The sequence below is a fragment of the Diplotaxodon limnothrissa genome, linkage group LG22 (genome assembly GCF_057381915.1).
Source record: "Diplotaxodon limnothrissa isolate DT_005_m linkage group LG22, D_limnothrissa_male_GT1.1, whole genome shotgun sequence".
In the NCBI taxonomy this organism is placed as follows: Eukaryota; Metazoa; Chordata; class Actinopteri; order Cichliformes; family Cichlidae; genus Diplotaxodon; species Diplotaxodon limnothrissa.
Genome location: NC_140616.1, coordinates 28,601,541 through 28,658,845, shown reverse-complemented (window position 1 = coordinate 28,658,845; position 57,305 = coordinate 28,601,541). Strand labels below are relative to the sequence as shown.

The 57,305-nt window shown below is 40.4% G+C and overlaps 1 protein-coding gene across 1 annotated transcript; it reads right to left on the bottom strand.

The window, feature by feature from the left end:
• Nucleotides 1–7,743: 7,743 nt before the first annotated feature.
• Nucleotides 7,744–51,162, bottom strand: kcnk9 (potassium channel, subfamily K, member 9). The gene is made up of 2 exons (XM_085346257.1): nt 50,577–51,162; nt 7,744–8,621 (listed from the first exon to the last, which is right to left on the bottom strand). The coding sequence occupies exons 1-2, from the start codon at nt 51,160–51,162 to the stop codon at nt 7,744–7,746; spliced, it is 1,464 nt and encodes a 487-aa protein (XP_085202383.1).
• Nucleotides 51,163–57,305: the final 6,143 nt, after the last annotated feature.

Sequence of the window (57,305 nt, the reverse complement as noted above, 5' to 3'; positions counted from 1 at the left end):
ATCTCTTCTCTAAATGTTGAAAAGAGAGCCACACCAGAGAGCACTGTACAGACATCAGTTTCAAAATTGCAACAGAGGACGTCAGTGGCCTCAAACCACATGATTACCAGCAAGATGGGCTATAATCTCCTGTAAGGAATATGGTACATGGTATTTTTTTGTTCATCAGACCTACAGAAGAACCTATTGCAAAGGATATTTCACAAATAGAAGTTATGGAACACACTTTCTATTATTACACAGATAGTAGTGCAATTTGTGTCTCTTTGTCCCTGTCGTAGATAAACATGGCACTGTTGACAGAGAAATGGCCTGCACATACTGCCACATGCAGTAAGGAACACCTGGAAGCCAAGCATGGCCACATACGGGATGCCGTAAAAAGAAGCAGCAGCCAATGACCAACGGGAATCAAATCACCTCCGTATCGTATGACCCCACGTGGCAGAAGACAATATGCAGCCGTGTTTGTCTGGTGAGAGCAATGGCGTGTGCGGCTGTTTCTCCGTGCCGTCTGCATCTGTTACAGAGTAACATTCAGTCGAGGACCATCAGCGTGACATGTGACGTGGTGGTTGAAAAATCAGAGTAATATGAACGCGTGTGGGAGGGGGATGAAAAACGATCTGACTTGCAGCTCATGAAGATTAAATGAGTTAATTTGTTTGCTTCTTCCATTCAAAAATAAAAAATAAATAAAATGATCCATTATGGCTGATACATTCCCCAGAAATGCTGCTTGGAAAGGTTTTACTGTGAAAGTGGAAGCAAAGCAGATGCCACTGATCACTTAGTGAGCGTAGATATTTGGTTAACCCTATCAGTGTTCTGGTAATGATAGATCTCGATAATGGTAACGATCATTCTGGTGTACTGCATTCTCAGAGTAACAGGTGAGAGGAGGAAGCACTGAAACGTCTCAACAACAAAGTCCAAAAAGAACAGTTGTTTTCTCGTCAGTGTACTCTTCAAGTACATTCAGATAACCTTGACCTATATTAAGGTTTCATATTATCAACAAATCCCCCAAAGAGATCAAAATCAATGATGCATACAGCTGTCTCACTATCTGACCTTATATATTTTTGTGACATTAAGCTGGAATTCCATCATCCGCTTCCTTGGTTGATTGGGATTATATGACTAAGTAAAATGGGGGAAAACAACAACAACCACAAAAAGAAAACGGGGGACTTGGAGTAAGAATCATGAATCATCATCACCCTAAGCTAAGTTTGTTTGTGCATTTTGGATGGCTGATTTTCTGGCCCTGCTCTTGTCTCAACACTCTTTAGCTAGAAATCTATCTGCCAAGCATCAAACAGCAAGCAAAGTTCTTAAGGTGATAACATCCAAGAAACCTTGGGAGCTGCATATTTATCTTGGGAAAGAGTAAATATTGTTCTTTTGTATAGATCAGTAGATCTATTGATCTATACATGACTCCAACTGTAATGTTAAACATGTTTACTGGAGAATCTTTCTCACAACATATCCTTTTTCATTGGCAATGTACAAAGATATTAAGTAGCTGTTAGCTTAAAACTGACGCTCCTGACTCTCAACGTTGACTGCGGGGTTTGTGTGTTTTAGCTTGCCTCTTATAGCTCAGTGACGCCTCATTGAGGCCACCCTAATTGAGACTAGGAAAAATACGTGGTTACTCTGTGATTGTGTTTGTCAATCAATTGAAAGTAGTTGCAGCAACCAGCTGGTTACCTAACCTGTGTTAGCCTGGGGGCCACTTTCAGTTACAAGGCGATTTTGTATTTTGCAGTAAAATGACAATTTATCATTTTATCAGTTTATTTCTATATTATCACAAACAGATGTTGGTATGTAGTTACCAGCTTGACCCCATTCAATTGCAGACTGATAGCAACAAGAACAAGAGCTCCATGTTATTGCTGATACATCAGGGTCGCTTTAAAGATGGCATCTCACTTCAAGTGGTCGCGGACTTGGTTGCACACAGTCACAATCAATTTGTCATGTCGCCATCTCTAACCACTGAGTGGCTGCAGCATTAGCTAATTGAAGTACCCACATGCTACCAAACATAGCTAAATATGGTTTTAAGTTGATAATGTCAGCTGATTCTTTCAAGTTCACAAAAAATAGCTGATGCAGCTTCGAAAATAGGCTGTATCAGCTTTGCGTCAGTATTTACCCCTTAGCCGTAAAAGGCTTTTGGGGTATTGTCATTACCCTGCTGTGTGGGCGAGCAGATGGCGTGAACACCTAAGTTTGTGAATGAGGTAAAAATTGATGCCATAGGTGTATTTACTAAAAAAAAATCTCAGCCGAATCTGAATCTCAGTGACCTCAACCCCAAAAGTCAGACGTCAAGTTTTCTGAAAATCTTGTGAATGCAACAACTTGATAGTAAGGTGACGTAGGATTCTAAAAACTGCTAGCATAGTTGTGTCTTCTAGGAGGCTGAGGGGAAGCATTGGCTATGGGTAGTGTTTTTAATTAATACTATAAGTTTTCTGTGGTTGTGGCCTGTTGTGGGTTATGTTGAACTTTCCATGTTATATCCTTTAAACCTGTCAAATAATCACACTCCTTGTGTTTCTTGCACCATCTGACTTCATTGTGGGAGGTTGTGGCAAAGCTCAGCAATTATCTCTGAAAGCACAGTGTTACTATTACTGAGGAGTAGCGACCCAGCATTATGAGAAGGATACCCAAGCTGCTATACACCACAATAATCTTTTGAACCATTATGAGATGATTGTGTCTTTTAAAAGTTAGGAAGTGATTCAGTCTGCTTTGTCAATGAGTGAGTGCCTGACTCTGCGTGGTGGGGTTCAGATGTTGATTTCCTTATCATCATACGACTTATCAGGACTGAAATCTGTCTCTATGTAACCGCATCTGCTCTATTGTTAGCCCGAAGCCAGACTGCTATAGTCTAACAATAGATTTGGTAACGTACAAACAGATCTGCTGTTGAAATGTGCCCACTTTAACAGAAACACTGACTGCTGTTTCTTCAAGGCACATATGCTGATGTGTAAAAATACATATGCATCTCAGCCATGAAAAGGCTTGTTTTTTTATTCCAAAGATTGTTATCTAAATATGCTGTACAAAATGTTTAAAAGCCAGTAAAGTTCCAATAATGAAACAATGCTTTTAGGGCTTCTCTTAGACTCCATGCCTATGTTTGTCACGACTGAATAGGATCCATAGCTTTTTACCGTTTGCCCAAACAGAATGGCATTCACCTTGTGAGGCATGCTCAGCTACCCAGGAAATTAATAAAAGCCTGTTAAACACAAGGCTGCAGAGAATACTGAAGGTCACGCTTTAACTTGAAAGTTAAAGTGCAGAAGTTTTACCAGGTTTCCAGGAGTATTCATTGATTTTTACATGACATAACCTGCTATGGGAATAAAAAGGCTCCCAGGCCTGTGCAACTTAAAAAAAAATTCTCGCCATCCTGCTCCATACTTTACAAAGAATATACACTTAAATTTACATTTGCATGTTAAAATGCATTTTCAATCCTGACTAATTTACATGATGGAAATTTAAACACATGTGAATTGGACCTTAAAAACAGGCTGGTAATCAACATGAACATCCAGAGTTAATCAAGTATTTCTTAGCCTCATGGCAAGACACAGGCGTCAGGGAGATGATGTTTCTAAGTTGCATTTCTCTGAAAATTTCAAAATGAGAATTTGATATGTACATCGGTTTGTTTGGCCTGTGCGCTTGGACTTCTTGGATTGCATTCATCACCTACAGGAAATCAAGAAAAAGGGGGTTTCATTGAAAATTTAAATCTTTTTTTTTTCTTTTTTTGAATTAAAAGTCATAAAGCGAGGTAAATAACTGCTGGGATTTATCAAAAGTAATGTTCATTATTTGGTAAATCATTCTTAATTGTTTGTAATTAACATAGTTATAATGGAAAAAATCGATCTGCCCATTCATTACATTGAAGTTCATGCACTTCCTCAGATCAGCCTTTCGACAACAAAAGAATCCTCCCTCTCCATTTTCTTCTACTGTTATTTTACTGAGAGTGAAAGGATCATCCTGGTGTTATCAAGCTTGCCTTATTCACAATCTTGAGCTGTCCCCTCCTATTAATTCATTCTCACTATTCAGCTTTTCCCTCCTTGTTGATGTGTTTATCACCTCGTGTTTCCCTAATGGCTCCAAAGTGTATCCAGATCTCAAGAGTTGTCAGTTCAGATCTGCATGCCTCCCCGTCACTGTTTGCACTCGGGCTCTCAGTCCTACGTGGTTACATTTGTGCAGGTTTCAGAAGCACGCTCAGGGTTAGCTGCTACAGGCATGCATCATGTACTATTCAGGGCTTTGGAGCATGCTCATATGTGTCTGTAATTAAACATACACTGCTTCTAAATTCAGATGGAGTAATTTAATTGCACTTATCAAAAATTCCACCCTCTGGGTCCGCTTACACTCATCAACATCACGGCACGGTAATGCCAGCTTCATTAATCTGACTTAATTTGTGATTTTCAAACATCCTATAAATGATCTTTTCTCAGCTTAACTCATAGATCCCCATCTTGATAGTTGTGACCGACATTTCCCATAATGCTCCAGTTTACTTGCCATTAAGAGACTGAAAATAAAAGCTGGCCATTACTTCCAAATATCGACAGGGGGTGCTGACTCCTCTGGTTGCAAAAAGGACTCTGTGAAGTTCACGTAAAAATGAACTTACTGCTGATTTATGATCTCAGTAAAGGTTGTCTTGAGCTTAGGATCTCAATAGTTTAACATGATCATTATTTTATCAAATGTGGTTTCATTTATAGAAAAACAAATGATAAAGCAAGGTATACTTTGCACATTGCTGATGTCTCATTAAAAAAAAGGGTGATGTCATCGTGAATTTTCCCATCTTCTATTTAGAGTCTATGATCTTATGGTGCTCATGAAGCTTTTCGAGGTATAGAAAAACAACCCTGCTGATGTCAGAGTGATGTTATTAGGGGTAACTTTTATTTTTATGTTTTAGCGTTAGAATTTGTAAAAAAGTCACCATTCGAGGTCAAATGAAAGATAGGTTTCATTATGGAAAACATAAGAGTCAGTTGTTTCCGGGTATTGAGCCATATGAGAGACTAAGAGTCTGAAATTGTGCTGCATCTTTAGTAAATTGAGCAATATTTTTTTAGAATCAGTTTTATGTGTGCCCTCCAAATGGCTGGAAGCCAAAGCACTGAATCATCAATTTGTTATACAGTTTGTGGCTGCACTGGATTGTTATCCATTAAGGCAACTCCTACTACAAAAACCTGCCTTTAAAAACATTTTTAACCATATTTGAATGCTAATTATCTGCGCAAAATCATGAATGCAGAGAGAAGCCTCTGCACTTTAACTGAACTCATATTTAGCATGAATGTCAGCGGGAGGGAAAAATCATTATCAGACTCTGGGTACGTTAGACCCCAAAAGTGGAAAGTCTGTCTAAATGGAAAAGAACTGAGGGCTGATTTGTGTGTGTGTGAAAATAAAGCTTTTATGGCCAGGGGCCTGTTCTTCGTACGTCGCTTACTACATCCAAGATCAAATGACACATCCAAGACCAAACCATCGCGCTAACCGTGAGCTCGCTAATCCGGTTCCCCGAACACGCCTGCTGTTGACGGTTAGTACAGCTGGACGCAGTAATGTGACATCACTGGGTGTCGTAAAAGGGGCTACGCATCGATAGTAGAAACATTGATCGGCAACCCGCTGATTGGTCGGCGAAAATGTCAAAGGGGCGCGCTCGGTATTTTCCGGCAGCAGAGCAAGAACTCATGAGTGAGGGATTTCAGGAGTTTCAGAGTTTAATTAAAACGCAAGAGAAAACTGCAAAGGCTGCAGAAGCAAGGAGAGAGGGCTGGCAGAAAGTTGCTGACAAATCAAACTCGTAGGTAATTTAATAATAATAATAATAATGGAGTGGATTTATATAGCGCTTTCCAAGGCACCCAAAGCGCTTTACGATACCACTATTCATTCACTCCCACATTCACACACTGGTGGAGGCAGCTACGGTTGTAGCCAGGCTGCCATATCGCACCATCGGCCCCTCTGGCCAACACCAGTAGGCGGTAGGGTAGATCTATCATATGACACTATATTGTCCAATATCATATGGCATTATATTATATTATAATATGTTATATTATATCCCCTTTCACATTAGAGCCACAACAGGACCCACAAGAACATGGGAACAAGTAAAAGTGGAATACAGGAGTATTCTACAGAATGGTAATATTTATCTCTTAGATTGCTTTTCGTCTCTTGGCAAGGTAATACTGGCCTGTAATACTCTGTTAGTTTGTTCATAACAGCAACCAAGAAAAGGGCAGAGGAAAAAAAGACAGGTGGTGGTCCTGCACCCCCTCGTCAACAAGTTGGTTATGTAAATAATACCCTCACGGGAATATCGATATCTCTCAATGAGCACACTGTCGCGCTGAGCTAAAGGATCCTGTCTATCCCGTAATATACGCTGAATTCTGAGGACTCTCCTTATCAATCTTGCACCTTCCGCAATGGGTGGCTCGCGTATACGGACAGGACATGGCTGCGACAGGCTTCCCAAATCCACCTTCGCTTTTATAGCCGTGGTCTCTCATCTTGATTACACGAAGTAATTTACAATTACTACTCTGAAATATGAATTACATCTGTAATAATCACATACATGTAATAGAATGTTAATAGTACATTTCCCTTTTTTAGGAAATGACCTGTATGTATCTGTGTGACATCAATAAAAGGATCAAGTGCTGCATTATCTTTAGTTACATTGATGTTATTTATTTATGGTGAAACAGTGGTGGAATATCGCTGTTGCTTTCGTATAAATGAAGCGGACATACCTGCGTGGCCGCGATCTAATCCTGTTTACATAAAGTAAACCTGCTCCAGAGCAGGTTTACGCTTACGGCTCTGTTGCTATGACAGCAAGTCCCGGATGAGCTTCGGGGAACCGAACGATCCAGGATCACGCAAAATCGTCAACAATCTAATCCAGCTAACTTACTTAGCGAGGTACGAAGAACAGGCCCCTGATCTGATGTTTCTAGAACAGGAGGAAATATCAATAACCGCAGCATGATCCTTTCTGATCAAAGACAAACAGATGCCTTTCACACAAATGTTCTGGAAAAGAGACGCAAACAATGTCACAAAAACCATGGCATACTATTAAATGACAGCTAATGCACATGCTAATATTGGCAACAGTATTTTGGCTTGATGTGTCGTGAATCCGTTTAAATACATGATTGCTTATAGAAAACAATACCTGATGCTTTAAGTCACTTTAAATTCTCTGTCTGCAGTGAGGCAATGGAAACATACATAACGGTAAATGCTGCTTCAAGTTATGGTGAAACAACTCCCTTTGAAAAATAGCATTTCCCCCAGTGTGCATCATTTGGTATGTAACCAAAGGTTAATATATCAATTTCTGTAGTGTAAATCTGTAATAAGGAAAAGTCTTGCAGTTTGTGTTGTTTGGTTCTTAAATGGAGCAATCTCTTGAAAAAATAGACATCCATGCTTCATGCTTTGCATCCCCTTGTGTCCGCGCCTGCTGTTCTTGAATAGTTTCCCAAGAATACTTCGATTTCATACAACCAAACTGGAGGGAAAAAGTGCTGAAATAAGATTTGGTAAAGGAGCAGCATTGGAAATGTTTGACCTTGTGTATAAAACTTATGGTCCTGTGGTTGTTGGGGTCTAGATAGATTTCCTTCTCCTCATGAGCTGGTGATTGTCTGTGAAGCTGTGAAGGCCTGGAGACACCGAGCTGATGGGCGAAGGGAAGAAGCTGTTTTTCAAGGTGCTGGGCGAGATCTCCTCAATCCTATAGGAAACCGAGTGAAAGTACTGGTTGGGGTTCAGCTGTGAGCTGAATGAGTTCTTGTGGGAAAAGGCACAGCCCAGGCCTCCCATCCCCGGGCTAGGGCTGTCATGCGAGTGATAGTGCATACAGGAGCACACTGACTGCAGATCAGTCACTTCTGCGTGGTATGGCTCCTGTCGCCGCCGTGCCCGGTGCAGCGATTCATCTTGGATGTGGATGATCATGCTGTTCCGATTGCCGGCGAGTGAGGCCCGTTCCTCGGCATCCCGCCGCTCATCCTCACTATTCATAGTCAGGAAACGGAGCACCACTAGATTGAGGAAGGCCCCAATGACCGTAAGGCCCACCAGGATGTACATGAAGCTAAAGGCCACATAAAGGGGTTTCTTCTGGAGGGCCCGATTCTTTTGAAGGGCCACAAAGTCCCCAAAGCCAATAGTTGTTAATGTGATGAAGCAATAATAGTAAGACTGGAAGAAGCTCCAGTCCTCATAATGGGAGAATGCAGCGGCCCCGATGCACAACGTGCCAATGCAGGAGAAAAATCCCACCGTCACCATGTTCTCCATGGACACATCAGTGATGCGCATGCCGCAGCACTTCTTGATGCGTTTCAGAAGGTACTTGACAAAAGTGTTCATCCTCTCGCCCAGGCTTTGAAACATGACAAGAGTCAAAGGGATTCCCAGGACGGCGTAAAACATGCAAAAGGCCTTTCCTGCATCGGTCCCTGGCGCCGCGTGCCCGTAGCCTGAGAAGAGAGCAGAAAGACAGCAGAAATTAGTGATGCGGAAAGACGTCAAGTCCGGGCTGGTTTTGATGCCACCAGTGCTATTGTAACTGTATACTCAAAAAGCCCCAGATCAGCTTTTGTTGACAAACATGACCAAGCAAGAAATCTTCTAAAGAGTCTGCAAGCAGTGCCAAAAGAGGTATTGAATAGGCACATGCCACAGAAATGCGTCTGCTCATTAATCTTATTTGGGCTCAAAGATTATGGCAGGAGGGACGTCCAATTAGTCTGAAGTTTCCAGCGAGGTAAAACAGTTTGGAGGAAGGATTGGAAAAGAGTCATGGGGGAGCCAGTGAAGCTTTTAGCTTAATTAGACTTTATCTTTAGACCACAAGCTGCTGACTCACACACAAACAGACTATTGGAAATCAACCTGTGGGGCAAACAATAGGATTGATACACCATATTCAACTGGGTTTCTAAATGAAGTGTAATTGAATGTTACTTCATAGACTGCAATATGAATGAAACTTGTAGAGCGTCATATTGATTATCTCTCCTCTAGCAAAGCCTTTAGCTGCAAGTATTAAACACCAAAGTCCTAGCCAAGATACACCCACCATCAGTTGGCATGTGTATCGCTTCAACAACTGACCTTCAAACAGAGACATAATATTTTTGGTGTACTGTATACATAAAAAAACATTTAATGTTCTGTGTTTTGAATTTGAATTGTGATTCTGTCTTTTCCCATATGCCCGTCCACCCACACAGGCATGTGTTTAGCTAAGGCTGAAAGCAAACTTGGCTGGATCAATCTGATTTGCAATCGAAGCATTTATATTTCCATATGCAATGTGTGTTCCTGACCTGAGGTTTCATTAGTGGACTTTAAAGAAATGCATTAAGCAAGATTTCAAATGTTGCCTTATCCTATGGCAGAGTTTAAGTGGTTGAATTTTTTTTTTCCAAACTGCACTGTTATTATTTTTGCGCGTAATATGAAAGGAGCCGAGTGCACTTAAGAAATTAGAATTAAATTATCACTAAACAGCAACCTCCCATGCTATAAAAAACAGCCAGTATGGTGCTGAAAGTTAAAGTTCTTCAAACTGAGGCTAACTCCAAAAGGGAGCTAATGACAACCGATCCCTCTGGCAAAATGATCACTTTTACACCAGAAATAAACAGGTTCACAGCAAATATTCTTGGTTTCAAATGCCAATTGATAAGACCACTGCTGGTGGTAAATTTTTTAATATGTCATTCTTTAATTATTTATTCAGTTATGCTTTATCAAGCGTCAGCATGTTTTAAGCCTATTCTAAGCCTAGCCTATCTTTGCTAGCTAAAATTCGCATTGCATTTATTATTACAGTGAGTTTATGAAAACACCTTGCTAACCTAGCTGATTAGTTTGATTTATGGTTCTCAACCAATCAATAGCTCTCATTGGATTTATGTATCTTTTGGGGGTTTTTTTTAGTTTATTATTTCGGTTTTATTGTTAGCATACTCTAGCTTCAACCGCTCTTTTATGTAGCTTTTTTGGGTACAATCTAAAAAATTCCACAGCAAGTGGGTTGGCAAAGTGGAGCACTGAGCCATACAAATTAATAAATAAATAAATTAAATAATTAATAAGAAGATGAAGACCAAAATGTGAGAAAAAGCGATGTGGATACTAGCAAAACAATGCAACCGTAAATAAATCCAAACATGCAAACAAGCAGATATTTGCCAATCTGTTCCACAGCCACAAGTGCTCCTGCCTTACAACAAAAAACAAAACACAAACTTGATTACACAGGTTTAAGTTTGCTTTAAATAATCTAAAATAATATATAACCACTCAACCCAATAATATGTTATACACATCAAATTTCCCCGCTTGAGATTAAAACCAGAAATCCTGCATATTCGTCTTGTCTGATTACACTTACATGACACACTTACAGTATGTGTCATTTGACTTAAGCAGCTTGAAGCAGTGATAGATCTTCTTGATGATACAATAAAAGTAATAGCAATCGACGCGAGGATTAGTATCCACATCAGCTTTGTCGGTATCTGCGACAAAAGAGCAATTACAGATCATATCTGGTGCCAAGCACTGGCATTAAAGTGGCTGTCTAATTTTTCACAGAGACGTCTGAGATCTGCTGCTTGTTCATTAATGAGAGAGTAAACTAAAGTTGGGGGGAAATCAAACCCTTTTCCCATAACTAAACAAAATAATATATACATTAATCTTGATTTTTCAATTCGCCCCGAGCCTGATAATCAAACTCATACAGTGCAAAAGTGTTGGCTCCCCACACGATATGCAGCAGGATTAGGGATGGGTACCGGTGGGTGTCCGGTGCCATGATGGCACCGGTTCTGACATAAACGGTAGTAACCAGACCGAAAAGCAGCGCACATTTCGGTGCTTTATTTCGGTGCTTTTTTTTTCCTGAGCTGTGCACTTCTAGCCAATAATTTTACGTTTCCGAGGATAGTAGGCGGGTCCAGGTACGTACTTTTAGAGCAGAGCCACAGATTAAAATGTCCAAGGCGAAGCGGTCAAAAGTCTGGCTGTACTTCACAGCAAAATATGCAAACTCAGCAGCCTGCAACAAGTGCTTTAAGGTGATACTGTGATACTGTCAAAGGAGGTAACACCTCAAATCCGATGAAACACCTGGCGACGCATAGCGTTTTTTTTTAAAAGCCCAGAAATGCGCCGTATGATAGCTTGCTGCGAGACCTCACACCGAGCGCATCTACTGTGCGTGGGTTGCCTGTTATCTGACCCGGAGTTAGCAATATCCCCCAAAAACCCCGAAGAGGAGAGTCCTGGCCCCTAGCCCTGCCAGTGTAGCAGAAATGATGACGGATGATGATGCAGCAGCAGCTGTTCTTCTCTGCGTGAGTAGCTTAATGTTCGTGTGTAATTTACGTTGAGTAGGCTAACCACGTTATTACATTAATGCATGTAAAGTGAACTAACAAACCTCATCATAGCTACATGCGTCTGTCTTCTTGTTTGATGGCAGATACTCCCTTCACCCTGGCCAAAAAGGCTAAAATGACCAAAGAAAAAGTGGAAAACAGCTAAACATGAGAGGTTTTGGATAAAGTTTGTGTTTTTTCCATTGTTTAAGCACTGCTTCCAGCCAAGAGTGATGCCATATATGCCCCATAGCTGCAGAAAAGGCTAACATTGTTATCTTTTTACAAAAAACCAGCTGAACATGAGAGGTTTTTGGACCAATTTTGTGTTCTCCATTCTTTAAGCACCGGTTTGAGCACCGTTTGAGCACCGGCACCGTTTCAAAAGTACCGATTTGGCACCGGTATCGGATAAAACCTAAACGATACCCATCCCTAAGCAGGATGTACTATAATGTTGCAGCACAACAACAGACCACACCTAAACATAACCTTACTGCAGAGAGCCCAGACCAGCCATGCTTCTTCTTTCAAAATAAAGTACTGCTTACAATAAATTTCACTTTAAGAATGTGTATTACTGACTATTGTGAAACTCACAGGAAACAGACAACAGCCTCTCACTTTATGACAGCTTAAATTGTTTTAACAGGTTAAATCGATTTAATCCCCCTCCCAACTTAAATGGCATTAATGATGAAACGGAAGTGGGGGCAGTATTGTTAGTTAAATAAAAGTCCAGTATTTCGAATTTCCGTCTTTAAAAGGATTTGAGCTTCCTGAGTAAAATCTAGAAGCAGGAAACTTGGGTAAAAACACTGAGCGTAGGTGTTTGTTTTGCATTGCAGCACAGCTTATTTGAAAATTCTTTCCGTGAAGTTGGAAGAGTGTGCATAAAGTGTTGCTGCAAATGAGCCGACTGAATCTGTTGAACAATGAGCAGTGATTACTTTAAATATGGACTACAAAAAGATACGTTTAAAAAAAGGAAAATAAATTTTACTGCAGACTTATTTCGACACAGGTATAGTATTAATGCAAATATATATCATGCAGATCTGCAACTGCTTAATCATGCGATTATTATATACATATACATATACATATATTATTTACTAATTATTGCAGGAGAAAAAATATTTTTCAGGGTTAATGTCATGTGGAAAATATAGCAAAAACATGCCTGTGGCATCTCAAAAGTCTTAGGCAACTCTTAATTACATCTCAGGACAGATTTGTATACCCAGCCATCTGTCTTTTTCCAATCTTGCTCAAAATTAGCAAATTAATTGATATTGATTCTTATTGCTTAAATTTGTTCTCAGCGAGTAATTAGGACGTAATGAATTACAGCAGCAGCTGTGAAGAAGTGACAGCTTTCATTTGATTACAACTCGACAGAGTATGTATATTACCACAAATGTCGTCCACAGATGATCCTTCAGCATTATGGGCTGCACTCGAAGACATTATGCCAACTAAAAACTACTTCTGTTCAGTCATTTGAGCTTCCTGTCACAGGCTTGTTGAAGTGTGATAGGTATTGGTTCAACTTCTGCCAACAAGGCTCGTGTGGATTCTCCTTTTTTTATTATTTAAATCTGGACAGATAAGCACCTAAATGTCAGTCTGATGGTGAAAGCAATGTACTATTAAAAACGTGGACCTGTTAGTGATAAGACTAATGATATTAACACTTAGACCCCCGGAGAGCAGTCATTTTGGGAAAAAAAGCAAAAAGCAATAAAATCATATCCACAGTGATGTCCTGTCAGTCGGAGCTCTCGTTGCTCCAGCATTCATTAGTGTCCTTGCATTTCCAAGGCAATAAACAGAAGATTAACAGGGCTTTACAGGGATTCAGAGAGATGACCTACAGACCTACAGAGTGGATATTAACTTGTAAAAGTAATCATCTCTGACATTTATTGTATCAAATAATATCCACTTGGGTGCCGTCTATCTTGGACTGATAAGACGATGCATCCAGGAAAGCTTATCGTTTTTCTAGTTTGTCCCTGCTGCGTAACTCCTGACACACACGAAAACCATTTCCAAGCTCGAAAAAAAAAAAGTTGTGAAATGTCGGATAAACTATCCAACTGTCTTAAAGTATTTCTTTGATGTTGCTGATGGGCTGTGTGGAGTCCGTGACAGCATTGCACTGTGTAATCTGTTTGTCCTGTTATAATGACTCTATTATCTCTCGTTGTCTTGGGAACAGACATATTTGCTCTGCCACGCTGAGCCTGTGCCATGCACAGGTGCTTTGTGCTCATGTGTGCACAGGTGAATGCATGTGTTTGTGCGCAGCACAGCAGAAAGAGAATCGTACTTTAATGAATGATAAAAGCATAGGACAGGAGCCCGGTCACGCTAATATTAAACATTAAGACGTGTTATGAAAAAGGAGGGTTGTGTTTCTGCAGGACTTCTCAAGGGGAGGAAGACGAGACTGGAGCTGCAGCAGGCGGGATTTGTTTGTAAAACACACCGGCCTTATCAGCCTGGAGCACAAAGTGACTCTGAAACGTAGACGAACTCACAATCCATTCAGTGAGATGCTGCATATTTGCAAAATGTTGATTTGATATGACTCATTAAAATATCTTTGAGAAATTATCTCCTAGACAGGAATCCGTTAAAACGTTTTAAAATTTCAGGGTTGCAATAACCTATGTAGCAGCTGATTGCATTGCTTTAGTAACAGGAGCACACTTTCTATTTTAAAGCATTTCCATAAACAGGGTACACGAGGAACATCTGCTAACATGTTAAAAGAAGAACAAAGAAGCTCAGTATTCTGTGTGTGATCTTAGCGTCTCTCCTAGAATATTTCAGTATGAACACGTTTTCTGTATCACTGCACATCTGTTGACTCAGTCTTGAAATGTTTGAACAAACCGTAGTGGGAAGTTTGATAACACGACGACACAAAAGTGCCTCCTGAAAGTCGCGTCAGTGTCGTCTGGAGTGGGAGGAGGTAAAAGCTGCAGATCAGTGCGCTTTCATGTTACATCCTTTTTCTACAACCAAGCCACGATGAAATTAGTCTGCGAATCACCAGCCATGCTATTGTCTCTGTGAGCCTTTGCTGTCAGGGTGCTGATGTTCAGCAGGTGTACTGTTCGACATCTTAGTTCAGTTTTGCTAATTAACGCCACAGCGCTTTTCTCATGGGGGGGAAATGTAATTAGATTTGCAGATACTGGTCCATAAAGCAACAAGCAAATTAAAAATTCCCACAATAAAGAAATAATACAGAACTTTAATGTGTGTACCAAGTGCCGTGGCACTATGGTGCATTTCCATCCATGTTTCACAGTATGCATCGAGGCAGCGTGTTAGTGTACATTTCAAGTGGCTTTTTATCTGAAATTAAAGGAGTTGTTGAGAGTGCTGATCAAATCACACTGGCTTGTCAAACAGCAAACCCGGTGCTAAATAACATGAAGTGTCAGAAACCACATCTTTGCTTACGCTTGACATTTCATTGTATAAATTGTTTTTCAAAGAAGGCATTGCATATTACTGCATTTTGCATCTTTTACAAGAGCAAATCTGCCTCCAGCCCAAACCTTTTACCAGTTTAAAACATTTGAAATGAGTGACTATTATCGGTGACAAATAATATTTAAAATATACATGATCTTGAAAACCTTCTATTCAAAGGTTCTATTTGGCCCTAATCTCCTCACTGTAACCTTCAAAACTTCAGTTTGAGTTTAGAAATCACACAGCCTGTCTTTAAAAAAAAAAAGGTTTTCTAAGTTATCTTTTTGATACAACCTAAAGTTAGGACCGGTGACCCTGAAGAGCACTTCAATTATGCCGCTATAGGCATCACGATGCACACAGCATCTCTCTTCTATGCTCTCTGCATATTTACACTCTAAAAACTGCATGCTGTTAGCGTTGTGTGTCTCTGTCATGTAAGTCTGCCTCTCTCTGCCCCTGGAATTGGATGTGCTAACAAAATGCCAACTGTTTTACTCTTGCTTCATAAGGATGTTTGGTTTTCTCTCTATAAAATCTTCGTCTGAGACTGTTGAAGTAAGTTAGTGCTATAAGGAAAAGAACATTAATAACTAAATCATATTTGCACACTTTCTTCTAGATTTTAAGGTTCAATATCAGGAGCCAAAACAAAAAAAATGTTTTTCAAATTTTACTGTTTATTCAAGCTAAATAAAAGCATATAATGCTTTCTGACAGGTTGCATTCTGTAAATGTCATGTAAATCAGCAGCATAGCAGTACTAAGGTTTAGCACTAATATAAAAGGTCAAGGAGTCTAGAAAAGCACTACACAAATACCAGCTCATTTCCTAGTGTGAATGAATAGAAATCAGTAATGACATCAGTACATAACTTACAAAGGTGCATATTTGCACCCCTGCATTAGGGTACAGAAGTAGTCTGATCTTCATAAGGTACAAATCATCCCAATATATACAGTGATCTAGATGACAATAAAACATATTATTGGGAGTATGTTAGTATGACTCAATCATCTACCAAAACAGTGTTTTTCATTTTCATTCAGTTTCACGACAAATATGAGACAGATACAACGATGTATATCACTGCATTAAATATATACACAAAAGAGTTGCGTATAACCCTTTAAAAAAATGTAAATGTCTTTTGAAACAATCTCAAAATTCAATCTATAAGCGAACAAATATATCACACCCCCTGTTGCTCAGCACACTCACCTCCAAACTGCTTCTTATGTTTTACACACTTCTGAATATACCAAAGCAGCTTTCGTGATAAATTTGGATGACTCAACCTTTGTTTGGATCCAATCCACTTTACTATGACTTCTTTTGAGTGTCTGCACACACCCACAATGTGAATCCATAGGTCTCTGTGAGTGTGAGTCATTGTTGCTTAAACTCAAAACTGACACAGCTGGCTGCCTAAATCCAATTATTATATCATTCTATTATTATAATTCTTCCTGTATGGGAAGAAAAGGGACCATCCCACAGTCGTAGACTGGCTTAATGAATTAACCACCAACCTACACCCTGAAAGAATTGTCAGTCTCTGATCTGCTCGTGAGTCAAACGTAATCCTTCAAATAACACAAATCTGGAAAGTGTTTGTCAGGAGCATTAAATATTCATGGGTAAAAATAAAATTAAAATAAAATATCAGAGTTAAAGTTTATAGAAAATATTCTTAGGATCACTTAAAATGAATAACATTTTGACAGAGGACAACAGTCCCAAAACTGTCTTTTAACTGTGATGCTTAAACCCTGTCAGCTGCTTGGAAATTGATCAGTTAAAAGATCCCAAGAGGTCACTGAAACCTTTGAGGAGTTTTAAAATGTATTATATGCAATGGCCTTCACAGTCACATGAAGACCTATAGGAAATTTTAGATTCAAGTGTTTAACAGCAGTGTGCACCACATTAAGGCTCTTTCTATACTCATTATACTCATTATACATCGCTTACATATTCCAATATGTAAAAGGGCATATCATTTACAGTGTTGGCCAAGTTACTTGAAAAAGTAATTAGTTACTAATTACTGATTACTTCTCCAAAAAAGTAATCCTGTTACTTTACTGATTACTTGTTTTCAAAAGTAATTGGTTACTTAGTTACTTTTTAAAAACATGACACACAACCTGTCATAAAGTAATAGACCCGTCATCCCAACTCTACTTTTTTCTGCATAATTCTTCATTTAAAATTGAATCAAATGGAAAGCCTCTTTTAGCTTTATGCACATTGCATTAAGCAAACATTAAATTCTAATAACTGTCTTTGACTTGAAGAAATTTGTTTAACATTTAAACTTATTTTCTGCATATTCCAGCATATAAAATAATGTTTTGTGTTTACACGCTTTCAAATAGATGCAAGTAAAACACAGCAGAAAATAAATAAAATAAAAGATTCTGCACAGTCATACTCTCTCCTGCACTCCATATTATCCATTGTTGATCTGCACACTTCTGTTGCTGCCACGGGCGTCGCACGTGCTTACGTCATTGTCATGAGACACTCTCACAAAATCACGACGGTTTAGTAACGCAGTAATGCAGCGTGCTTACAGGAAAGTAACAGTAATCTAATTACTTTTTTGCATAGTAATCCCTTACATTACTCGTTACTTGAAAAAAGTATGCGTTACTGTAACGCGTTACTGCCCGTCTCTGATCATTTATGTATAGAAAATATAAGGGAGTTCTCCAAGAGAACCAAGGTTACAATGTAACCATGTATTATGTCATATTGTATATATAGTACAACAACTAAAGTAGTTACAAACTTTGTTAGTGCTGTTCTGGTTTATCAGACATTTTTTACTTTATCCTCTTCCACGTAAACCAGATCACTGCTGACTCATCAAAGGTACGGCTAGGGCCAGGGTTTGGTAATGTCCGCCATTTTCAATGGAGATTTTCCCTGTTTGGAACATCCAATAGGAACATTTTTCAACAGAAAAACTGCATGCCAAAATGTAAGAGACTTTATTCATAACATGAACTTTCTGAAAACGTGAGCATTTAAAACATAAAACAAAACCTAAACTTCACCCTAGATGTGCTACGTGATGGATATTAGGAAGTTAAACGACCACCTGCTGCATCGGTAAACAAGGCAGATGAATCAAAACCATAACAGTGCAACAAAGCAGTTTCATTTTTATTCTATTGTATTCTCTACCTACATTTTATATGTTACAGTTTGAAATCTGATTTTGCATCACATTGGAAATGAGGGCATGTATTTTTGACTGGAACGAGAGAATAAATTATAATGGCAAAAAACAACAATAATTAGAGCTAGAAAGTTATTTTCTAATCATATGATTGTCTATGCAAAGAGACTGCTGTGAATGAGCAGCTATTTCTCTATAGGTTGTCTTTCATTTTCACACAAAGCTGGTTATATAACATGTATCATCCATAATTCATAACACTATCAAGGTAGTCCCTCGTTAGTATTCACATACAAGATGGATAGTAACTCTACAAGTGTCAAGCAGTTGCTTAAACCAACTGCCTTTTGGTCATTTGATCCCGAGGTTAATCTGCCTCACATTATTTCAGGTGCCCTGGTGGCATTAATTGCTACAGGCCATGGCATTTTAATGAAGGTCAAGAAGAGCAGAGAGCGCAGAGGTGAGAACACCTTGTTCAGCTCTCTGCCTGAGTCTCCACCACGTCACCAACAAGAGCTTAATGTGTCTGGGAAGTGGAAACACCATGGTTACCTGCTACAGGCAGGGAACCTTTCATTATCAGTGCTTTTTGAAACACAAGTCTCCCTACAATTCCACTTTGTTATGGTACCATAATGGTTATGGTCTTTCAGCTGCGAGTCAGCTTAACTCTGTTGTTAAGGAAAAAAATGTCAAATGTAGAATTGTACACTTACAAAGAGGCAATTCCACTGATATCAGAGATGCCTGCCAGCCATGTAGAAAGATCGCATTTACATTTTAAGTGTTTTGTCCAATGCTCTTATTCAGAAACTTTGCGTGAGTGCAGTATGACAGAGCAGAAAACATATAGACTGAAATTACATTCACATTAAAGCCAGGAACCAATATTTTTTGTAAAACAGTGCTTGTTTTGCCTCTTGCAATGACCAGTGTACATAACAAATTTATGAAGCATCATGTTATATGTAAAAGAAAAGAATAAGCAGCTAACATCAACTATCACGACAAGCAAGGGTGCTACATGGCTTACAGAAAGTTAAATTTCGAGGCAGGGAACATTTAGAACATCCTGTTCTCAAGTCCTGATAAGGATTTCAAGAAATTGGAAGTTACAAAGGTGGAGATTTACTATCAGCTCTAAAGAAAACTTTCCTAAAAGCATTTGACCACCGTCTTCAAATCATATGAAGCAGGGTCTTAGGCTATATAGCAGAAGACATGTCACATGGAAACCTCCTGGTGGTGTTTATGCTGGACCTCTTTTTATTTGAGAGTTCTACACAGAACCTTCTGATGGCTGTAGTAATCACAATGAGGAAGAAAGGTGATTTAAGCGACTCTGACTATGGTGAGTGGTTCTCATGCCAGAGGGGTTGGTCTGAATACTTCAGAAACTGCTGATCTACTGGGATCTTCCCACACAACCATCTAGGATTCATACAGAATGGTCCAAAATAATGTGAGCAGTGACCAGCAGTTCTCTGGGTGAAAATCCTCCGCTGGTGTCAGAGGTAAAAGAATAGAGAGAGGAAAGCAACAGAAACTCAAATAACCACTTGTTACAACCACGACATGTCCAACCTAGAACCAGGCAAGGCTATGGCTGCAAAAGGCCCACTGGGTGCCACTGCTGATGACTAAGAGTGGGAAACTTAGGCAAAGATTGTGGCTCAAGACTTGGAAGTTCGCCTCGTAATTGGAAGGTTGACGGTTCGAGCCCCGGCTTGGACAGTCTCGTTCATTGTGTCCTTGGGCAAGACACTTCACCCGTTGCCTACTGGTGGTGGTCAGAGGGCCCGGTGGCACCAGTGTTTGGCAGCCTCGCCTTTGTCAGTGCGCCCCAGGGTGGCTGTGGCTACAATATAGCTTGCCATCACCAGTGTGTGTGAATGGGTGGATGACTGGATGTGTAAAGCGCTTTGGGGTCCTGAAAGCGCTATACAAATACAGGCCATTTACCATTTAATTAACTAACCATTATTGGACCATAGAAGAAGAAAAACATTGTGTGGTCTGCTGAGTCTTAATTTCTGCTGCAACATTCAGATCATAGGGACCAAGTTTGGCATAAAAAAACAAAAATGCTTAAATCGAATCTGAATGAACAGTGAGGCTGGTGGTGGTGCTATAATGGCGTGGGGGATATTTTGTTGGTACACTTTAGACACTTGAACATGACACTAACTTCACTATACTCAAAACTCAAATGATCTGTCCAATGACCAGATTTCAAAGCGCTTTGAGTGTTCAGGTAGAGTAAAAAAGCGCTATATAAAAACTAGTCCATTTACCAGATTTCAATCCATTCCTCTTCATTATTTGAACATTACAGCAACCTCTAGTAGACAAGTTCCTGTTTGTGAATGACACCTTCCAAATTTCACTTAGTCATTTAGATCTATTTGTTATGGTCCAGACAGGCATGTGTTTTCTTTTTGGGGGGTTTCCCTGCTTTTGCTCCCTCTCTCTTGTTCACAGGTGGAGATGTGGGCTGGTGTTCCTTCAGGCTCTCTGCAGGCGAAGCTGCTTTCTATTGGGAGTTCCTTCCACATCTGTGTTGCACTGTCTTCACCTCCAGATATGTAAGAAGTGACCGTGCGTTACTGCCCTCTGCGAAATTGTTGTCACCAATATAGTGGTAATTTATAGAGGCGGGTGGATCGAGCTAAATATCGATAGTATCGATACAAACACTAGTGTTGGTATCAGGTCGATACTAGTGAGATAGGTTTGATACTTTTTAACTTTTTTATAAGTTCAGGATGTAGCTCAAGGAATTGTGTTAATTTTTTTTTGGATGAGAGGAATGAAAAAATGTACCTCAAACATGCACTATGAAATGTCTTTGCCTTGACTGTCACGTCTATTTTATTTATAGTCTATAGCACATTTAATCAACAGAAGTTGACCCAAAGTGTTTTAGAGACAGACACATTCACGCTCCAGGTCTAAAGAAACCCCAAAACAAAATGAAAAGCTGAAAATGTGCTTTGTTGTGTTAACTAATTACTTTGGAAAGTAAAAATCACAATGATTTAGTGGTCATAAAATGCATTCAGAATTAGCAAATTGATGAGTCATCTCGTATGTACACACTGCTCTCCCCTACATAAGCTGCCTTTATAAGTTAAAAGTATCAGTATCAGCCATACTGACCCTGTATTTACTTGGTATCATATCAATAAGAGTATCGCACAGTATTAATTAGGCCTTCCGTGTTCTTAGTGTTCGTGCTTTTTGTTCATTTAAATCCTTTTCTGCTCTAGCATCATCTCCTATTTCAGCTCCGCTGTACCTTGACTCATATTTTCTTCACGGAGTCATCTGTGCAGTTGAATTGTTTTTTCTAAAACTGACTGCCAATCAAGAAAACTGCTACAGACCTGCCTGCGCGCTCCACCAAGTCATCAACTCTGCCTCCAACACCCACCTCACTGACAACAGCCCCTCCAAATCAGCAGTTCCAAGAAATGTCAAGTGAGCCACTCTTTTTTTGAGCTACCCTTTGGATTACTTTCAAACCCACCTTGGCCTCTATTGAGTCCATCGCTCGTCTCCTGCCCCACTGCCATAATGAACTCACCCTCCTGAGTCATTAACCTGTTTTTTGATACAGCTTCTCTTCTGTTCAATAAATGGTTTAAAGTGCTAGTCAGCAGTCTGACTATGCTTATTGGGTCCAGATAACACTTAAATATGACAGAATAATCTGGCCAGCCTCCGGACCCTGCAGACGCATTCCTTCTATTAGGTCTACATGACCAGATTTTGGCTTCCCTGGTTGAAAAAATATGTTCCACTCACCAAAGCCTACACCAAATGTTTAACACAGTTCAATACATAAATGCTAAGACCCCTCAAATGCCTCCCACTGAGTCACCAGACCACTTTGCCGCAGTCCTCCATACACAAACACACATACCACCCACAATGGTAGACCGAAAGAGCTAATCAAGAGCTCAAGGCGGCACTGCGTCTCTCTTGGAGCTCCCCTTTAGCCTGGGTTCAATACCCTCACAGAACATTAACTTCCTTGTCCCATCACATCACCTTTTGAAACCTCAGTAGGTTATTAGCCTACACTATTCCCATCCAAGAAAAATAAATAATGTCACAAGCAACCATCTTTGCTGTTGCTGCCATATCTGGAAACACCAAAGCAGCTCTTCTCAGAACCATGGAGCACAACTGTCATCTGGCTGACAGGAGGACAACCCCAGCCCCCCAATATAAGCCAGGTCAAAGAGTTTGGCCGTCTTCCAAAGATATCCCTCTGAATTGCAGAAAGAAAGAAATTATTGGACTATTTGAGACTGACAGTCTGCAGTTTGCCTAAAACTCTCAGCGCCAATGAAAATCCATGCTAACATTCACAAATAAAACCACTCCTTTCCATCCCATCTCTGTCCAGTTTGTTCTCAAATTTGAACAAAAATGAATTTGGGACAATTGTTGCCATTGTTTAAAGCACAGGTGTTGAACTCCAGGCAGATTGTCCTGCAGATTTTAGATGTGTCCTTGATCCAACACAGCTGATTTAAATGGCCAAATGACCTCCTCAACATGTCTTGAAGTTCTCCAGAGGCCTGGTAATGTACTAATCATTTGATTTAGGTGTGCTGACCCAGGGTGAAATCTAAAACCTGCAGGACACCGGCCCTCGAGGCCTGGAGTTCGACACCCCTGGTTTAAAGAATCCATTTGGGCTGTTGCTATAAATGTGACAGTGAACTCTGTCTTGGTCACATTTTGATGGCCCAGCCACCTTGACCGGTACTGTAATTGTTCCTTGAATTTTTCTGTCACCCTGCTTCTAATACAATCCATTATTCCCTCTTGTAAATGTGTCTCAGTTTTCTGAGAGAATAATGTGTAACACACATGAATACAACACCCCAAACAAATGTGACTTTTTGGAAAAGCAACATCAGAAATCGCCTCATTAAAAATAGATTGCAATAAGGGATTTCGAGCACCAGTCGACTGCGATATTACTTCAGTTACTTCATCATATCAAAACCTCACATTGCCTGCATTCTCACTGAAGCATTTCTTGTCAGGAAAAGTTCTCAAGGTCAGAGAAACTGTTCCACTGCCTGCACCAGTATTTACTGATAAATAAAAAGAAATTAATTCTGTATGTGAATTGTTATTCCCCTTTTGTTTGCCAAAATGAAAATCTGAAATTAGCTTAATTAAGAGCAGTAAGCAGTCTATTGCACAACTTACACTAAGTCACATTTGTAGTCCCTGAATCTTCTGTTAGCTCTGAGTTCAGTATTTTCTTAGGGGTGGGGTAGATACTATATAAAAGAGAGAGCGTGAGCTTTAAGCATAGCAGCCTGAATGCTAAAGGTAGATGCAAACTGGGTATGTAATCCATCATATAAGTAAGTCTTTGTATGTCTGCGAAGACTGTAATTCTCTACGTGACACTAGCAACAGAGGATGCAGCTCCATTCATTGCATGAATGGTTAAACCCTTTTTTTTTGTGAAACAGTCTCCTCATGAGCATGTCGCCTGATGGAACCGAGCAGCCGCGCAGGATTCAGCAATAAGCACAACAAACAACCCCCTGAGGCGAGAAAGAACAGAAGCCAACAGACACGCGTATACCAAAAGAACAAGGTTAGAGATCATCAAGTATGGTAATGAGAAAGTAGACACAGGAAAAGTGGAAGTACTGTGCAAAAGTATTGAGCACCATTCATTTCTTTATATTTTTCTTGGAAAATGAGAAATTGATGCAGTGATTTACTGAAATGTGCAAACATAAGATTGAAACTCGGTATTGTATAAGATATTTTCCAGATAGTTTGTTCCTAATTCCATCAATTTTTACAAGATCGCAAACACCACTGATTGAAATGCAGTGACAAATCATGAGAGAGTGTTTTACAGATGTCTGCAGATGTTCACTACACCGCGTTCCAAATTATTATGCAAATTGTGTTTAAGTGTCATAAAGATTAATAAGTTGTTTTTCAATTAAACCCATGGATGGAATTGTGTCTCAGGACTCTATGTATCACTGAAATCAATCTCGGACACCTATGATCACTAGTTTGCCAGGTGAGCCCAATTAAAGGAAAAACTACTAAAGAAGGATGTTCCACATTATTAAGCAGACCACCATTTTCAAGCAATATAGGAAGGAAAAAGGATCTCTCTGCTGCTGAAAAGCGTGCAATAGTTGAATGCCTTGGACACGTAATGAAAACCTTAGATATTTCACGAAAATTTAAGCGTGATCACCATAATGTTAGGAGATTTGTGGCTGAGTCAGAGCTCACATGGGTTCGTGCAGATAAAGGCACAATGATGAAGGTTTCTGCCAGACAAATACATCAGATTAAGAGAGCAGCTGCTAAAAGGCCATTACAAAGCAGCAAACACGTATTTGAAGCTGCTGGTGCCTCTGGAGCCCTGCGAACATCAAGGTGTAGGATCCTCCAGAGACTTGCAGTTGTGCATAAACCTTCTATTCGGCCACCCCTAACAAATGCTCACAAGCAGAAACGGCTGCAGTGGGCCCAAAACTACATGAAGACTAATTTTCAAACAGACTTCTTCACTGATGTGTGCAGTGCAACCGTGGATGGTACAGATGGACGAAGTGGAGGATGGTTGGTGGACGGCCACCATGTCCCAACAAGGCTGCGTCGTCAGCAAGGAGGTGGTGGAGTCATGTTTTGGGCCGAAATCACAGGGAGAGAGCTGGTCGGCCCCTTTAGGGTCCCTGAAGGTGTGAAAATGACCTCTGCAAAGTATGTGGAGTTTCTGACTGACCACTTTCTTCTATGGTAAAAAGGGAAGAACTGTGCCTTCTGCAACACAACCATCTTCATGCAAGACAATGCACCATCTCATGCTACAAGGAATACCTCTGCATCATTGGCTGCTATCGGCATAAAAGGAGAGGAACTCATGGTGTGGCCCCCTTCTTCCCTGACTTCTGTCCTGTTGAGAACCTTTGGAGCATCCTCAAGGAAAGAAATATGAGGGTGGGAGGCTGTTCACATCGAAACAGCAGCTCTGGGAGGCTATTCTGACATCCTGCAAAGACATTCAACTTTCCAAAACTTTCCAAAAACTTACAAGTTCCATGGATGCAAGAATTGTAAAACTGCTATCAAATAAGGGGTCCTATGTTCACATGTAACTTGACCTGCTAAGATGTTTTTGATTGAAAGTGAAATTGATCTACTAATGCTGCAACTTCAACAAATGACAATTTTCAATTCTCTACAACCTATAAAATCTTTTGAAATTCTGTGCGTAATAATTTGGAAACTTAAAATGCACTGTTTTACCCCTGTTTCCCTTCCTTAACATCCACCCCTCCACCGGCAGTAGATCACAGGTGTCGAACTCCAGGCCTCGAGGGCTGGTGTCCTACAGGTTTTAGATGTGTCCTTGATCCAACACAGCTGATTTAAATAACCTCCTTAACATGTCTTGTAGTTCTCCAGAGGCCTGGGTGACCCAGGGTGATATCTAAAACCTGCAGGACACCGGCCCTCGAGGCCTGGAGTTCAACACCCCTGCAGTAAAATGGATGAACTCAAGGGCCAGAACTATCTATCAAGTCCTGTGCCGGGTGTTTGCTGAATTGTTTCCCCCATATCTCAACTCTCCTATTTCTCCAATTTCACAACTTTCAAATTCAATGGCAGTTTTCTCAATTCTTTAAGGCCACACAACATTCCATGCCAAGATAAGACAAATGCATTAGTTCATGAACTGCTTTTTAATCGTTGCTGCAAAAGCACAATGTTTACCAACACTGGTCTTGTTTTAAGTGGATGCTGTTTGATGGGGTCTGCTTAATTTCCTTTAATATGCCCTCTTCTTGATATCTATGCAGACGTTTCCTGCAACCGTCTTTTGCCCATACCATCTATTCCAGGTCAGCCACAATCTGTCCATCTGGCCACATTGATACTGTTGCAGCTTGCTCAGATTGATCTGCAGCCTGAAGGATGTAAGCAGCAACCACAGAGCTAACACTAACAAAAGTCAAAAAATCAGATAAAAAAAACAAAAAACAAAATATCAGTTATGGTGTGCAATTTCAAGTTCTGGCTGAATTATTTATTGCTGTTTCCTTTGTTGTGATTTGTTGTTCTCTGTGTGTTGTTTGCAATGTCCCAGCTGAACTGCTGCTGAGGCAAAATATGCCAACTGTCACAGGTTTGCGGTCCACAGTAAATCCTGCTTTAAACAGAGTACATTAGCTCGGCATCTCTGGATATAAGTAATTCTAATATAATCTTTCTTTCTTCATCAGGGAGATGATTCTTACTGTGTTTATTGTGGACCTCTGATATTGATACACTTACATGTAAGAAGTCATTTTCTTGATTACCGCAGTGATAGGTTTTAACAGCAAAGCATCTAAGGTAAATAAGAGGTGCTGCCTATACTCAGATTCACATCTACAGTTCTCTGTTTACCTTCTTGACATCCAGACACACACATACTTCCAAAAAGGAGACTCAGAGGAAAACCTATCTCCTGAAAACTACTAATCAACAATGAGTCACCCAACATCTTATCAAATAGTTATTGCTGCATCACTCTTCAGTTTTCTTTGGGCTTTTTTTCCCCATTTTCAGCTTTAAGCACAGTGCTGCCTAAGAGTGATTTCAGTGATAAAACATCGCAGGAGAGATGAGTACTAACAAAGGTGACTCATGCTTCTGAAACCTTTGGGGCAAATCATGATTCCATAACTCATCTGAAACAGTATTTCATAAATTTTCTTCTTTTTTAAATGCACTCTTTCAAGTCTCCCATGTCTGTGTCTGTCTGTGCACAAACTACTACTGTCTATAGTACAGAGAGGTTATATAAGACTGTATTATCTATAACAACATGTGATTATATCTATATCACAGGATATTTTTACTATATATATTGATATGCATAAACTAAAAAGAATTGATTGGATACATTTTACACAAATTTTAGCAACTAGGATGCAATTGTTATAAATTTTAGAGCCAATACAACATGATGGATGTAGCTACTGTGTTACACTGTGTTTGTAAATTTGTGGACCCAGATGCAGGACGTGTGAATCTGGAGCTGGCTTTAAAACTTTAAACACAAGGTGATTACAAAGTCCAGAAAACCAGAGAATAAACAAACACATGCCTGGGAATCCAAGGTTTCCAGAAATCATTAAATGTAAGAATACAATATTTGGAAACAGACTGCTTAAAGGGACATTCAACAATGGAGGAGACTGCAACAATATATACAAAAGATAACGAGGGAAGTGGAAACCAATAGGGAACACAGCTGCAGACAAGTGACATGGAAGTAAAACTCAACACACAGAGACTAATGATTGCCAAAAGAAAAAAAGGAAAGATGCACAGATGAACAGGAAAACAGGTGAAAGACACAAAGAGACAAGACTGAAGGAACAGAATGGGAACACGAAAGGGAACTAATAAACCTCAAGTGATATATAACGAAGCTAACAACAAAAGGCAAAAAATCCATTAAAATTAAGGAAATGATTCTGAGATTGTTTCACAATTTGTAGGTGCAGTTTTTTGCACATTGATGAACGTCTGCCTCTCTAAGATGCTGTTTGTAGACCCAGTGTTACTGACCCGATGCCAGTCAACCTAATTAGTTGCAAAATGTTCCTCTGAAATCTTTTTTTTTTTTTTTAAATGTTCTTTTTAGTATCACCACTTCCATCTTTTCTTCCCAACTTTTGAAATGTCTGCTATAAAATTTTAAATGAGCTTATATTTTTACATGAAATGTCTCAGTTTAAACATTTGATGTTGTCTCTGTTCATTTGTGATTGAAATATGGGTTTGTGGAATTTGCAGTCATTGCATACTGTTTTTTGTTACATTTAGATCTAAAGGCACCGTACAAACAGTATGAACATAACAGAGCAGTTCTGTTCAGTGACTTCCAGTAGCTACATTTTTTCAGGCACAATTTTGCAACTTTCAGTGATTTTTTTTAAATGCTAGTTAAGCTAGCATAGTAATTTATAATTAATGCAGATGTTTTCTCAAAATTGATTGGTCTTGACTGTTTTGCCAGCATCTCTGGAATGATTCAATGGAAATTGACCATCACAAATGCACTAAAGACATGTGTATGGCTAGAATTGCAGCAGTGAAAACACCAAGTCTAGTTCACATGTATGGCACAAATAGGTCACAAAGAGATAAACCTAACTCTTAATCCGAATACGTAATTTTTGTCTTTATGAAATTGTTCTCTAATGATTTGGTAATCAGGGGACATAAAATAAATATTCTTACACATATACAAACACGTAAGGTGGGGTAGGGTCAGGTGTGTTACTTATGATGACCTCAGAGGGTTAAACCAGATGAAGAGAAAGAAAATACACAAACAGATATGGGAGAGGATAGACGCAGGTAGACAGCAGGTGTTCTGAGTAAAAAAAAGAAAAGTATGAGCCAATTAAGATTAGCATAGAAAAATCTTAAGAAACTGGACGCCTAGGATGGCTTTCCTGCAACCAAACCTGTTCTGCTTTCAGGCAAAGTAGCTTGGACTGCTATTTTTAAACCTTACTCTGAAAACACTTCAATAAAAAGAAAACTTGTTTTGTTGACTGCAGAACAATTTTTACATGTAAGCATTTAACTGAGGTGTCTTTTAACCTCTCTCTAAAATCAACCAAATCATAGACAGGCTGACTTGAAACATTTTAAGGATTACCTGAGATTGCATAGGTCATGGTGAGGGTGAAGAAATTCTTCAGCTGAAATGCTTTTTCAGACTGTGGCCACAAGAACACAATAATAACACAACAGTGAAGCTGATACTGTTATGTCTGGACAACCCTGTGTTAAGGAAACTCTGTTTATTTGTTCACTGTACTGCAGTGAGTGTGGAGCCTTTATGTGTTTGGTGTAGAAGCTGCTTGCTGACTGAGAAAAAACACTGACATAGGCTGTCTGTTTTTAGGTCTTTACAAGAACAATAGATTTTGTTATTAAAATATAATATTTAACCTACGAAAATAATACATAGATTTGAATAAACCACAATTCACCTAGATTGATGATCATTTTATAATGATCATATCATATTGTACATATTATGTGACTTCATCTCACTATCAATGATTAATAAGTAAAATGATTTTCTTACAGAAAATCCTATTAACTTATTAAATTACATTATAGATTAGTGTGACGGGACAATGAAAAGCATTAACTATTTCCAGTAACAGATACTGAAACATCACCAATATTTCACCAATAAACAGTGAAGGAAAATGTCGATGGACTGTCAGTAAAGTAAAAGCCAGTAATTAGTGCCGTGAAGAGAGATTTTCTTGCTCTTAGCTGACAATTACCAGCAAGAGCCATATGGATTTAATGCTTCATCACTGAAGACTGTGGTTCTACACTCCCCTGCAGCACAGTTTGTTGTTATTCCTATGTCACAAAACACTGCTTTTTAGTAAAGGCTGTAATACTGGAATAATTAGAAAGAACTATTAAGTATTTAGAAGATGCTTAAAGGAAGAATATTTAGAAATTAACAAAGCATTTGGATAGCGCATTTGCCCAATACCCAATTTTATATTTAATACTGAATTAATTAATACTGAAAATATTCAAAAAGTCTGTAGATCATATGTAAAAAAGAAAATTAATAAAAAAGTCTCATAAATGTGGTATGGGTAGGGGGTACACTGATAAAAGCAACTACAAGATATGTAAGTGTGTCATTAATCTGTATTCTATTATTTCAGTTCAAACAATCATTGTGAAACCTACGTGTTTGTTGTTTAACATTTCTGTGTGTATCTGTTTTTCTCTGTTGCTTCAATTTAATAAAAATATCAGAGAAAAAAAAAGTCTCATAAAATTTTGTGTAATGTTTTTTCTCGATATCACCAAAAATATCTAGTAATATCTGGAAATAGAAATATTGTTATTGATTATATATAGATATATAAATCTATATATAATATAGTGTTAGTTGGTAAATTTAAAAAAGATGTTATAATGCATACTGGGGTAGCTGTAGCTCAGGAGATAGTGCAGGTCACCTACTTATCAGAAGGTTGGTAGTTTGTTCCCTGGCTGCTCCACTGCCAACTATCCTTGGGCAAGATACGAACCCCAAGTTGCTCTCTGATGCATCCATGCGAGTGTGAGTGCGTGTGAATGGTAGATAGAAAGGACTTAAGCATAGAAGAAAGTGCTTGTGTGAATGAGGCGTGCTTTATAGAAATACTAAATAAGAATCTGTCCATTCACCGTTTATTCAGGAAAGAAATGCCAGACTGTTGATCCTGTTCATGTGCAGTGTCCAACTGGACCCAATCAACTTTCTGGAATTTTAAAAAAATGCTTTGATGATATCCAGAATTGACATCAAAATGTTTTTTATTTGTTTATTAGTTTGTTGGCTGTTTTTTTTTTTGTTTTTTACTGTTTGGATGTTTCGCCTCCTGCAGACATGTTGCTACAGTTAGTTTGTCAACAAGTATCCAGTTGTGTTCGTAGCTTCATGGTGAATCCAATAGTCACTCGCTTTCACATCACTTTTCCAGTTAGTTAATTAACCGTGCTGGAAAGAAAACTAATGAGACAAGAGTAACTGGTTGCTATGAAACAACAATTTCACATCAATACAATCTGTTCACTTATTTATAAAATGAATGTTGATAAGCAATTAACGAATAATCTAACTATAATACTCCCAAATAAATCAAGAGGTAGTCATTACTGCAAACTGTAAAACAAAACTTTTCATTGGATAATTTCTTCTGTGGTAATCAAGGTGAAATCTCTGGGGTAAGAAAATGAAGCTTTTGATCTTTTCAGAGTGTTACCGAAAGAAATAAAGACAAACGAAAAAGGTTTTCACCCTCGTGGATCTTTGAATGCAGTTTGCTAACCAGGCTTGAAGATTTTAGATGACAACTAAAACATGGTTTTATGTCAAAATGATGTTTAATTTTCATGCTTCAAAATGCAGAGTCCTGTCATCATGGTGACTACTTCCATCTTTTATATACAGGCTTTGGTGGTAATTTATTTCTTGTGTTTTTCCCATAGTAACACGAGAAGCAGGCTCCCCTTGCTTGACTGTGCATCCTGCCACATCACAAACTCCTCAAGAATGGCTCAGGAAACATAACACAGTCCATGTACTGTACAGTCTGCAGGTCCCAAAGGATCTGCTGCTTGTTTTAGAGAGAAGGGTGCCTGTAGTACACAATACGTGTGCTATACATGCAGACAAGTCGGGGCTGATTAGTGGTTACTGTATACTGCCCACTCATCTTTTTCATTTCCTTTATTGCGTTTATTCGTATTTAGATTTTTTTCAGTTCATTATTAAAAGGTTATTCTGTTTCTCTGCTTCTTCAGCTCACTCTTTACTTTCTCATTACATGTTTTAGAGTTAATGACCCCAACAAATTAAAATGTACAAAGGGGACTTTCTCTCACACTATTTCATACAGATACAAACTCGAAATGTGCTTTAGGCGAGATTAATTGTAATGTTATGTTCTATGAGGCGAACAAACGAATCACAAGAAACCTGGAGCACAGTACCAGCATCAGCTCTGCTCTACTCACTGTTGAAAACTGCCATTAACTTCAAAGCATAATCTCCCCGTGCGTCCTATAAAATGCCAATTAAACCTCTGTAGAGAACATTTTGCTGAATGCATTCTGCAGCAGCCACAGCGCAGCGTGGTCATCACAATCCTCCCGGTGCAGAATTAGTACAAATTCGTCATGTAGCATTCACATCCTGCAGCCTGCTCATGGCAGGACTCTGAGCTGTCCCAGGTGTCACTGTATATCCCCCTGTTAGGCTGCACCTAATGACACTCATTGCCCAGCATCGGGAAATATGGTCATTGAGCACTGCTAAGCAACAGACATTCACACTCTTCTGAATAAAATCACCTCCCCAGCGAAATGGACACCACTTGGCTGGGTAGGCCGCTGTTGCCTCTCTCAAGTCTCATCAACATGACTTCCTCTAGTTAGAAAGTTATCTCAAACTGAGATCTCAGTTAGTTTTTGCATTTCAGAGACATAGGACGCACATCTCGGCAGATCTGTGATAGTGTTGACCCGCAGCACCCAGGCAGCCTTTACTAATGGTCAGCCTGTCGACTCTTGGCTCTGAAAACTGAAAACTGGCTTAGCTGTTTTCCACCTTCACTTCTGTCTGGACACCACACGATTTGCCAGGATTTTTATGGCATCTAACTTCAGCACACTTAACTTAAAGCTAATCAGGCCTTTTGTAGGTACTTACATATTTGAAACATTCATCAGAAATTGAAATTCAACAGAAAGATTCAAGATTTCCAGATTAGGTCCCAGAGAGTAGAACCCCCAAATGGATTCTATCTTATTTAAACTCCTGACATCAAGGACTTCGTGTTTCCTTTGCTACTGAAGTGTGGTACCATCGTGTTAAGACTTTAAAGAAGGCCTTCAAAAGAAAATAACTTATGGATGCCTGTGAGCAGGAAATGGATTTTAAAAAGAAGAAAAATCATCTTTATGTTGTGTTTATTCCCAATGACGTATTAAGCCAAACTACAAACTGTTCAAGATTGTTTAAAAAGATAAAAATAAAGAAGTCTCCGGTAATCTTACAATTTCTTAGAATATCTGCAAGTAATTATTACAGCTGTTGAACAATGAACATATGGGCCAAGATCAAGAAACTAGGAATGGCATGCTCTAGTCTAGACAGACATACAAGAGACAGAGTAACAAGTCTGCAGGTGTGATGCAAATTCCCAGGAAAAAACGTCAAACCAATTTTGAGCTGTGGTGCTACTGTTGCCGTTGCTTTTCTCCCTCAGGAACAGGACAGCTTGCATTCATTGACTCTACTAACAGTTCCGTGTTATATCAAAGGGTTCTTGGCGATAAGGTGGGGACACGTGTCACAAAATCAACAGGATAATCATCCTACGCACACTAACAAATTCACCAAGGAACAGCTCCAAAAGTAGAATCTCAGGCTTGAGCACTGGTCTAATTAAAAGGGACGTTTCCCCTCTAATACATCAACATAAAGTCTCATTTTCTTTTATCTATTTGAAATTGTATTCATCAAAACGTATGTTTGCTTTTGAATGTTCGTCCCTATTTTGCTACAGCAGTCAATCACATGGCAACTCAATGCACCGAGGTGTGTAAGACATGGTCAAAATGACCTGCCTGGCACCAGATGCCACATTTATTACTTCCAGGCTGGACTAGATCTTAATGACCTTGTAGTACCATATCACCCTATTAGAGCACTTCGCTCTCGCTCTGCAGGCCTACTTGTTGTTCCTAGAGTATTTAAAAGTAGAATGGGAGGGAGAGCCTTCAGTTTTCAGGCCCCTCTTCTGTGGAACCAGCTTCCAGTTTGGATTCGGGAGACAGACACTATCACTACTTTCAAGATTAGGCTTCAAACTTTCCTTTTTGCTAAAGCATATAGTTAGGGCTGGACCAGGTGACCCTGAATCCTCCCTTAGTTATGCTGCAATAGATGTAGGCTGCCGGGGATTCCCATGATGCATTGAGCTTTTCCTTTCCAGTCACCTTTCTCACTCACTATGTGTTAATAGACCTCTCTGCATTGAATCATATCTGTTATTAACCTCTGTCTTTCTTCCACAGCAAATCTGTTATCCTGTCTTTCTTCTCTCGCCCCAACTAGTTGCAGCAGATAGCCCCGCCCCTCCCTGAGCCTGGTTCTGCCGGAGGTTTCTTCCTGTTAAAAGGGAGTTTTTCCTTCCCACTGTCGCCAAAGTGCTTGCTCATAGGGGGTCATATGATTGTTGGGTTTTTCTCTGTATCTATGAAGCGCCTTGAGGCGACTTTTGTTGTGATTTGGCGCTATATAAATAAAACTGAATTGAATTGAATTGAATAGATGGGCTGGACTGGGCACTTCAGAAACAATCTACTGGGATTTTCCCACAGAACCATCTCTAGGGTTTACAGAGAATGGTCTGAAAAAGAGAAAATATCCACTGAGCAGGGTGAAAATGTCTTGCTGATGCCAGACTGCTCTGAGCTGATAAGAAAGCAACAGGAACTGAAATTACCACTCATTACATCAAAGACAGAGTATTTCTAAATGCACGTGTTAAACCTTAAAGCATTTGGCCAACAGCAGCAGAAGACCACATCCGGTGCCACTCCTCTCAGCTACAGGAAATTTACACCACAGTTCACATGGCCCCATCAAAAATTGGACAATAGAAGATTGGAAAATCTTTGCTCGTTCTGATGAGTCTCGATTCTTACTGTGACATTCAGTCGGTAAGGTCAGAATTTGGCTTAAATAATATGGAAGCATGGTGCTGGTGTAATGCCATGGCAGACCTTTTCCTGGCACGCTTTGACCCCTTAGTAGAAACTGAGCATTGTTCATGTTCATCCATTTATACCGACAGTGTAGACATCGTCTGACGGCTGATTCCAGCTGGATAACACAGCGTATCACAAATCTTGAATCGCCTCAAACTGGTTTCTTGAACAGGACAATGAGTTACATGAGTTTATATTTGTATGTAGGTCAGAATATGCACACATTTCTTCTGATCTAGGAAAAGCAGGCTTAAAGCGAGAGCGAAAGGAGCTAAGATGGCTTGTTTCAGACGGAGGATGACCTGAGGGGGCTGCACCAAGGCCCGGTAAAAGGTAAACAACAAAAAAACTGTGACTCATACAAAGTATGAAAAATTGGAGCAGGGATGAACATGAGTCCAGATTGCATATTGAAGTGATGTGAATTTTAAACAGAGTTCATTCAGTTCTGTTTTATAAGGACGTAGGAGACAAACACTCACAAGAAGCGTGAACTCCATTTTTCCACAAAACAACATTACATGTTTTGCCATGTTTGACATGTTTTTGGAATGATAGAAGACACCATTTTCCTTATAATGTTGCTCAAATGTACCACATTTACATAGAGGCGCTCTATCAATGAGGTGTTCATGGAAAATTTGCCTGAAATGCCAGCCGTTTCTATGGGACGCACTCACGTTTCTTCATGCGGCTGACTGGATTGTAAGGCCGACCACCTGCATGCATAATTTTTCGGCGCTCTCTAAAAGTGTGCATTGCATAATCAGTGCAGCACCGTGTTAATTCCTTTTCATTGTTAAATTAAAGTAGTATGACCTTGTCCTACAATTCAGAGCAAAATAAGTTCACATGCACCCACACTGTTTGTGGTTTATAATGCAGGCGATACTGTGAGAATTAGAGCCCACGCCACGCTGCTTTATTTGTTTTTTCCAACCTATGTAACTCTACTGTCACTGTGCTTTTACACTGTATTTGTATTTCACCCTCTGGGGGTCCCACATTTAGTATCAGAGGCACTACTCGTGTATCAAAAACACTAGCGGACCACACACTGTGCGCAAGCCACCGACGCCGATTTCATGCTGCTGTTCCGTGGCAATAACTCATACGGGAGACCACACACTCCCACTCTTTCTACAGATGGAATAAAGTGGTTGTGATAAGACCGTGTGGGAGTGTATTACAGTGCAGAGCAGCATAGTGAAGATGACTGTCAGGGTCCAGCGGGAGAGAATTAACAGCAGGTGGAGTAGCATTGGTCATCGGCGCTCTCAATGTATGTGCTGAGAAATTACATAAAATACCTGTGCAGTGTTATACGCAGGCCCTTTATAGGAATTACATGTCAGAGACTTCAGGGACATAACAATAAGATGAAAAGTAAACGTTCTTTGTGTCTGAGCTGCAAGCAGGAACACCCAGCAGTTTGGCAGCTGTATAGTATGCCATGCTGACTCACAGCCCGGGGCGGCCATAGTGGATCAAAATGCAACCAGCAGCCAAAGGATGACGTGAGCTAAATGTCAGATCTTTGTTGCACAGTCCACTTTAATCCCAGACTGCTGGGAAATACGACTTGGATTCAGGTGATGACGTTCACAGGAAGCTCTCAGTGTAACACACTTTAGGACAGAAAACGTTTTGGATAACTCCTACTGACCATCCCACAGATTTCCTGTGCACGCTCATTTGTTGCTACTGAAATGCTCATCATTTTCAAAGGGTTCGACAACACTCTGGTGATTCAGCATGAAGGAAGAATGTGACAGCAGTAACGTGCGACCTGTTGTGTTGTAGAATCACAAATCAGATAAACATATGTGACTTGCAAATTCACTTGAACACCAGTTCAAGTTGGAAAAAAAAAACACCTTGGAAGGTCGAACAGAACTTGTAACATTGTATTAAGCTATAAGTGTTGGTTACAGTGTGTAGTGCAACCTAGATTAGTTATTGATAGCAAGTCAACAAGCCAGGTAATGTGATCATTTGGGTGGAGACAACTGTTAACCTGCAGCTTAAACAGACAATAACATCTTGTTTTATTAAACCTATAGCAGCATAAAAAAACCCCAGAACACATCGTCTTTGTTCTGATGTATCCACAGAGGCCCAAGCATGTACCGGTTATTTGCTTTTTGATGCTGTTGAGTTGGGGTTCTTTGGGGATTCACGTGCTTTTGGAAAGAGCTAAAAGTCGCCATTTTTGTGCCAGTTTTCAGTTTTTGGGATTGTCTCCATGTGTCAGCTCCAGATTTTATTGACAGGGAGCACATAAATGCACAGACAAAATTCATTGTAATGTTACAGCATGCTGACAGGCCAACGACTGCAAACACAGAAGCTCTTCAGTGAGTACCAGCTTACTCTTAGATTAATTTTTAAACAAGTAGTTGCTTTGAGTTACTAAAATGTTTATCAGTAGCAGATATTTCCTGTATTGTGTCAAATCTCTGTTTTCTGGCCAGACATGCTGGGCTCCTTCAGGCCTCACTGTCACCTCACTGAGTGTTGGCTCTCTTCTACAGCAAATCTGTTATCCTGTCTTCCTTCTCTCTCCCCAACCGGTCGCAGCAGATGGCCCCGCCCCTCCCTGAGCCTGGTTCTGCCGGAGGTTTCTTCCTGTTAAAAGGGAGTTTTTCCTTCTCACTCTCACCAAAGTGCTTGCTCATAGGGGGTCATATGATTGTTGAGTTTTTCTCTGTATCTATGAAGCTCCTTGAGGCAACTTTTGTTGTGATTTGGCGCTATATAAATAAAATTGAATTGAATTGAATAAATGGGCTGGACTGGGTACTTCAGAAACAATCTACTGGGATTTTCCCACAGAAGCATCTCTAGGGTTTACAGAGAATGGTCTGAAAAAGAGAAAATTGTGGGAGAAAATCCCACAATATTATTGTGGGATTTACCTTACAATATAAAGTGCCTTGAGGTGACTGTTGTTGTGATTGGCACTGTATAAATAGATTAAATTGAATTGTTGGCAGACAACTATCAGATTTTTGATGTTCACTTCTGCTTACAGCCACGATGCTCATGAGTCAGAAGGCAGAAGTATTTCAAGTTTTGAAGTTGTACTGATTATCTATTGAGAGGCATTCCTCATATATTAAACAGCACGAAGCATCAATTTAAATGTCCCACAGTTTGTTCTTGTGCCAACAGATGATACAGTGTGGTCTCTCCTGAAACCTTTAACTTTGATTTGTCTTTGTAACTTGCTGTATGTGACATAACCCAGAATTAATGCTTGAAGAAATACTGACCTGTGGTTATGCATCTCCTCAAAGTCATAATATACCGCATTGATATTATTTTGTATAATTTATAAGCAAACCCCACTGCAGTTTAGTTATGTTATATAAAAAGTTAAGTAATATATGTATTGAAGTTGGCATTCGATCCTGGAGTCTTATGTGAGGATGGTAAAAGGTCCTGCGCATATTTATTAATCCCGGTGTAACAAGAGCAAACACGTGGGATTTTTTGGTTTGTTTGATTGTTTTTGGTCATTTTTGACAAACAACTGGAATTTCATATTAACCCCACACATATGAGAAGAAAGTAAAAGCCGTGTTTGTTAAACTTTATATACCAGCTACATTTTCCCATTTTCATTCAGCATGGCTCCTCTTGTAAGCTGCCTAAGAAGGACGCCACCTGGACTCAGTGCCCCTCTGCAACAAAGAGGCACTACGGTTCATCAAGCAACAGCTCACCGAACCACACTCGAGTCTGAGTGAGGCGCTCTGCGCTCTGTTTCGTCAGTGCTGGAGTGGAACAACCAGTCATCGCAACACCGAGAGACTCTGGCTGTGAGAGCAGGGCTCCCTCCCTGGGGGATGTGAACACACACACACACACACACACATATATATATATATATAGGTTTCTCTCTTCACACAATGAGAACATGCTTATAAAATGCTGTCCACATGCACTGACAGTGTTGTGATGGATGAAATCAGTGGTTTAATGGGGAGAAAGAACAGCACAGGGCACTGAAGCTTGAAATAGAATCTGTTCTGCTTGTTTTTCTCAGACTACCTACGTTTCATAGCTTCTTCTGCTGCTGCTGTAGCTAGATGTTGCTTACCTCAGCCGCAAGCTTATTGCTCTTGTGAGGTAGATATCTCTTTGGAAGAACTAAAAGCACAAAGTCAGCAATTACAACAGCATCTTGCATAGTTCTTTAAATAAGACTACAATACTGTAGCATCAGGAGTAAATTATGTGATTTATCTTAGGTTTTTGGTTTTTTTCCATCCATCCACAATCAGGATACCAGTTTGCACTGGTACCATGCATTAGTAAACTTCAGGAACATCCGGTTTTTAATCAATTTCACCTGCTCTGGATATGAGGGAAAGGGACAACAGATGCACTGCTATATCACAGATGCACTGCAATATAGCCCCCCCCCCCCCCCCCCCCCCCCCCCCCCAAAAGGGAATGGTTTTGCAGGTGTGACCACAGATCTTTAGTTTCTCTCCTTAGATCTCTGAGTCTTTGTCACTGCTGGAAACAATGTGTTAGGTAAGTCCAAAATATGAATCTCAAATTCTTGACTCACAATTGGGAGACACGTAGATTAAACCACCTCTATCCAGACTCTAAATGTAGCTTTTTGTTACGTTTGTTAACCTGGAAACACACCACCTTCTTATTAGCTCTGCTCACCTTAGCAAAACAGCCTTACCGTCCATGAAATTTCATCATACAATTGTGGAAATGAATCCAATTGGACCAGAAAGACCCCTACACAGGCATGCACCAAGTCATGCTTGACAAAAGCACAGATAGCTTCACTTTTATCTTTAGTGCATCATTGAGGTTATTTTGATAGACATTAGAAAATCTCTCTTCAGCGACTGAGAAAATTCTGCTGTTATCACAGGCTGAGAAGCACTTCTTACAAATAAGCAGACTGGGTATGTTACACTCCTTTATATCTTTTTATTTATCTATTTATTTATTTTTAGGATGAAGTCACAGGGCCAAACTGGGCTGCACAGAGGGACCTCATGCAAACAGTTTACCCTCTGAGCGTTGAAAACAGACCAACCGGCTCCGGAGTGAGTGACTCCCACAGTGAGCATCAGCACCACAGAAACACATTCCCATCGATCTGCGTGGAGACCTCCATCAAGCTCCCGGTAGGACACTCTAGCAAAGTGAAAATAATCTACTTGCTACAAAGTGCAGCTAGGGTAAGCGGCTCAAGTTATTTTTCAGTGAGAAGTCAGACACTATATTAACAACTTTCTTGTTTTCAGAGGAGCGGCAAGTATAAATTCTGCCAACATAATGAGGAATTACAGCTATCAGCTGCCAAACAGACTGGCTGTAATTCACAGCATCGTTTTGATCATGCATACTGGGGATGAAAAAAAGTATCAAGTGAGAAAACCTCAGAGGACATTAGAACTTGCTGGATGTACCCAGGTAACGTAACGCTGTAGCCAAGGGGATAACAACAGAAGAATCATGTGATAGTCATTTTAAACATTTTACAGGTGATGAAGTAACACATAGCATTTGTTTGTGTGTGTGTGGTTGGAGGGGGGTGTAAATAAGTATTGAACATGTCACCAATTTTCTAAGTAAATATATTTATAAAGGTGCTATTGACATGAAATTCTCACCAGATGTCTGTAACAACCCATCAGATCCACACATGCACCTGAGCCCAAAGACTTAAGCCAGGTATAAAGACATAAAGGAGTCCAACCTGGAACCAGCAAGGTGTACCTAATAAACATGATGTGAGTTTATGAACATCTCCATTATCTAGTTTTTTTATTGTTTGCAACTTTTTTTGTTGCAGCAAGTCCAATGTTTATCAAGTTTATCACCTCAGTTTAATCCGGTCTTTAAGCGATGACGTATGAATCCTGCTTCCGGGTCCAAACTACTCTGCGTTTATCAAGGCTGTTGTGTTTCTAACATGTTTTAATGCTTTGTATCTTGTTCTGTTTAATCTTAACAAGCCCCTAAAAAACGCAGTGATCACTGTCGGCCTCTCTCGGTTTTTATTACCATTGTTTATTTTAAAGCTCATTTTTAGGACCTGACAATGTAACTACGGCCCAGCCCATGCAGCAGTATATTAAAGTTAGGTTGAAACCAAGCACACCATTGTTTTTCTTGTGACATTACCAATAAGTTTGATGTGTCACATGGCCCTCTTCCTATTGAAAAAACAAAAGTTGTATCCCAGATGGCCGACTTCTAAATGGCCACCGTGGACACCACCCATCTTGAGGAGTTTGCCCCCTCACATATACTAATGTGCCACAAACAGGACTTTAATATCACCAACCATTCCCATGTTATTACGGTGTATCCATATAAATGGCCCACCCTGTATATCAGAGTCTGAGGTGTGTGTTCTCAAACAAAATTACAGGGGAAAAAGTAGACCCGATTGCAGGCAGTAATCATTTGTCTGTGCAATATTTTGTGCCAGTCGTTGACACATTTTAGTTAAAATTCTTAAGATGAAACCAACTCCGAGCTGAACCTCGTGGTTCAGGAAAAAGGTCTAAAAAATATCCACTAACACACGTCACAATGATTACTTATAGGACTGGGAAGATTTAGTACATTTTTACAGAATAGAAATGTGGTTATTTTTATTCCATTGCTTCTTAAATGATCTGAGAAGTGAGCTTTAGGTTAAAAAATGAATTAGTCAGTTGTTTGGATTGATGACAACTAAAGTCTTGCCAAATCAGTAAAAAAAAAAAAAACAACACTATGGCATTTTTAATTTAAGCCTTTATTCATATCCTTAATTGTACCATAATGTGCTATTAATCATTATAAATGTGCTGCTCAGTGTCTTGTATTATTAATGAGCAAATCACCTGGATTTAAAATACACTGTATACTCCATCATGCACTGCTTGAGAGAGGAAATCATCTAATCCGGTGTCCTTGATTTATGTGTCTATGCAAAGTAATGTGAAAGTCGTGGTTTTCCAGCTCATAACGGCATCAAGAAAATTCATATAAGACTCTGTTTATTTTACCTGCACAGCATGAGGTGCAGTAACTGCTGCACCACTGCCAGCCAAGAAAAGCAAAGTTGAACAGTGATGTAAAATATACATTGTATGTCCAGCTCTCCTATCAGTCCTTGAGGTGCATACAGATTGTCCATGTTGGACAACTGAATCTGTATTTAGCTCTTACTGGACTGACCCTCCAGCCCATCTCACACACACACAAACACACAACAATCACTGTCTGCATGCTTCACTTTGCCAGGACTCTACCTAACAATTCCTGTCAAGATTACAGTGTTTATTATCAAACCAGAGGATGACGAGCAAAACGCTGTTTTTAGCAGCTTGTAGCCCGACTGCAGTATCACACCAATCAGAGGACGTGCATTCTATGTGTGACCCGTGGTAGGTACCTATTTAAAATAGGACAGAGCCGTAGGCGCACAGTCAGTTTAAGAGTTTAATTTTTAATACAAAATAAAAGAAACAGTGTAACAGCAGCACCTAAAAACAATTAAAAACGTTACCTTATTAAAAAACGATAAGACTGTACGATTGCCCGTGAGGCAGGACAAGCGCTGCGGAGAACAGTTTAAAAACAAATCGACATAGCACACAGGTTAAAAATGGACGGCAACTCACACATGACCCCAAATGGGTAAAACACTATAGAAAAAAAAAAAAAAAGGCAAATCTTCGGTGCCGTCTTCACTCGGGCCCCCCGCTGTGCATGCAAGAGCGGGGAGACAAAAAAGGATTTGTTTTCCCTGCAGCGCCTTCACCGCCTGCGAATCAATATCTGTGGTGCCTACTGATACAGAAAAAGTAAAACAAAAAACCAAAACCATCGACAGCCGCAGCAGTCAGTCCGTCGACTTACACCAGTTTAAAACAAATTAAAACACACTGATGTGTCGGGTCCTTTGCCCGCAGCCAGAAATCCACCTGGCAAAGCAGCAGCTCGGTACTCTGTGAATAAAAGGCAGGAGATCACTAGCTGGACAATAAAACACAGGAATATTCCTCCACTGAATTGGTTTTGTTACCTGTCCACAAGTTCGTGTCACACCCTAATAAATGTGGGTCAGTGGCGATGAAGTCCACTATACCGTTCTCACGGGAGCAATGTTTCCCACCTACAAGGGTGCAAATAACTGTAAACCTCTGCCAACAGCCAGAGCTCAAGTGGTACATTTTTGTGTAACCTACCGTTCTAACAGAAGTTTAGGGGAAGACCCGTATCAGACTTTCGTAGTTAAGAAACACCAACTTGCCCAACTCGGACCAAGCACTCGCAGTTTCAGGTTTGCAGAGGAATACCCAATTGCCCACACCTGCGCTTATGAAAGGAGCGAAGACCAGCTCCGCCCACCAGGGGTGGTCCCAAGTCTCCAGGTCTCACCTGTCACATATGTAAATGGATCCTAACACATCTGCATATTGCATGTCAATCACATGTAATATGCCTTTCTCGCCCAAGCATATACCATCTATATAAGTCATACACACCATGACCAATAACACCTCAGCTTATTCAGTAAAAACAGTATGACTTATATTGACAATCAGTTAATATTTACACACTACTTTTCTACCATTAGATCATTTATAGATATTATAAAAACCTTACAGTCCATAAAGACTTGTTTTAAACAGGTGGCCTCATAAAGTACTCTCTCTGAGTGGACTGCTACATAAACCGGCCTCAGTAAGTGAGCACAGGTTCACAAAGCCTGCAAGAAGACGTGTGCTGGAAGTGCCAGTTGCTTTGCAGTGTAATGGAAACTGTGACTGGCACAATAGCTCCAACAGAGATGCAGCATCTGACTCATCTTCACAAAGAGCTTTCATTAGAAAGGACGGGTGATGAATTTATCTACGAGGACACCACTCACTTATGGAGCACTACAAAATAAAAGCATTTCACTTTACTTTTCTGAAAATAGGCTTTCACAGTTTCACTATTGAATCATGTTAAGTTATTCACCTTAGGTTTCCTCTAGCCTTGTATCTCTGTGGACAATAACGATAATAACGTGTTACTACAGAGTACTTCTCAGCTGCAACGGTCAACATTTGTAAGTTACTGGTGCTACACAAAACTGTATTTAAGGTGAAAAGGGTTAGCACTGGGGAAAAACCCACAAACCTGTAAACACTGACTTCCTGCTCGACACTAGACAGCAGTGTTTGAGCGCAGCTAGTCCATGAAGCCGCTGGAGGTTTTTTCATAGCTAAACTTGTCTGTAGCGCAGGGTACTACTATACTGTGTAGCCCTGGCAGGCCTAAACACCTAGAGCACAACATAGAGCTTTTACAGAAGCTGTGTGTTATGCTAACTAATAAAGGTTATGAGTCTACTCTTCCTGTTAGCCATTTTATACAAATAAAAGCAGTTAAATAATCTAAAGAAGGAATAAAAATCTATCCCAGATGAGCCACCACATTAATTATTACTGTTTCATCTGTTTAGTTTTTATACATGCATTTAGGTTTGCTAATTATCGATTTAAGCTAAAGCATCGTTGGATGTGGAAATTTCTGCTAGCATGCTTGTTCTACTAGCTCAATTTATTTTTTTAAATCAACTTAAAGGAGGAATAGCTTTATTTGTTTATCATGCTGATCTCTGACTATAATGTAGGATAAAGCTAAAAGACTCATTGGTCTAGATGCTTGTCTTTGATTAGCTCGTGCTAATCAAATTTGATTAACTCATGCTAATCATCTGCTGTCATGCTAATTGCTAATATGTTACTCTGATTTCGTCATTATTTTCTCTTACATTTGGCTGATATTGTTTATGTAATATGAATTGTAGTTTTGATGGTTCAAACTGTAAAAGAGGAGATTGAAAAATCTTTAATTTGAGGTATAAGACCTTATTTTATATTCGATTATAAAGCATTATGTTTTTGTTTGAAATGTAATTAGGGTTTAAAGTGGTGCTCACACTGATAAACCTTTATTAGACTGGGTGTCATGGAACACTTTGATAATGTTTTGGCACATCATAACGACACAGTGAATAATTACACCATATGTGAAACATTAATATTGACAAGAATTTTGTCACAGTTTGAGTCACTGTCCAAAAATATAACTGGTGACAGTTTTCAGTCATACCCTGAACTGTTCATATCCACTGTATAGACAAATGTTGATATTTCCAGACATTTGGCAGAGATGACTTTCACCTTTTAAGCTGTCTTTAGTCTCCTGGCAACATGAGGCAGGTGTATAAGCTCACCATAGCACGCTGTTGTTGCTCTTCTCCCTCTGAGCAGAGTTTCGGCGAGAACACTTCGCGCTCGCCACATGCTGTCATCACATTTGGAGCAATTAATCATGAGAAATAAATAGAGTGAACTTGCAGGCCGGTCTGAATCGAGGGGTGCTGTGCAGAGTGCTTACAGCTTCATCCTGGCAGCCGAGATGGGCCCCTCAAGACAGCTGCTCTGACAGTCAAGTCAATTCAGTTTTATTTATAAACCTGCAAATCATGACAAAAGTCATCTCAGGGCCTTTATACATACTAAGGCTGAGACCTGCACTAATATCATCACAGCTAGGCTCCAGTTTCAGGCCTCTGGCCTTTTCTCTCATGATCAGGAGTATGATGGTAATAAAAATTAGCTTCTGATCACGACTTGCACTATAACTTTTCCTGGGCCTAAGGCACGCCCAGGTGAGGCTTCCAGATGTAGATGATAGACCAGATTTTAAAAAAAATCATCTGTAAGTATATTAAGTATACATCCTTAATTTAAAGTGCAGCCCTGACATTCAGGGTTTTTCATCCTGCAGCTCTCCCTGTTATTACCACAATTACTATCTCCAACTCCTGTTACCACTGCTGCTGTTACAGTAAAGAATTTTCAGTAGCATTTGAACTGAACTGTATTCACACTGGTCATACATTGAAAAGAATCATTTCCAGTGTTAACTCTATTAAAAACTGTATCTATTCAGTTTTGACCCTATAACTCCAAGTATATCATATTTGATACCTGAGTTTTTAGACCTCTACAGCATCTATCCTAACAGGCTTATATGTTTTTGATACAAAAATGATACAAATTAAAACTTATACAATCAATTTCCCTCTTTTTCGTTTTATGAAAGGTTCAGTAACCTGGGAATTGGCAATTTATCTCAATTTATCTCAGGAAGTTATTTTTAATATAAAATCCAAACAAAGTGAGAAGGTTAATTGCTTTGGTTTCTTTGCAGTGGCTCTCCCACAGCTTGTTTGTTCGCTCATGTTAACCAAAACACTTTTTTTTCTAAATGATGATCAATACTGAAGTAATTCTTTTCCTTTAAAACAAGATTTTTCTTTAAAAAAAAAAAAACTAAATTAAATTACTACATTATTTTGGGATTTATGTAGTAAATACAATATATAATTTTATATAATATTTATTCACTTCACTTTATGGGTGATTCTTTTACTTTATCACCAATGAGTATGTGATGCAGTTGGACTCATGGGGTATGCATCGATATTAATAGAAAGATCTTTAAAGATTTATAGTGAGCCAATGATGAATGTACTTGGCTGAATGCCGGCAGGTTTTACAGTAAGATGGTAACCTGTCTTATCGATACGGTCATGTGATATTCGGTGTATAGTGTGTGTTTTATACCCCTGTATATGTACATAACCAAGAAAAACAACGTGTAGTACCACATATCTTAATAGAGATCTTTGTACCTCACTTGTATAGTCCCTCGTGTTCACACTGAATTTAATTAGCTTCCACAAACAGCTCATAGTTGACACAGCCCAAATTGGTCCCTTATCTTTGCAGCAGTTTCATTTCACACAAAACTACTTCCACTTTTAGCGGCTGAAATAATGACTGGAAAAACAAAACGGGTTTCATTATTTCTGAGAACAGGTAGGAGTGTAAGAATTAAAGTTCCCACTGTCAGATGAATGTTATTTTTGAGCGTGCCATCCAATCATTGAGCGAACTCATCAAATCAGAGAGAGAAAAGAAAAATCAAAGCTCCACTGCCTAAAGGCACAAACGGCTGGGTCAAATACAACCCACAAGTAAGATTTAACCTACTTGGAGTGTCAGATGAAACCTTATGAAGTCTGAAGTGGCTGGAAAATCACCAAAAAAGATATCAAACTCACATCAAGACACTTTTCTGTGATTGCCTTGACTTTCCAGTTGTACAGTGTCCCCAAGGCACCAAGAAAATAAATGCCATCTGACTAAAACCTACTGTAATATCATTGAGAGTATTGAACATATCAAACTCACTGAACTTCGCTATGACCAGGTGACGGTTTCATCTAATGAAAACTGTCTTTGTCCATTTTGTCCAGTCTGTGCTTCATCGTTGTTTTTTGTTTTGTTTTTTCTCAGAGAAGAAGAAGAACTCTCTTGCTTGATGAAAAAGCAAAGTTTGGTGATCTTGCAGGCTTGTGCTCTAAGGCACAGAGTCGTTTGCTTTCAGGTCAGATGTGCATTTTAGGAGCATTCAATCATTGGGTGGATGACTAATTTCTAACATAAAAAATTTGGTGGTTTTCAGTAAATCAGATGGATTTGTGCATTTGTTTTTGGACCGTTTTTAACTCTGGATTGAGACATATTTGACACAAAAACAAACACTAACATGGCAACCCCAGAGTGGAGCTCTGTGGCACAGAGAGATCAGATATATGACCCTTAGAAATCCTGGAAACAAATTTTAATTACCTTCATTAATTTGACACAAATTTCTTTTAAAAAGGTAAATATCAGGGTACCATGCCAGTAAATACACTATATCATATTAGTTATGTTAATCATTTATATATATTATGCAGTACTGTGAAAAAAGTCTTGGTTCCACCTACATTTTTAAAAATATTTTACTATAAAAATGGGAAATTGGTGCAGTGAGTTATAGCCAACATAAATGCAGATACAGTAGATAAAACAAAAACAGCAAATGTGCAATTCTCACTTGCACTTGAAAGTCGGTCATCTTTATTCTTCAACGCTGCCTCGACTCTCTCAGCCAAGTTTTCCTGTAATTTCTTTAAGTAGCCTTCAAGAATAATTCTCCAGGCCTCTTGAATGACTTTCAAAGCTCTTCTTTGGATGTCGACTGTCTTTTGTTTTTCTTTCAAGAAAACCCACAGTGCTTGAATAATGTTGAGGTGGATCCTCTGTGGAGGTCAATCCAATCCACACTGTTCCCCTGTGTTTTACTGTCCAGGTGTGCTTTTACACCAGTAGTGCAGTTTGGGATGATTGTCATGCTTAAAGTCACTGTTGTACGTGACCTCCTGCTTACATACTGATGAGGGTTTGAATCATCAACGTCAAATTAGGATTCATCAGTCCATGTGACCTGTTGCAGCTGATTTTCTGTTTGGTTCTTATGTAATTTGGCAGACATCACCCTTTTCTCCCTGTTGCCCTTCCTGGGTTTTTGACAGCCACCAGTTCACAGTAGATGAACTGGAGGACCAGATGTATGTGTCAGGTTCTGTGTCAGCTCTTTCATTTAGTTTTTCTGCTTCTTAAGGGCGTGACTTTCAAACACTGTTCATCTGCTGTAGATAATTTTTAGGTCTGATGCTTCTTCTTTTGCCCTTCACTTCTCCAGTTTCTGGTGCAAAAGTACTTTTGTATTCCATTTAAACTGAGTGATCTTTGGCATTTTCTATAGATTCAACAAAAGAAACAGGAGCATGTTATGTACTTTGCTAAGTTGTCTCTTGTGTTCATCTTATAATCAAAAGAAACACTTTGAAAGACCTTCAGAAAGGCTGGAGGACTTAATCTCAAGAGCACTTTCAGAAAGATTCAAGAAGGTCTGACCCCTTGAAAGTAGAACTGTAAAATATGAAAAAGCTTTTGCACAGTACTGCATGAATTTAGAATAGAATAGAATAGAATATTTACATATGTCATCTAAAGTGCAAATAAATCCAATCTGATTTAAAGAAGCGTTCCAATTCAAAAATGAGTAATATATGGCAATGTGTGAAGTACACATACAGTACTTGTTAGTGAGGTCAGTTTATTGTTGTTTTGTGGTTTATCGTGGTGAAAACAACAAAACCATCACAAGACTAACGCGAAACGAATCCTTTAAAATAAAAAAAGGTGGTGGGAGGGGGGGGGGGGGGGGTCTAAAAGAGGAACATTTATCTGTATCCTTCTTTTTTTAAATGTACCTTTAAATGAATAATCAAACTGAAGTCCCGCTGAATGCTCTGTTCGCCTGGTGTTTTACATTAGAGCACCGCAATTATAAGTCAATGCTGATTTTAACGACTTTTTGCAGAACGGCCTGACTGTGTCAGCTTTATGTTTGTGGTGCATTTCTAAAATGAAATGAAGCTCTTGTAATCAATAACTTTTTGGACAGTGTTCTTTTCTCGTCTCTTTCTTTTCTGCAGGCTGATACAATAATATAATTTCCATCCTGCACAAGTGGACTCAAAACAATTGTGTGTCTAATCCCATCCTCTTCCTCAGTTTAACGCGTCACACCAGGAAGTCAACTAAAGGTCAGACCTTCACATGTTGCAAAGGGGGAAAAAGAGAAAGAAAAGTTGGGCTGTCCTCTAAACTATTGGAACTTAAGAGTATGATAACGCATAAAGAGCGCTGTCTCCCACAGAGCTGCAGTAAATGTGGCCACTTCACCCGACGTGAATATTACAATGGCTCTCGTTGTAGCCTGGAAACAAAAGTAGATCCACCTTCACTGCGCCGTGCTGGTGTCTCTTTTAGGTGTTGCCTGGCCAGCTATGAAGCCTAGTGCATTAGTCCTCCTCCCCATAAGAAAATCATTTTGAATAACACCATGTCGAGTCTCTGTGACCTCTGCGTAAAAAGAAGTTCGTTTTCGAGTTTCGGAATTTTTACAATCCCAATCTGGGCTGATTAAAAGGTCGGATTTGTTCTATTTTATTATTTTGCTGAGTTCATTTCAATTAATGCAATTAATTACAAGTCGCTTCAATCTGACATTATGGTTAGTATGATTACTAAAATGCATTACTAAAATGCACTCCGACGGTGGAGCGTAAACAAAGACAAACTCTGTTTACCCCTCCTTCCCAGCTTGAAATAAACCTTTATGACGCACATGCGTCAGAGCCAGGGGCGTCAGACTGATGTGATGTATGTTGCATTTTAGGAGACTCATAAAAATAAATGCAAGGAATGGAAGGAAAGTGGGATGGTTTGTGCCCACAGGCGGGCCCTGCAGCTGTCTTTATTTGTAGCCAAGTTGGAGCAAAGTGTTCACTGTCCTTTTTTTGTTCTTGTGGAAAACCATTAAACCTAATGTAAATATAACCACAGGGACAAAACACACAGTTTCTTTTTAAAAGCAGGATCTGAGCAGGATCTCTTGGAGTGACGTCAGGTTTCAGTTGCTGAACTCTCGTCCTGCCTGCGGCTGCACTCAGAGGAACTGTCTCTTTCAGCACCAACACACCGCCCGCTGCTCTTCTTCCAGCCACAGCTTTGTCTCTCCGGCCTCTCAGGATCAGTCTCGGGGTGTCTCACAGCCTGAACTCGATCTGCTCTGTCAGACTTTCCTGGTGACGCATCGTTAAAAGTTCAAATTGTGCAGCTGCACGAAAAGAAATGATGTATGTTTCCACAGTGCACTCGAGCACATCACGCTACGTCATTCTTCCGCGTAATTTAACCTACAGGTGATGTTCAGGAGCTTAAATCTCACGAGGCTGATGACACACAAAGCTCCATTCTCACCGCGCAATTCCCTTTGGAGCAGGGAGCGAGTGCTGCAACATGTTGCTTAAAACTTTACCTACAGACGTGTACTGTAAATATGTTCCTGCTCTCCCCTAATTGTTGCTGACAGCCCGCTTTATCGCCCTAAAAATGTAACTGTCCTCGTCAAAGATCACAGTGAGCCTGTAAAGATTTATACACATGTTAGAGTTTAGGCTTACCTATGGTGGTTATCACCGTGATGGCAAAGTAAAATGACCCTGCGAATTTCCACTGCACCCCGGCTCTGTGGGGCTCAGCCTCCATGATGATGCTCTCCAGTTTGCGGTAATCATCCTCGCTGATGTTATATTTCCCCTGGAGACGCTTCTCCTCGGCTTCCAGCTGCTCTTTTTCACGCATCTCGAAGTCGGACTCCAGGGCGTCAAAGACAGCGGCGCCGACGAGCAGGTATGTAAACGTGCAAATGATCAGGGACAGGGTCCGCACGTTTTGCCGCTTCATGGCCAACAGGAACCGGCGACCGAGGGGCTCATGTCCCCTCGGATTCTCCGGGAAGACGCAGCAAGCGTGGGGATAGCCGTGTGGACAGCGCCTGGAGGCGGAGGCGCGGAAAGGTGCGCTCCGGTGAACGCCGGAGTTGGAGCCCCCCGCCTTGTTGTGATCCCGGTGGCAGAAGCCCAAATCCTGCTCCTGGTTAGTGGAGAGACACAAGAGACTGCTCGAGCGCCTGGACCAGGAGCCTTGCAGCCGAGAGACCCTGCGCAAGACCTGCCCAAACCAAGTCCTCCCGGTGCGCAGTGCCATCAACAAGCTGCTTCCAAGCTCGTCTGTTGCTCTCTGTTCTCTACGTAGGTCGGAATGAACCACAGAAATCAGCACTGACGGATCCTTTCTTTTTCTTTCCTGCTCCAGTCGAACTTTGTCTGTGAGGAAAATTAAAATGTCCTACAGCCGAGCATCTTCCCGCGGGTCTTTAAGTTTCAGCTAAACAACAACCTGTTCATCCTAACATCTCCGGGATATTTTTAGCTGCCATTCTCCACACACGGGAGAGAGAGGAAGACAGAGAAAACAATCAATTTACTGTCCGCGGAACCCTCAGATCTTCCTCGCAAGCGGCGGACATCCTCATCACAAATGTGCTGAGTCGTCCCTAAGATGGGAGGGTCACGGATAAGGAGAGTGGCGGAGAGTTTGGAGTTGTTACTCACACAATGCACATGAAAGATTCACGGCTCCGTATCTGTTGCTTCATCCGCGCCTCAGCTCAACACTTGTTGTTGTTTTAGGAATGGAAAAAAAATCCTAATAATTATCAAAACAGTTTCCATCGGAACGAAAAGTTTCCTTCAAAGGTAAATGTGTTTAGCAGCTGGAGCTGCAGGAAAAAGACACTTTACTCGTGGAATAAACACAGCTGCTCACAGCGCACTCCGTGTCCGCAGTGGCACTCATGCTCTGTTGCGCACACCGCGCTCCAAAGCTCCTCTCCCGATCTGTATGCTCATCACTTTGATTTGGGACGAAAAAAAAGAAAAGAAAGAAAAACCCACATGTGTGTTTTTACTCCTCGTGTCGGGGTTTCTCAGTTCACCGTGCGTGTCACGAGCTGCTTGTATTTTGAAGGCTCCACATTTGATGTCACCACTCACTCCAGACGCTGCTCGGTGGGCGTCGCTCCTCCTTTTCTCAGCGTTTTTCTCTTTTTCCAAGTGTCACGATTCAGCTCTCAGTCTGCCCACTCTTGGACGCTTTCTCTCCGCAGGAAAATCAGCCCGGTGTGCAACAGATAGAGCCCCCTCCCACCCTCCTGTGCTCTCCATTACCAACGACCCCTTCCACAGTGACCACTCCTACTCATTATATGGACCGAGAGAGTTCACTTTAATGTTCACAATAAAGCTTTTTCTTTCCCTCCACATTCTGGCAGCAGCGGGAATCAGCTCTCCGGACCGGACTCAGCTGCGCATGTTAGCGCGCTCTCCATGGTGCTGAGGACAGACGGACGGAAAGCGCACTGCTCTGCACCATACAGACACGGGTTTTTGTACACATACTTTAAACGGCACAGAAACACGTGACATGCAACAAGGAGGCATTCGAGTGCATTTTAAACAGAAAATCGAGACTGGGTTCCCACATGGCATCAGCGGGAGACTGTCCCGCAGCAATTACAGTAATCTGATTAACAGCAGTGATGAGATTCAGCACAGGCAGCAAGTAAGAGGTTCTAGTTTTTTCTGAACTTCAATCCGAAACATTTACACTGCAGTTTGTCTGAGTTTGATCCACAGTGTCCACGTTTTACACATTCCACACAACAGTGGAGGGTAAACGCAGACAGACCATGCGTGCTGAATCCTGTGCGTGCATGCGGACTCAGGTTCATCAGACTTACGTGCCTAAAAGATCGGATTGCACTCACACCTCATATTGACCTCACCTCTCTCATGAAGTACCCAGAACTTCTCTTAAAAGGAAAAACTACGGGATTTCTACAAAGTCTGGCACATAAGTCGAATTAGAAGACGCCATCTGCATGATGTTCCTTGCTTATGTAGAGCCCCGGAGTCATACCACAGAACAGTGTTTCTTGATTTATCGTCAGTTTTATCTGTATAGCACTAAATCACAGTCACCTCATGGTGCTTTAAATTGTCCTGTAAAGTCTCTACAATAATAATCTGTGGAAACTATAAATGAGCTACTGAAATATAAATTAAGAAAAAAAATGCAGATTTGTGAAAATGTAAAATGAAAAGCGTAATGTTTTCTCCCCTGAAATCTTCAGTTTTGTTTTCTTTGTTTTTCACTTTGCCAGTAACAGTGTTCTTCTGCAAACAAGGACATAACATAATCCATGTTGTCTTACTTTAAAGGGAAATTTCCTTGCTCATCCCAACTCTACAAAAATAGAATTTTAACAACCCTTTCAATGAAAAACACAATCATGTTATTATTGAAATAATTGTTCAAATGAAAACAATATAAAAACGAATATTTCTATTTATCTAGTTTGTTAGTTCATTAGAATAGAATAGAATAGCCTTTATTGTCATTGTACAGAGTACAACGAAATTGGAGTGCCACTCCCTTGGTGCAAGTTTCAATAATAAATATAAATGTAAAATATAAAAAGTACAAAAAAAACAATCGTAAGTACTCAAACAATAGTATGTACAATATATACAGGATAGCAGCATAATATAATGACAGTGACGGTATGGAATAGGTTCAGTTGTTTTTGTGCTTATTTACTACGGTGATAGCTCTGGGAAAGAAGCTATCCCTGAATCTGTTTGTCCTGGTTTTATGTGACCTGTACCGTCGGCCTGACGGTAATAGTTCAAACAGTTGGTTGCTGGGGTGAGAGTGGTCCTTGATGATATTGCCAGCTCTGCTGAGGTACCGAGAGTTTGCAGTGACCTCCAGGCTGGGCAGAGAGCAGCCAGTGATCTTCTGGGCTGTGTTGATGACCCTCTGCAGTACTTTCCTGTCTGCAGCTGAGCACCCTGCATACCATGTTGTTATGCCGTACGTTAGGATGCTCTCTATGGTGGCTCTGTAAAATGGTTATTTAATGTGTGTCTCTTCCTGAACAGTTCAGTTATTTAATTATCATAGCACACAGACAAAAAAATAAAATAAAAATGTAGGAGAAATGGGGGTCAAAGGTTAGTCGGAGCCCACAGCTTTATTGGACCTGAGATCTAAAATACACAAATAAGAAAGCACTTTTGTGAAATACAGTATCATTCCACTACAGATTTAAAAGGTGATCTTGAGCAAGGCAGTTAATCCCGTGCAGCAGTAGGAACAGACTTGTGATATTGACAGCTGCATTTGTCTCCATGCGTCAGACAACAAAACATTTCAGTTCAGACGTTTAGAGGCACGCTTCTTTGTGCTGAACCTAAAGGTTACGAGAGCAGTCCTGTACAGATTAAAGGTCCAAATGTGATATCATAAAAAATAAAAAACACACGAATACGACATGAATAACAATTATGACCTGGCTGTGAAAAAGTATACATTTTGGCATATCAGACCTTTGTGTTGCAGCCATGTCTCCTGGCAGTAGGCTGCTAAGTTTCTAAAAAGATGTGGTGTGAGTCACTGCAATCTGCCTTCAGTCTGACTTGAAAGGAAGAAAAAGTAGAGCTGTCCAGAGACGGCATTTTTCTTTTCCACGATCTAGGATCCTGACCTTGTGTCAGTCATGTTGAAGGACACAGAGTCATTAAATAAAACAGCAGAAGCATTTTGCACACAATTACTGGAGAGTAGGACTAAAGAGAAAGCTGACCAGCAAGGGTTCATTTGAGTCACTGCTGTTTCATTACATGCCACTTGTGATGGACCGAGCAGCGAAGGAAACTTAGGCACAGGTTAAAGTCCAAAAAAAAGATTTTTTTTTTCCCCCCATTTAACCCAAAAACATAATTGGTTAAATCATGCAAAAAGAATCAAAATCTTGGGCCCATAAAAGAGGTCAAAATAACAGAAAATAATCACTGTGTGGCTGTAAGGGCAGCCATCACACACGCCTCCTCTTCAGGTCTCTCCCTGGGACAGCCAGAGAGAGTCTGCAGTGCAGTTATCCTTGTCGGGGATGTGGTTGATGGTGAACCGGAATGGCTGGATTGCAAGGTACCATCGCGTGATCCTTCCATTTGTGTCCTTCATTCTCTCTATCCATTGAAAAGCCTTGTGGTCCGTTTCCAGTATGAACTCCCGTCCGAGAAGATAATACTTAAAGGAGTCCAGGGAGTCCACTTCCCTCGGAAACAGCTTGCAGCTGATGAAGGCCACTGGATGACGCTCTCCAGGCGGTCCCTTTAACAGAACAGCTCCCAATCCTCTCTCTGAGGCATCAGTCTGAAGAATGAAATGTCTCTCAAAATCAGGGCTGTGCAAGACTGGGCTCTTACTCAGAGATTGTCGTAGGTCCTGAAAAGCCATCTTAACCTCCTCTGTCCAGGTGATCTTATTGGGACTTCGGGCACCAGTCAGATCCGTCAGAACAGCTGCCCCGGCAGGGAAATGAGGGATAAACCAATGATAGAATCCTGCCATACCCAAAAACGATCTCATCTGTTTTCTGGTCTCTAGCAAGGGACAGGATTCTATGGCGGTGACCTTATCGCCTTGAGGTTTTATTACTCCATTTCCAATCACAAACCCAAGGTACTCAGTTTCAGCCTTGGCAATGGCACACTTAGCTGGATTAACAGTCAACCCTGCAGACTGAAGACGTCCCAATACCTTCCCCAGATGTTGCAGGTGTTCTTCCCAGGTAGAACTGAAAATCACTATGTCATCAAGGTAGGCTGCAGCAAAATCAGACATGATATGAATCAAACTGTGATATTGCATTCAGGTACCTGAAGTCTATGCAGAAACGAATACCGCCATCCTTCCTTGGCACCAGGACCACCGGGTGGCACCACTCGCTCTTCGAGGCTTCAATGATTCCTAGTGACAACATCAGGTCGATCTCCTCTTTCAACGGGATCAATAGACGCTCAGGTATCCTGTAACTCATTCTCCTCACAGAAGCGCCATCTTTCAACACAACGTCATGTTCCACAATGTCCGTTCTACCAGGATTTTCACTGAACACATCTAATTTACACAGGTTTCTCACCTGAGCCTGTCTTTCCTCAGGAAGGTGGTTGAGATCCAGGTCCTGAGGAGTTGGTTTTGGCAGATACTGATCATCCGCTTCCTCCTCCTCCGAAACCTCCCGGATCAGAAAGACATCTGCTTTTGGTCTCTCCACCCATTCCTTAAGCAGGTTAATGTGCGGTACTCTGCTGGAACGGGGCTGATCTCGAATGGCGACCTTATAGGTTGTTTGTCCAAGTTTCTTTTGGATCTCATATGGCCCTTGCCACTCTGGACTTTGTTGACTGGTGTCAGCAGAACCACCTGCTGATCAACGCCGGGAAAACCAAGGAGTTGGTGGTGGACTTCCGGAGACGCAGACCCACCACACTGACACCGGTGAACATCCAGGGAGTGGACATTGAGATAGTGACTCTTATAGGTACCTGGGTGTTCACCTGAATAATAAACTGGACTGGAGCCACAACACTGATGCTCTTTACAGGAAGGGTCAGAGCAGACTCGACCTGCGGAGGCGGCTGAGGTCATTTGGAGTCCAGGGAGCGCTTCTAAAGACCTTCTATGACTCTGTGGTGGCATCTGTCATTTTTGACAGTGTTGTATGTTGGAGCAGCGGTTTATCGGCAGCTGAGAGGAAGAGGTTGGATAAACTCATCAGGAAGGCCAGCTCTGTTCTGGGATGCACCCTGGACCCAGTGCAGGTGGTGGGAGACAGAAGGACTCTGGCCAAAATAACATCTCTGATGGACAGAGTCTCCCACCCCATGCATGTAAATGTTGCTGAACTGCAGAGCTCCTTCAGTGACAGACTGCTGCATCCTCGATGCACGAAGGAGCGTTTCCGCAGGTCCTTCCTCCCTGCAGCTGTCAGACTGTACAATCAGAACTGCTCCCAACAAACGGAGATGTTTACATCTGCGCTGTAACTGCAATAAGTTAATTAACCGATTTGCACTACAACCTGGTTTGCCTCTTATCTGTAGTTATTTTTATTTAATTTAATAACTGTACAGTACTCTCTGTATATAGTAACCATTGTCCTTAATGTAAATATGTAAGAAAAGTTGTGTACGTTTCTGTTCTGTGTCCTGTTTGTATGTATATGTGTTACAACCAAATTTCCCCTTGTGGGACAATTAAAGGATTATTCTATTCTATCTGCTTCAACAAAGTGGACATAAAGTTAGTGCCACGGTCAGTAAGAATCTCACGAGGAAAACCAACCCTTGAGAAGAACTGTATCAGACAGAAGGCGACTGCTTTGGCTTTTATTGATCTCAAAGGAAAGACCTCTGGATATTTTGTAGCGTAATCTGTCA

Excerpts from the sequence above, each read along its gene's own strand:
- kcnk9 (XM_085346257.1), bottom strand. The coding sequence starts at position 51,162 with ATGGCACTGCGCACCGGGAGGACTTGGTTTGGGCAGGTCTTGCGCAGG. Across the intron at positions 8,622-50,576 it reads CACGGTGATAACCACCATAG|GCTACGGGCACGCGGCGCCA; the intron begins GTAAGCCTAAAC and ends CTCTCTTCTCAG.